The sequence below is a fragment of the Aegilops tauschii genome, chromosome 6 (assembly GCF_002575655.3).
Source record: "Aegilops tauschii subsp. strangulata cultivar AL8/78 chromosome 6, Aet v6.0, whole genome shotgun sequence".
NCBI lineage: Eukaryota > Viridiplantae > Streptophyta > Magnoliopsida > Poales > Poaceae > Aegilops > Aegilops tauschii.
This window is the reverse complement of record NC_053040.3, coordinates 447,190,585-447,262,673: the sequence shown is the minus strand read 5'-3', so window position 1 is coordinate 447,262,673 and position 72,089 is coordinate 447,190,585. Positions and strand designations below refer to the sequence as shown.

The 72,089-nt window shown below is 48.1% G+C and overlaps 3 protein-coding genes, 1 long non-coding RNA gene and 1 pseudogene across 6 annotated transcripts in view; 3 read left to right on the top strand and 2 right to left on the bottom strand.

Moving 5' to 3' along the window:
- Positions 1-1,827, top strand: part of LOC109757077 (uncharacterized) — a 5,107-nt gene extending 3,280 nt beyond the window's left edge. For 2 of the 3 annotated variants that reach the window (XM_020315916.4, XM_020315914.4), the window contains 3 exons: positions 255-336; positions 436-697; positions 1,422-1,827. In XM_020315916.4, the coding sequence (XP_020171505.1) occupies positions 255-336; positions 436-654 (301 nt within the window). In that variant the 3' untranslated portion in view covers positions 655-697; positions 1,422-1,827. The remainder of the gene's footprint in view (positions 1-254; positions 337-435; positions 698-1,421) is intronic. The other variant, XM_020315915.4, reaches the window with a different exon arrangement.
- A 49,332-nt stretch (positions 1,828-51,159) lies between these two features.
- On the top strand, positions 51,160-53,487 carry LOC109744190 (putative mannan endo-1,4-beta-mannosidase 9). The gene is made up of 4 exons (XM_020303285.4): positions 51,160-51,656; positions 52,273-52,467; positions 52,709-53,040; positions 53,136-53,487. The coding sequence occupies exons 1-4, from the start codon at positions 51,255-51,257 to the stop codon at positions 53,485-53,487; spliced, it is 1,281 nt and encodes a 426-aa protein (XP_020158874.1). The 5' UTR covers positions 51,160-51,254.
- On the bottom strand, positions 53,052-57,859 carry LOC141026285 (uncharacterized). The gene is made up of 2 exons (XR_012188122.1): positions 57,055-57,859; positions 53,052-53,561 (listed from the first exon to the last, which is right to left on the bottom strand). It is a non-coding gene; the product is annotated as an uncharacterized lncRNA (long non-coding RNA).
- Positions 57,860-58,198: 339 nt separating this feature from the next.
- LOC141026284 (uncharacterized) lies at positions 58,199-59,312 on the top strand (annotated as a pseudogene).
- Positions 59,313-62,242: 2,930 nt separating this feature from the next.
- LOC109744191 (ripening-related protein grip22-like) lies at positions 62,243-62,800 on the bottom strand. The gene is made up of 2 exons (XM_020303287.1): positions 62,741-62,800; positions 62,243-62,623 (listed from the first exon to the last, which is right to left on the bottom strand). Exons 1-2 carry the CDS (start codon positions 62,798-62,800, stop codon positions 62,243-62,245), a joined length of 441 nt encoding a protein of 146 aa, XP_020158876.1.
- Positions 62,801-72,089: the final 9,289 nt, after the last annotated feature.

Here is a 72,089-nt window from a genome sequence, read left to right as displayed (position 1 = left end):
ACCAATGGGGTCCAATTGATTTATGGACTAGATATGTGCTTATGGCATGTGAATCTTGGATTTCTATGTATAAATTCGTAGGAATCATACTTTTAGTTGTTTGCTACAGTCTAAGTGACGGTCCTGTTTTTCCTATTGTACACAAGATAATAATGTTTGCCATCCTCAGTTACTATTGCACATTAACTTATATTTAAGGACACAAATTATGACATATATCCTGTTGCTGATACCTAGTAATTTTTTTTGTCAAGGTGCAAGAGAGAGGAAGCAAAGATCACTGCTTGGGAAAATCTGCAGAAAGCAAAAGCAGAGGCAGCAATTCGGAAGTTGGAGGTATTGTTTCTGGTTGTACACAATCAGCCATGTTTGCCTTATTTCTAATGTTTCTATGCTTTGGCTACACACTTACATGTTCTGCCCTTTGTATTACAGATGAAGCTTGAAAAGAAAAGGTCATCATCGATGGATAGAATTTTGGGCAAACTACGTTCTGCTCAAAAGAAAGCACAAGGCATGCGCACTACAGTTTCTGTGAGCGAGGATCAGTGTGCTGTCAGTGAAGATCAGTGTGCTGTGAGGGCAACCAAGAAGGCATCCTTGAGAAGGACTAGCAAGCCTTTCAGCTGCTGTTTCACCTACCATGCTTGCTAGTTGTGATATGGTTGGTATCTACAATGATTGTAGAAACATTTTGGTGAGTTACTACTTTGCTTGTCCTACTTATCTGGATCTCTGTTAAACGCATACATACTTTGAAAAGTTAATATTAGCCGCCCATTTTTTTTGCTGGAAAGAGAGATTCATTTCATCAAATAGGGTTTCCAGAGGGATGGTCCAAACTGGAATTTTCAATTGGACCACAGCTTATCAGCATGCAGTACGTTGGAGCAAAATTTGCTACAGACATGGCTAGCCCTATTTTGATAACAAGAAATCTTCATAAGCTTGATCTCCCTTTCTGAAGCAACATGGCGCTTTGCTTTTTGAACTAGACTTGCATATCTGACAGACCCTTGGCTATTGGCTGAGTGTAGATTTGGTCCTGACTCTTAAACTTTTTTTCCTTCCAACGCTTAATTCCATGTACGTTTGGTCCCTAGGAGTGATTTTGATGGTTCCAGTTGGGTGCTGACTGATGTGGCATCTATGTTTATTGCGACATAACCAGTTCACCACCGTGTGTCTGCCACGTTTGAAAAACAGGGTAAAGATATTTTTTATTTAAAAACTACTCCCACTGTAAACTAATGCAAGATGTTTTTTCAGAACTGCAAAAATGTCCTAAATTTAGAAACATAGGTCCATATTATAGTTTGAGTGCCAATGGTTTGATGCTTGCAAACTATTGTAGGATAAGCAAACAGCCTTGTAGAGATGTAGTAATAAAACTTGTACTGACATCACTCATGCGTCTTCAGAACCTTTGCAGCTCAAGTCAGCCGACCGACAAACCGAAGTTTGACTGCAAATGTTCGCCGTTGCAGCTGGAGATAGCAGGAGTAGTTAGAAGAAGAGAGCTTTGCGTGGTCTGATGAATGAAGCACTCGACCGGAGTGTCAGAAAATCGAAGCATTGGAGCAGAGCCCACTCTTGTAGCTGATGATATGGAGTAGTTCACTCGGTACTCTGTATCTGTAAACCAAGCAAGTGCTGTAGATCAGGAAGCTCCCTTCTCGAGCTTTTCTCTAGTTGAACTCCGGACGGACTGATCGGGCCGGTTCTCGTGGGCTGCCTGATGATGTGTACTGTATCTTTCCCGTGGAATTCTGTATGTAGTTTCAAGCATTGGGGCTCCAGTGTCAAATGCTGGATTCATTGAACAAAGTTGTGAGAGCCACAAGCCAGAGGCGCTTTACCACAATGGCTACAAACAAGCTGGAGGTGGGCACAAGTGTTGGCTGGTCTTGGAATGCTTTCGACGTGGACGGCTGGCCCGGCTGGCGTGGCCAACGGGAGACGGTTGTGCCGTCGGAAGCAAATCCAAGCCCCATCAATAATCAAACAGAAAAACGGAAAGCTCTGCTGCTCCGGGTTGTCCAAGACGCTGCTGCTATGAGGCTGAGCCCTGTGTCCACTCGGCCATCCAGCGCGCAGTCATGCACGCATCCACCTACCTTTTGCGTTCGTCGTCCGTTCCTCCGTGTCCTGTGCTTGTGTGCATCTCCCGTTTCGTCACACCAGCTCGTTTCGTGGCCGCCGCCGCTTGCGCGCGCATGCCAGATGATTCAGCATATATCCGTATCGCTTATCTTTATCCGGTCTGCCGTTTCTCCACTGCTTCGCTTCTTCTCCTTGCCTCCGACGTGACAATGCTCACGCTGCGCCTGCGTGAAATTATGTACACATTTTTTCTGAGAAAACTTTCGATCCAATCATCACCTGCCATGGTAGTAAATAAATAACAAAAACTCACATCCATGTTTGTAAACCACCTAGCGACGACCGCGAGCAGTAGAGCGAGTCGAAGGTGTGCCGCCGTCATCGCCCCTCCCTCACTTGAACCGGGCCAAACTTGTTGAAGTAGACAGTTCGAGAAGTCATCGTGCTAAGACCACATAGGGCTAGGGCATTAGAACATCAGTAGTCGCTGATGAAGAGAAGTATAGATCAAACGGATACAACCTATAGACACACGAATGAAGACACACAAATATTGGATCTAAGTAGATCCACCGGAGACAATCACCGATCGCATCCCGCGAGATCCGCCGAAGACTCTCAACACGCCCTCTGACAACGTTAAACGCATCGCCGGAATGGGGGCTAGGCGGGGAGAACCTTATTCCATCTTTAGGGAGGCGCCATCGTCTTGTCTTCCTAAGCAGGATGCAAATCCTAAATGAGCTCAGAAAACACCTAAAACAGAGTAAGACCCCTCCACCGGCTATGGCTGGGGTCCACCTTGCCTCCATAGTCCTACAGCCATCAAAGACGAGGCAGACTGACGGTGCCGCCAATGGAAGGCATAAGAACCCTAAGCTTTTTTCTTGAAGAGGAGGCGGTGGTTGCGTCCGGAAATTCTGTACACATTGCGAGCCATAACAATTTTTTAAACATGTGTAGCACTATACGGTGCAACCCATTTTTGTAAAATTGGCACGAAACATGTCAATCATGGTAAGACTAAGGAGCCAAGTATTGTAGGGTTCTGCCAATGCTTGTTTTTTGGACAGGTCACAGATCAGTCGAGACATACTTCGAATATATCCCCACGTCCTCACATCAGAAGCACATCATAACGGTTGCCTTTCAGAGCATAAATTAATATCATTAAGATCCTGAACATAAATATAAGAAACATAAGGTTGTGAAAGTAGACCCCATACCATGCCTATTTTAATACTAGTGTTTACTACCGGTAACTGCCGTATTTCTCTAGATAATGTCATCATTGAGTAACGGCAACATTGAAGGCATCATGAAGATCATGGGTACGTATCCTAGGGCGCAACCGATTTTGGGGCAACCGACTGCTCCCGTCTTGGTGATGACCACCATTGGTACTTGTCCGTCACGGGGTGTAGGATCTGATTGTAAGAACAACTCTAGCAGATCCCGCATTTTTCCGACCTGTAAACTGTGTTTGCAGGTCGTATGGGGACGCTTATGCAGGCCGAAAAATTTACGGCGGCAGACTAGAAACCGCAAACAAACCCCTAATTTTTTAAAAAAGTTATTTCGCGCGAGAAATTTAAGCAGCAGCTCGCCGAAGCTCACTCACATAGATGGTTCTTCTTCGCATAATAAGTTCGTACACGCCACATACATACATAAAGGTCAGAGATGCTAGACAGGGCCTACGCTACTGCACCACTACAACAAAATTGAGCTCACCGGAGCTCCTGCGGTAGCTGCCCACCGGCGGCGATCAGTCGGAGTCAGAGTCGACCTCGATGTAGAGCTTCGCCTGCTCCGCCTTCATCACGCGCAGGTCAGCCTCCTTCGATGCGTGTGCCTGCGATGCGGTGACGCCCGTCTCGAGGAAGAGCCGTCCGTACTCGAGCTCGCGCCGGATGCGCTCTTCCATCTCCTCCTGATCCCTCGCCGACCGCTCAAGGACGACGCGCTCGAGGAGCTCCTCCTGCCCCGGTGGGAGGTAGTCCTTGGGTCCGATGACGCCTCTGCGCGGTGGCGCATCGGGCACGGCCTCCTCCGGCTCCCTCTTCACCGGAACGAGCCGCGAGCTCGATGCGCCCGCGGATGAGCACCCCGTGGATGAGCACCCCGCGGAACCGTGGCCGGATGAGCTCCGCGCGGACCAGTTGCCGGAGGAGGCGTGGCGGCGACGGGCGCGCTCGAGTTCGAACTCCTCGAGCTCGCGCCGGTTGAATGCTGGCGGCGGCCGGGCACCGTGGTTGAGCCACTGACGTGCTCCCCGCTTGCGCGCGGCGTCAGATCTGGCGCGGCGGCGGCGCTCCGCCTCATCCCCCGAGTCGGCCATGGCGGTTCAAGGCTCGCCGGCAGCGACAAATCGAGCGGCGCGGTGAGGAATTGGAGGGGAACGCGGCTGCGGGGGGATAGGGTTTCGACCCGCATCTGCCCCGCAAACCCGCAATTATAGTGGCTCGGGGGTTGCGTTTGCGGGCTGCCGCAAAAATAATTACGGGCTGGACACCGATGCGGGCTCTGGTCTGGCCAGAAAAATGGGCGGAGCCCGTATAATCGTCGGAATTATGCGGATTTGCGCCGGATGCAGGGTCTGCTAGAGTTGCTCTAAACACTTAGTTCGTTGGTGAAGAACCCCTAGCCTTTGATATCTTGGGTTGTAATTTCAATGGGCATAATGCGTTGCCCCATGGCTCATTACCTTTTGGTCCGTATCTTTGATGGGCCCGGATCCTTTGGCTAGCCCATTATATATCTCTGGGCCTACCCCATAGGTATTCCTCTGTAATCCACTCACTGTTTAGATATAGACTAGGATAAAGGCATCAATTTTATCATGTGCACACTCATTGTTTATTAAATAAAATACGATACAAGTATTTAGTTTTCTCATGCTTCTCTCTCACTATGTAGAATAGGATTATTTATGTGCTCATCATTAGTATTTAATGTGTTAAATTAAACCCATTAAGCTACGCGTGAAGGGCGGCCAACCAGCTATGCCACGTGGAGCAAGCTGGTTGGACGTGGTGAAAAAGCTTTTGGGATATTAATTTTAGATGAAGGTGAGGAATTGTTTAAAATGTTTTTCCTTTTAGACAGAGGTGATGACCCCACATATTTTTTAAATGGAGGGCTACGCAAAGTGGCATTCGCTGGTAGGCTGCGTTTGTGAATCTTTTTTACTTCTTTTTCTAGATGAAAGTGAGGATTTTAAAAAAATATTTTTCTAGATGAAGGTAGGACTGCATGTATTTTTTTAAATAAGAACGTGCACACAACTTCCTCTCAAAGCGGCGCCACCGGGTGGCGCCCCAACCACTAGTCAATTTATAGTAATACAACAAAGTTATCTATTTGTATGATAGAGCAAAAAAACTAACTTTTAGTTAATGGCACATATGAGTTATGAGCTAACTTGTTTTTTATTGCCATATGTAGAGAGGTATAAAATGTGAACTTGTGGAATGGATTCATCAGGAGTGGCCTGACTCAATCAAGAAGGCTCTGCAGAGCTCTGGGATAGGTATGAGTAGACCAATAAACAGGAAATTAAAGACAAACTTGATCAAATGCAGATCAATTCCCATCTTCATGCGCGAAAAGAAGCTAGAGGAGCAATTTGACAAGATTAATGAGGATGGCAGTAACATAATGGACCAAACAGAGCAGAGGGTGGAAAACATGAACTTTCATAGGATAAGTAGGGAGAATGCATAGCATAATAGGAAAGAACAAGCCGATAAAGACAGGGCTGAGATGGACGAAGAGAATAAGAGGCTCAATAATCTTATTGTCCAGCTGAAATCAATTTAGGTTGCCCAAGGTGTGATCAGAAACTTGAAGAAAGAGAGGACGTGTTCAAGGAGAAGAAGCTGGAGTATGGCATTTCTGATCCAGTTTCAGATGGTGGGGGGTGATCTAAGAGCAAGCTAAAGAGGATCAATCGAATTTGTGATGAATGATGTAGTGATGCAATTTGAATATGTGTGGTGCCTAATGAATATCTATGTTAACAATGGTACCTGGAGAACTATCTATGTTTTGTATGATTAAGTTCAAATCATGAGAACTTGGTATGTAGTAGTAATGATTGTGTGAGTAGTTGATGAATGCTGTTATGTTTGATTTAGTTTGAATGCTGATAACTTGGTATGTAGTTTAAATTTTTGGCACTGGCATGCTCGATGGTATGTTTGAGTGGTGCATGTGTTATGTTTGATCCACATGATGAAGTTTTAAAATTACCAGGTAGTTTTAGAATTTTGGCACTGGCCTTGCTGGATATATGCATTGAGGTCAAATGGATTGCATTGAGTGATGCATGGTGTTATGTTTGAAACCAAAGGTGATGGATTTCACAATGGCTATGTTTGAAACCATTTTGTGTGGTCAACTATGAATAAAAAATGATGGATCAATTTTGAACAAGAGGGATCAAAGTCACCTTGGAATACATTGGCCATCAAAGGTACACTGACATAAATAGTTCAAGCATAGAGCGAACTACAGTGACATGGATAGAGCAAACTGCATAAACACCACTGTCATAGATAATTGCAAGATTAGTTCAAAGGCTCTCCCAAATACTCTGACATGACTCCTGACATGGATGCAGAGACTAAACTTGCCTGAATTGGCGCGACAGAACCACTGTGATGCACTCCCATCGCTGTCTGAATAGGATCTGCCGCACCGGCTTCAAGAATAGCCCACTATACTGTCAATCCCGGCGTAGTCGACTGCCACACCTGCTGCATCCTTTGTCGCCCCTCCAGGGTGGCCTCACTCTCGATGAGTAGAGACAGCTGCCGGTAGAACCCTGTCTGCCCTTCGCTCGATCACCGAGAGCTGAACCGCTAATAGGCCTCCATGCTCATATCGAACATTCACGTAGATCGAACACGCACACGCTCTTTGCAAGAGCACCTTAATCCATCAGAGCATCCCATGGCGGATCCTCACTGTCTGTTGCATCTCCAGCTGCAGTCACATCCTCTCTGCAGGGGAGATCAAGCAAATCGGACCAGGATCAAGCGGTGGAGGGAGCAAGGTGGCCCGAGATCGAGATCCACGGTGAGGTCTCATGGAGGTGGAGAGGGTGGGATTGGGAGCATTACCAAAGGAGTAGGTGTTAGCCTGTGGCTAGGTGAGGGGGTGTTTTAAAAAGGGAGACGAGGGGGTGTTTGAAAAAGGGGAGCGGGGGGGGGGGGGGGGGTCCTTCAAAAACTCTCACTCTCTCTCAAATCCGTCGAGAACTCATAACCTCTTGAACCATATAGAAAAACCCAATGGAGTCAACAAATTTCGCTGCTAACCTGACTAATATCTCTACTCCTAAAGGGGGAGTTGGTAGCCTGGTATCCTAGTTTATTTTCGTCTGTTTTTTTCTGCCTCACCTTTCACCACCCACACTGGATTTTTCTCCTCCCATTAAAAAACCAAATCTCATTAAACGGGAGGTCTTTTTCGTGCTTGCTTTGGCAGGTACTGACAAGAATTCAGAAATCACGCCATATATGTGAGATCACCTTCCTTAAAGGCAGACATAAGATCTCTCTCGATAACCTTCCAAAACAAAATCAGATATTCCTCAATAACAAATCACTAATCCCGCGCACTATGCCATTTAATAATAATAACAATAATAACAATAATAATAATAATAATCATCATCATCATAAGTTTTCTAATACAACAAAAATAACACATCTTTCTTCTTATGGGTGTACGCATCCACGCGCCCCTGCGGAGGGGCGTCGTGTGCGACACCATGGAGTATGCCGTGGCCGGACCTGGCACCAACACGATGCTCAAGAATGCCAGGGCGTGGATCACTGCATCGAGGACGGCCATGGCGGAAGGCAGGTCGTCGCACCGTCACATACATGCGTTCGTGGACGCGGTCATATTATATTTCCGGTCAGTCATAGAGAGAGTCAGACATGCTACTTTCTCAAATCAAATGTGACCACTGAAATGTCAGGAAATTCGTTAAGAAACTATTTTCTACAACACTCGGTAGTTCTCGTCCGTAGCAGCCATTAATGCGGAAATATTTTTGAAATTGAGCGCTGAATCAATTTGCAAATCAAACCATTAATGCAATTAATTACGCCCATTTAAATAGGAATTTTTTTCACACCAAATTAATTTGGAAACCGAGTTATTAATGCAATTAATTAATTATGCCTACAAATAATTGGAAGGAGGATCGTTTCCAATTAGGCAGATAATTAATTGATTTGGTTGGCAGTTAATAAAACATGCGGAGAATTAGGTAGGCCATTAATTATTTATGTAATTAATTCATTAATTAAGCAAGCAATTAATCGCACCCAATCATTTTGAGAGCGCTCGTGGGAAAGGACGATCAACATGCTCTCAACGACATAGTTTAGCACCGCTTGACAACATGGACAATGGCCACCAGCGTCTCTACTGCTAAAAGGAGAGTTGGTAGCCTGGTATCCTGGTTTATTTTCTTCTGCTTTGTTTGCCTCACCTCCCACCATTTGGTTTCTCCCTCCCATTAAACAGTTAAATCACATTAAAAGGGAGATAGTGTTTGCGTGCTTGCTTTGGCAGGTGCTGATTAAAGTTAATCACGTAAATAACAGGTAACTAAGAATTTAGAAAGCGTACCATATATGTGAGATCACCTTCTTAAAAGACAGATATAATTTTTTCACGACAACCTTCCAAAAAAATCAGACATTCCTTAACAACAAACTGCTAATCACATGCACTATATCGTTTACTATTATCATTATTTGTACTATTAGTTGACAATCACAAGTTTTCCAATACAACAAAAATTGAAGAAAATATGCCCTAGAGGCAATAATAAAGTTATTATTTATTTCCTTATATCATGATAAATGTTTATTATTCATGCTATAATTGTATTAACCGGAAACTTAGTACATGTGTGAATACATAGACAAAAACAGAGTGTCCCTAGTATGCCTCTACTTGACTAGCTTGTTTGTCAAAGATGGTTATGTTTCCTGACCATAGACATGTGTTGTCATTTGATGAACAGGATCACATCATTAGAGAATGATGTGATGGACAAGACCCATCCGTTAGCTTAGCATAATGATCGTTTAGTTTTATTGCTATTGCTTTCTTCATGACTTATACATGTTCCTCTGACTATGAGATTATGCAACTCCCGAATACCGGAGGAACACTTTGTGTGCTATCAAACGTCACAACGTAACTGGGTGATTATAAAGATGCTCTACAGGTGTCTCCGATGGTGTTTGTTGAGTTGGCATAGATCGAGATTAGGATTTGTCACTCCGTGTATCGGAGAGGTATCTCTGGGCCCTCTCGGTAATGATCATCACTATAAGCCTTGCAAGCAATGTGACTAATGAGTTGGTTGCGGGATGATGCATTACGAAATGAGTAAAGAGACTTGCCGGCAACGAGATTGAACTAGGTATTGAGATACCGACGACCAAATCTCGGGCAAGTAACACACCGATGACAAAGGGAACAACGTATGTTGTTATGCGGTTTGACCGATAAAGATCTTCGTAGAATATGTGGGAGCCAATATGAACGTCCAGGTTCCGCTATTGGTTAGGAGATGAGTCTCGGTCATGTCTACATAGTTCTCAAACCCGTCGGGTCCGCACGATTAACGTTCGATGACGATCGGTATTATGAGTTTATGTGTTTTGATGTACCAAAGGTTGTTCGGAGTCCCGGATGTGATCACGGACATGACGAGGAGTATCGAAATGGTCGAGACATAAAGATTGATATATTGGAAGGCTATGTTTGGACATCGGAATGGTTCCGGATGAGTTTGGGCATTTTTTGGAGTACCGGGAGGTTACCGGAACCCCCCGGGGAGTCAATGGGCCTTATTGGGCCTTAGTGGAAGATACGAGGAGGCGGCCAGGTGGAGGGCGCGCCCCCCAAGCCCAATCCCAATTGGGGTGGGGGCCGGCCCCCCTTTCCTTCTCTCCCTCTCCCTCTTCCTTCTTCTCCTACTCCAATTAGGGAAAGGGGGGAAATCTACTCCTACTAGGAGTAGGAATCCCCCTTGGGGCGCGCCATAGAGAGGGCCGACCCTCCCCTCCTCCACTCATTTATATACGGGGGAGGGGGGCACCCCATAGACACACAAGTTGACAGTTGTCTTAGCCGTGTGCGGTGCCCCCCTCCACAGATTTCCACCTCGGTCATATTGTTGTAGTGCTTAAGCGAAGCCCTGCGTCAGTAACTTCACCATCACCGTCATCACTCCGTCGTGCTGACGAAACTCTCCCTCGGCCTCAGCTGTTTCAAGAGTACGAGGGACGTCACCGAGTTGAACGTGTGCAGATCGCGGAGGTGCCGTGCGTTCGGTACTTGATCGGTTGGATCGCGAAGACGTTCGACTACATCAACCGCGTTACTTAACGCTTCCGCTTTTGGTCTACGAGGGTACGCGAACACACTCTCCCGCTCGTTGCTATGTATCACATAGATAGATCTTGCGTGATTGTAGGTATATTTTTTGAAATACTGTGTTCCCCAACACACGGACATGACGAGGAATCTCGAAATGGTCGAGACATAAAGATCGATATATTGGATGACTATGTTTGGACATCGAAATGGTTCCGGGTGAGTTCAGGCATTTACCGGAGTACCGGGGCATAACCGGAACCCTTCGGGGAGTGTATGGGCCTTATTGGGCCTTAGTGGGAGAGAGGAGGAGGCTGCCAGGTGGAGGGCGCGCCACCCCCAAGCCCAATCCGAATTGGGTGGGGGGCCAACCCCCCTTTCCTTTCCCTCTCTCTTCCCCTTCCTTCTCTCCTAATCCAACTAGGGAGGGGGGGGGGGAATCCTACTTCCGGTGGGAGTAGGACTCCTCCAGGGCACGCCATAGAGGGCCGGCCCTCCCCCCTCCTCCACTCCTTTATATACGGGGGAGGGGGGCACCCCGTAGACATACAAGTTGATCTATTAGCCGTGTGCGGTGCCCCCCTCCACAGATTTCCACCTCGGTCATATCATTGCAGTGCTTAGGCGAAGCCCTACGTCGGTAACTTCATCATCACCATCATCACGCCATCATGCTGACGAAGCTCTCCCTCGACACTCAGCTGGATCAAGAGTTCGTGGGACGTCACCGAGCCGAACGTGTGCAGCTCGCGGACGTGCCGTACTTTTGGTACTAGGATCGGTCGGATCGTGAAGACGTACGACTACATCAACCGCGTTGTCATAACGCTTCCGCTTACGGTCTATGAGGGTACGTGGACTACACACTCCCCTCTCGTTGCTATGCATCACCATGATAGATCTTGCGTGTGCGTAGGAATTTTTTTGAAATTACTGCATTCCCTAACAGCGGTATCAGAGCCAGGTCTATGCGTAGATGTTATATGCACGAGTAGAACACAAAGAGTTGTGGGCGATAATAGTCATACTGCTTACCAGCATGTCATACTTTGATTCGGCGATATTGTTGGATGAAGCGGCCCGGACCGACATTACGCGTACGCTTACGAGAGACTAGTTCTACCGACGTGCTTCGCACACAGGTGGCTGGCGAGTGTCAGTTTCTCCAACTTTAGTTGAATCGAGTGTGACTATGCCCGGTCCTTGTTGAAGGTTAAAACAACACACTTGACGAAAAATCATTGTGGTTTTGATGCGTAGGTAAGAATGGTTCTTGCTCAGCCCATAGCAGTCACGTAAAACTTGCAACAACAAAGTAGAGGACGTCTAACTTGTTTTTGCAGGTCATGTTGTGATGTGATATGGTCAAAACATGATGCTAAATTTTATTGTATGAGATGATCATGTTTTGTAACAGAGCTATCGGCAATTGGCAGGAGCCATATAGTTGTCACTTTATTGTATGAAATGCAATCACCATGTTATTGCTTTACTTTATCACTAAGCGGTAGCGATAGTCGTAGAAGCAATAGTTGGCGAGACGACAACGAGCTTCGATGGAGATCAAGGTGTCAAGCCGGTGACGATGGTGATCATGACGGTGCTTTGGAGATGGAGATCAAAGGCACAAGATGATGATGGCCATATCATATCACTTATATTGATTGCATGTGATGTTTATCCTGTATGCATCTTATTTTGCTTAGTTTGATGGTAGCATTATAAGATGGTCTCTCACTAAATTTCAAGGTATAAGTGTTCTCCCTTAGTATGCACCGTTGCTACAGTTCGTCGTGCCGAGACACCACGTGATGATCGGGTGTGATAAGCTCTACGTTCACATACAACGGGTGCAAGCCAGTTTTGCACATGCAGAATACTCGGGTTAAACTTGACGAGCCTAGCATAGGCAGATATGGCCTTGGAACACTGAGACCGAAAGGTCGAGCGTGAATCATATAGTAGATATGATCAACATAGTGATGTTCACCATTGAAACCTACTCCATCTCACGTGATGATCGGACATGGTTTAGTTGATATGGATCACGTGATCACTTAGATGATTAGAGGGATGTCTATCTAAGTGGGAGTTCTTAAGTAATATGATTACTTGAACTTTAATATATCATGAACTTAGTACTTGATAGTATTTTGCATGTCTATGTTGTTGTAGATAGATGGCCCGTGCTGTTGTTCCATTTAATTTTAATGTGTTCCTAGAGAAATCTAAGTTGAAAGATGATGGTAGCAATTACACGGACTGAGTCCGTAACCTGAGGATTATCCTCATTGCTGCACAGAAGAATTATGTCCTGGAAGCACCGCTGGGTGCCAAACCCGCTCCAGGAGCAACACCAGATGTTATGAACGTCTGGCAGAGCAAAGCTGATGACTACTCGATAGTTCAGTGTGCCATGCTTTACGGCTTAGAACCGGGACTTCAACGATGTTTTGAACGTCATGGAGCATATGAGATGTTCCAGGAGTTGAAGTTAATATTTCAAGCAAATGCCCGGATTGAGAGATATGAAGTCTCCAATAAGTTCTAGAGTTACAAAATGGAGGAGAATAGATCTGTCAGTGAATATATACTCAGAATGTCTGGATACCACAATCACTTGACTCAGCTGGGAGTTAGTCTTTCAGTTGATAGTGTCATCGACAGAGTTCTTCAATCACTGCCACCAAGCTACAAGAGATTCGTGATGAACTATAATATGCAAGGGATGGATAAGACGATTCCCAAGCTCTTCGCAATGCTGAAAGCTACAGAGGTAGAAATCAAGAAGGAGCATCAAGTGTTGATGGTCAACAAGACCACCAGTTTCAAGAAAAATGGTAAAGGGAAGAAGGGGAACTTCAAGAAGAACGGCAAACAAGTTGCTGCTCAAGTGAAGAAGCCCAAGTCTGGACCTTAGCCTGAGACTGGGTGCTTCTACTGCAAAGGGACTGGTCACTGGAAGCGGAACTGCCCCAAGTATTTGGCAGAGAAGAAGGATGGCAAAGTGAAAGGTATATTTGATATACATGTTATTGATGTGTACCTTACTAATGCTCGCAGTAGCGCCTGGGTATTTGATACTGGTTCTGTTGCTAAAATTTGCAACTCGAAATAGGGGCTATGGATTAAGCGAAGATCAGCTAAGGACGAGGTGACGATGCACGTGGGAAATGGTTCCAAAGTCGATGTGATCGCCGTTGGCACGCTACCTCTACATCTACCTTCAGGATTAGTTTTAGACCTGAATAATTGTTATTTGGTGCGAGCGTTAAGCATGAACATTATATCTGGATCTTGTTGGATGCGAGACGGTTATTCATTTCAATCAGAGAATAATGATTGTTCTATTTATATGAATAATATCTTTTATGGTCATGCACCCTTGATTAGTGGTCTATTTTTACTAAATCTTGATAGTAGTGATACACATGTTCATAGTATTGAAGCCAAAAGATATAAGTTTAATAATGATAGTGCAACTTATTTGTGGCACTGCCGTTTAGGTCATATTGGTGTAAAGCGCATGAAGAAAATCCATTCTGATGGGCTTTTGAAATCACTTGATTATGAATCACTTGATGCTTGCGAACCATGCCTCATGGGCAAGATGACTAGACTCCGTTCTCCGGAACAATGGAGCGAGCAACAGACTTGTTGGAAATAATACATACTGGTCCGATGAGTGTTGATGCTCGCGGCGGGTATCATTATTTTCTTACCTTCACAGATGATTTGGGCAGATATGGGTATATCTACTTAATGAAACATAAGTCTGAAACATTTGAGTAGTTCAAAGAATTTCAGAGTGAAGTGGAAAATTATCGTAACAAGAAAATAAAGTTTCTACGATCTGATCGTGGAGGATAATGTTTGAGTTATGAGTTTGGTCTTCATTTGAAACAATGCGGAATAGTCTCGCAACTCACGCCACCCGGAACACCAGAGCGTAATGGTGTGTCCGAACGTCATAATCGTACTTTATTAGATATGTTGCGATCTATGATGTCTCTCACCGATTTACCGCTATCGTTTTGGGGTTATGCTTTAGAGACGGCTTCATTCACATTAAATAGGGCACCATCTAAATCCATTGAGACGACACCATATGAACTGTGGTTTGGCAAGAAACCCAAGTTGTCGTTTCTTAAAGTTTGGGGCTGCGATGCTTATGTGAAAAAACTTTAACCTGATAAGCTCGAACCCAAATCGGAGAAATGTGTCTTCATAGTATACCCAAAGGAGACTGCTGGGTACACCTTCTATCACAGATCCGAAGGCAAAATTTTTGTTGCTAAGAATGGATCCTTTCTAGAGAAGGAGTTTTCTCTCGAAAGAAGTGAGTGGGAGGAAAGTAGAACTTGACGAGGTAATTGTACTTACTCCCTTATTGGAAAGTAGTTCATCACAGAAATTAGTTCTAGTGATTCCTACACCAGTAAGTGAGGAAGCTAATGATGATGATCGTGAAACTTCTGATCAAGTTACTACCGAACCTCGTAGGTCAACCAGAGTAAGATCCGCACCAGAGTGGTACGGTAATCCTGTTCTGGAAGTCATGTTACTTGACCATGACGAACCTACGAACTATGAGGAAGCGATGATGAGCCCAGATTCCGCAAAATGGCTTGAGGCCATGAAATCTGAGATGGGATCCATGTATGAGAACAAAGTGTGGACTTTGGTTGACTTGCCCGATGATCGGCAAGCCATAGAGAATAAATGGATCTTCAAGAAGAAGACCGATGCTGACGGTAATGTTACTATCTACAAATCTTGACTTGTTGCGAAAGGTTTTCGACAAGTTCAAGGAGTTGACTACGATGAGACCTTCTCACCCATAGCGATGCTTAAGTCTGTCCGAATCATGTTAGCAATTGCCGCATTTTATGATTATGGAATTTGGCAAATGGATGCCAAAACTGCATTCCTTAATGGATATCTTAAAGAAGAGTTGTATATGATGCAACCAGAAGGTTTTGTCGATCCAAGCGGTGCTAGCAAAGTGTGCAAGCTCCAATGATCCATTTATGGACTGGTGCAAGCCTCTTGGAGTTGGAATATACGCTTTGATAGTGTGATCAAAGCATATGGTTTTATACAGACTTTTGGAGAAGCCTGTATTTACAAGAAAGTGAGTGGGAGCTCTATAGCATTTCTGATATTATATGTGGATGACATATTGTTGATCGGAAATGATACTGAATTTCTGAATAGCATAAAAGGATACTTGAATAAGAATTTTTCAATGAAAGACCTCAGTGAAGCTGCTTATATATTGGGCATCAAGATCTATAGAGATAGATCAACACGCTTAATTGGACTTTCACAAAGCACATACCTTGATAAAGTTTTGAAGAAGTTCAAAGTGGATCAAGCAAAGAAAGGGTTCTTGCCTGTGTTACAAGGTGTGAAGTTGAGTCAGACTCAATGCCCGACCACTGCAGAAGATAGAGAGAAAATGAAAGTCATTCCCTATGCTTCAGCCATAGGTTCTATCATGTATGCAATGCTGTGTACCAGACCTGATGTGTGCCTTGCTATTAGTTTAGCAGGGAGGTACCAAAGTAATCCAGGAGTGGATCACTGGACAACGGTCAAGAATATCCTGAAATACCTGAAAAGGACTAAGGATATGTTTCTCGTTTATGGAGGTGACAAAGAGCTCGTCATAAACGATTACGTCGATGCAAGCTTTGACACTGTTCCGGATGACTCTAAGTCGCAAACCGGATACGTATTAAAGTTCTGTGACGATCGATATTATGAGTTTTTGTGTTTTGATGTACCGAAGGTAGTTCGGGGACCCGAATATGATCACGGACATGACGAGGAGTCTCGAAATGGTCGAGACATAAATATCGATATATTGGAAGCCTATATTTGGACATCGGAATGGTTCCGGGTGAAATCGGGATTTTACTGGAGTGCCGGAGGGGTTACCGGAACCCCTCGGGGATTAATGGGCCTTGTTGGGCCCTAGTGGAGAGACAGAGGGGCCGGCCAAGGCAGGCCGCGCGCTCCCTCCCCTTTAGTCCGAATAGGACAAGGAACGGGGGGTGCCCCCCTTGCCTTTACTCTCTCCCACTCCTTCCTTCCCCCTCCTAGTGGGACCAGGAAAGGGGAGTCCTACTCCCACTAGGAGGAGGACTCCTCCTCCTGGCGCGCCCTGCTATGGCCGGCCGGCCTCCCCCCTTGCTCCTTTATATACGGGGGCAGGGGGGCACCCCAGAACACACAAGTTGATCATTGATCTCTCTTAGCCGTGTGGGGTGCCCCCTCCACCATAATCCACCTCGGTAGCGGTGCTTAGGCGAAGCCCTGCATCGGTAACTTCATCAACACCGTCACCACGCCGTCGTGCTGACGAAGCTCTTCCCCGAAGCTCTACTGGATCGTGAGTTCTCGGGACGTCACCGAGCTGAACGTGTGCTGAACGCGGAGGTGCCGTACGTTCGGTACCGAGGATCGGTCGATCGTGAAGACGTACGACTACATCAACCGCGTTGTCATAACGCTTCCGCTTACGGTCTACGAGGGTACATGGACGACACTCTCCCCTCTCGTTGCTATGCATCACCATGATCTTGCGTGTGCGTAGGAATTTTTTTGAAATTACTACGTTCCCCAACAGTGGTATCCGAGCCAGGTTTATGTGTTGATGTTATATGCACGAGTAGAACACAAGTGAGTTGTGGGCGATACAAGTCATACTGCTTACCAGCATGTCATACTTTGGTTCGGCGGTATTGTTGGATGAAGCGGCCTGAACCGACATTACGCGGACGCTTACGCGAGACTGATTCTACAGACGTGCTTTGCACACAGGTGCCTGGCGGGTGTCAGTTTCTCCAACTTTAGTTGAACTGAGTGTGACTACGCCCGATCCTCGTTGAAGGTTAAAACAGCACTAACTTGACGAAATATCGTTGTGGTTTTGATGCGTAGGTATGAACGGTTCTTGCTCAGCCCGTAGCAGCCACATAAAACTTGCAACAACAAAGTAGAGGACGTCTAACTTGTTTTTGCAGGGCATGTTGTGATGTGATATGGTCAAGGCATGATGCTATATTTTATTGTATGAGATGATCATGTTTTGTAACGGAGTTATCGGCAACTGGCAGGAGCCATATGGTTGTCGCTTTATTGTATGCAATGCAATCGCCCTGTAATTGCTTTACTTTATCACTAAGCGGTAGCGATAGTCGTAGAAGCAATAGTTGGCGAGACGACAACGATGCTACGATGGAGATCAAGGTGTCCCGCCGGTGACGATGGTGATCATGACGGTGCTTTGGAGATGGAGATCAAAGGCACAAGATGATGATGGCCATATCATATCACTTATATTGATTGCATGTGATGTTTATCCTTTATGCATCTTATTCTGCTTTGATTGACGGTAGCATTATAAGATGATCTCTCACTAAAAATTTTCAAGGTACAAGTGTTCTCCCTGAGTATGCACCGTTGCGAAAGTTCGTCGTGTTGAGACACCACGTGATGATCGGGTGTGATAAGCTCAACGTTCTTATACAACGGGTGCAAGCCAGTTTTGCACACGCAGAATACTCGGGTTAAACTTGACGAGCCTAGCATATGCAGATATGGCCTCGGAACACTGAGACCGAAAGGTCGAGCGTGAATCATATAGTAGATATGATCAACATAGTGATGTTCACCATTGAAAACTACTCCATTTCATGTGATGATCGGTCATGGTTTAGTTGATTTGGATCACGTGATCACTTAGATGATTAGAGGGATGTTTATCTAAGTGGGAGTTCTTAAGTAAGATGATTAATTGAACTTAAATTTATCATGAACTTAGTACCTAATAGTATTTTGCTTGTCTATGTTGTTGTAGATAGATGACCCGTGCTATTGTTTCGTTGAATTTTAATGCGTTCCTTGAGAAAGAAAAGTTGAAAGATGACGGTAGCAATTACACGGACTGGGTCCGTAACTTGAGGTTTATCCTCAGTGCTGCACATAAGAATTACGTCCTGGAAGCACCGCTGGGTGCCAGGCCTGCTGCAGAGGCAACTGACGACATTAAGAACGTCTGGCAGAGCAAAGCTGATGACTACTCGATAGTTCAGTGTGCCATGCTTTACGGCTTAGAACCGGGACTTCGACGACGTTTTGAACGTCATGGAGCATATGAGATGTTCCAGGAGTTGAAGTTAATATTTCAAGCAAATGCCCGGATTGAGAGATATGAAGTCTCCAATAAGTTCTACAGCTGCAAGATGGAGGAGAATAGTTCTGTCAGTGAACATATACTCAAAATGTCTGGGTATAATAATCACTTGATTCAACTGGGAGTTAATCTTCCAGATGATAGTGTCATTGACAGAATTCATCAATCACTGCCACCAAGCTACAAGAGCTTCGTGATGAACTATAATATGCAAGGGATGGATAAGACAATTCCCGAGCTCTTCGCAATGCTAAAGGCTGCGGAGCTAGAAATCAAGAAGGAGCATCAAGTGTTGATGGTCAACAAGACCACCAGTTTCAAGAAAAAGGGTAAAGGGAAGAAGAAGGGGAACTTCAAGAATAACGGCAAACAAGTTGCTGCTCAGGAGAAGAAACCTAAGTCTGGACCTAAGCCTGAGACTGAGTGCTTTTACTGCAAACAGACTGGTCACTGGAAACGGAACTTCCCAAAGTATTTGGCGGATAAGAAGGATGGCAAGGTGAACAAAGGTATATGTGATATACATGTTATTGATGTGTACCTTACTAAAGCTCGTAGTAGCACCTGGGTATTCGATACTGGTTTTGTTGATAATATTTGCAACTCGAAACAGGGATTACGGATTGAGCGAAGATTGGCTAAGGACGAGGTGACGATGCGCGTGGGAAATGGTTCCAAAGTCGATGTGATCGCCGTCGGCACGCTACCTCTACATCTACCTTCGGGATTAATTTTAGACCTGAATAATTGTATTATTTGGTGCCAGCGTTAAGCATGAACATTATATTTGGATCTTGTTTGATGCGAGACGGTTATTCATTTAAATCTGAGAATAATGGTTGTTCTATTTATATGAGTAACATCTTTTATTGTCATGCACCCTTCAAGAGTGGTCTATTTGTGTTGAATCTCGATAGTAGTAACACACATATTCATAATGTTGAAGCCAAAAGATGCAGAGTTGATAATGATAGTGCAACTTATTTGTGGCACTGCCGTTTGGGTCATATTGGTGTAAAGCGCATGAAGAAACTCCATACTGATGGACTTCTGGAATCACTTGATTATGAATCACTTGGTACTTGCGAACCATGCTTCATGGGCAAGATGACTAAAATGCCGTTCTTCGGAACAATGGAGCGAGCAACAGATTTGTTAGAAATAATACATACTGATGTATGTGGTCCAATGAATATTGAGGCTCGCGGCGGGTATCGTTATTTTCTCACCTTCACAGATGATTTGAGAAGATATGGGTATATCTACTTAATGAAACATAAGTCTGAAACATTTGAAAAGTTCAAAGAATTTCAGAGTGAAGTGGAAAATCATCGTAACAAGAAAATAAAGTTTCTACGATCTGATCGTGGAGGAGAATATTTGAGTTACGAGTTTGGTCTACGTTTGAAACAATGCGGAATAGTTTTGCAACTCACGCCACCCGGAACACCACAACATAATGGTCTGTCCGAATGTCGTAATCGTACTTTACTAGATATGGTGCGATCTATGATGTCTCTTACTGATTTATCGCTATCGTTTTGGGGTTATGCTTTAGAGACGGCTGCATTCACGTTAAATAGGGCACCATCAAAATCCGTTGAGACGACGCCTTATGAACTGTGGTTTGGCAAGAAACCAAAGTTGTCGTTTCTTAAAGTTTGGGGCTGCGATGTGATGACCCACAAGTATAGGGGATCTATCGTAGTCCTTTCGATAAGTAAGAGTGTCGAACCCAACAAGGAGCAGAAGGAAATGATAAGCGGTTTTCAGCAAGGTATTCTCTGCAAGCACTGAAATTATCGGTAACAGATAGTTTTGTGATAAGATAATTTGTAACGGGTAACAAGTAACAAGTGCAAATAAAGTGCAGCAAGATGGCCCAATCCTTTTTGTAGCAAAGGACAAGCCTGGACAATTTCTTATATGAAGGATAATGCTCCCGAGGACACATGGGAATTATCGTCAAGCTAGTTTTCATCACGTTCATATGATTCGCGTTCGGTACTTTGATAATTTGATATGTGGGTGGACCGGTGCTTGGGTGCTGTCCTTACTTGGACAAGCATCCCACTTATGATTAACTCGTATTGCAAGCATCCGTTGAGGGAGTCCTGGATTAGGGGGTCCTCGGACAGCCGGACTATATACTTTAGCCGGACTGTTGGACTATGAAGACACAAGATTGAAGAATCCGTCCCGTGTCCGGATGGGACTCTCCTTGGCGTGGAAGGCAAGCTTGGCAATACGGATATGTAGATCTCCTTCCTTGTAACCGACTCTGTGTAACCCTCGCCCCCTCCGGTGTCTATATAAACCGGAGGGTTTAGTCCGTAGGACAACAACAATCATACCATAGGCTAGCTTCTAGGGCTTAGCCTCTACGATCTCGTGGTAGATCAACTCTTGTAATACTCATATTATCAAGATCAATCAAGCAATAAGTAGGGTATTACCTCCATCGAGAGGGCCCGAACCTGGGTAAACATCGTGTCCCCCGCCTCCTGTTACCATCCGCCTTAGACGCACAGTTCGGGACCCCCTACCCGAGATCCACCGGTTTTGGCACCGACATTGGTGCTTTCATTGAGAGTTCCACTGTGCCGTCGCGATAAAGGCTTGATGGCTCCTTCGATCATCGCCAACGAGGCGATCCAGGGTGAGGTTTTCCTCCCCGGACAAATCTTCGTATTCGGCAGCTTCGTACTGCGGGCCAACTCGCTTGGCCATCTGGAGCAGATAGAGAGCTACGCCCCTGGCCGTCAGGTCAGGTTTTGAAATTTAAACTACACTACCGACATCCGCAGAGACTTGATCTTTGACGGATTCGAGCCCATGTCAAGTGCGCCACACAGTCACGACGAGCTCGACTTAGCTCTGCCGCCGGACGGTGTTCGGGAGATCACACCTATGGCTACTCCGGCCCTAGATCCGGAGTCGATTGCGCCGTCCGAGGACGGGTGGATGGACCCCGCCTCGGAGGTCACACACTCAGTGGCGATAGAGCCGAATACTGTCTTCACCTCCTATGAGACCTGTGTCGCCGGATCCTCGGATTCATCCCCGGCCACAGGCCCCGAACCGCCTGCGTCCATGCCTATCGAATCTGATTGGGCGCCGATCATGGAGTTTACCTCCGCGGATATCTTTCAGCACTCGCCTTTTGGCGATGTGCTAAATGTTGGGGAACGTAGAAATTTCAAAATTTTCCTACGCACACGCAAGATCATGGTGATGCATAGCAACGAGAGGGGAGAGTGTTGTCCACGTACCCTCGTAGACCGAAAGCGGAAGCGTTAACACAACGCGGTTGATGTAGTCGTACGTCTTCACGATCCGACCGATCAAGTACCGAACGTACGGCACCTCCGAGTTCAGCACACGTTCAGCTCGATGACGTCCCTCGAACTCCGATCCAGCCGAGTGTTGAGGGAGAGTTTCGTCCGCACGACGGCGTGGTGACGATGATGATGTTCTACCGACGCAGGGCTTCGCCTAAGCACCGCTACGATATTATCGAGGTGTAATATGGTGGAGGGGGGCACCGCACACGGCTAAGAGATCAATAGATCAATTGTTGTGTCTATGGGGTGCCCCCTGCCCCCGTATATAAAGGAGCAAGGGGGAGGCCGGCCGGCCCTTGTTGGCGCGCCAGGAGGAGGAGTCCCTACGAAGATCTTTATCGGTCAAACCGCATAACAAAATACGTTGTTCCCTTTGTCATCGGTATGTTACTTGCCCGAGATTCGATCGTCGGTATCTCAATACCTAGTTCAATCTCGTTACCGGCAAGTCTCTTTACTCGTTCCGTAATACATCATCTTGCAACAAACTCTTTAGTTGCAATGCTTGCAAGGCTTAAGTGATGTGCATTACCGAGAGGGCCCAAAGATACCTCTCCGACAATCGGAGTGACAAATCCTAATCTCGAAATACGCCAACCCAACAAGTACCTTCGGAGACACCTGTAGAGCACCTTTATAATCACCCAGTTACATTGTGACGTTTGGTAGCACACAAAGTGCTCCTCCGGTAAACGGGAGTTGCATAATCTCATAGTCATAGGAACATGTATAAGTCATGAAGAAAGCAATAGCAACATACTAAACGATCAAGTGCTAAGCTAACGGAATGGGTCAAGTCAATCACATCATTCTCCTAATAATGTGATCCCGTTAATCAAATGACAACTCATGTCTATGGCTAGGAAACATAACCATCTTTGATCAACGAGCTAGTCAAGTAGAGGCATACTAGTGACACTCTGTTTGTCTATGTATTCACACATGTATTATGTTTCTCGTTAATACGATTCTAGTATGAATAATAAACATTTATCATGAAATAAGGAAATAAATAATAACTTTATTATTGCCTCTAGGGCATATTTCCTTCAGTCTCCCACTTGCACTAGAGTCAATAATCTAGATTACACAGTAATGATTCTTACACCCATGGAGCCTTGGTGCTGATCATGTTTTGCTCGTGGAAGAGGCTTAGTCAACGGGTCAGCAACATTCAGATCCGTATGTATCTTGCAAATTTCTATGTCTCCCACCTGGACTAAATCCCGGATGGAATTGAAGCGTCTTTTGATGTGCTTGGTTCTCTTGTGAAATCTGGATTCCTTTGCTAAGGCAATTGCACCAGTATTGTCACAAAAGATTTTCATTCGACCCGATGCACTAGGTATGACACCTAGATCGGATATGAACTCCTTCATCCAGACTCCTTCATTTGCTGCTTCCGAAGCAGCTATGTACTCCGCTTCACACGTAGATCCCGCCACGACGCTTTGTTTAGAACTGCACCAACTGACAGCTCCACCGTTCAATGTAAACACGTATCCGGTTTGCGATTTAGAATCGTCCGGATCATTGTCAAAGCTTGCATCGACGTAACCATTTACGATGAGCTCTTTGTCACCTCCATAAACGAGAAACATATCCTTAGTCCTTTTCAGGTATTTCAGGATGTTCTTGACCGCTGTCCAGTGATCCACTCCTGGATTACTTTGGTACCTTCCTGCTAGACTTATAGCAAGGCATACATCAGGTCTGGTACACAGCATTGCATACATGATAGAGCCTATGGCTGAAGCATAGGGAACATCTTTCATCTTCTCTCTATCTTCTGCAGTGGTCAGGCATTGAGTCTTACTCAATTTCACACCTTGTAATACAGGCAAGAACCCTTTCTTTGCTTGATCCATTTTGAACTTTTTCAAAACTTTGTCAAGGTATGTGCTTTGTGAAAGTCCAATTAAGCGTCTTGATCTATCTCTATAAATCTTGATGCCCAATATATACGCAGCTTCACCGAGGTCTTTCATTGAAAAACTCTTATTCAAGTATCCCTTTATGCTATATCATTTCCAATCAGCAATATGTCATCCACATATAATATCAGAAATGCTACAGAGCTCCCACTCACTTTCTTGTAAATACAGGCTTCTCCAAAAGTCTGTATAAAACCAAATGCTTTGATCACACTATCAAAGCGTTTATTCCAACTCCGAGAGGCTTGCACCAGTCCATAAATGGATCGCTGGAGCTTGCACACTTTGTTAGCTTCCTTTGGATCGACAAAACCTTCCGGTTGCATCATATACAACTCTTCTTCCAGAAATCCATTCAGGAATGCAGTTTTGACATCCATTTGCCAAATTTCATAATCATAAAATGCGGCAATTGCTAACATGATTCGGACAGACTTAAGCATCGCTATGGGTGAGAAGGTCTCATCGTAGTCAATCCCTTGAACTTGTCGAAAACCTTTCGCAACAAGTCGAGCTTTATAGACAGTAACATTACCGTCAGCGTCAGTCTTCTTCTTGAAGATCCATTTATTTTCAATGGCTTGCCGATCATCGGGCAAGTCAACCAAAGTCCATACTTTGTTCTCATACATGGATCCCATCTCGGATTTCATGGCCTCAAGCCATTTTGTGGAATTTGGGCTCACCATCGCTTCTTCATAGTTCGTAGGTTCGTCATGGTCTAGTAACATAACCTCCAGAATAGTATTACCGTACCACTCTGGTGCGGATCTTACTCTGGTTGATCTACGAGGTTCAGTAATAACTTGATCTGAAGTTTCATGATCATCATCATTAACTTCCTCACTAATTGGCGTAGGTGTCACAGAAACTGGTTTCTGTGATGAACTACTTTCCAATAAGGGAGCAGGTACAGTTACCTCATCAAGTTCTACTTTCCTCCCACTCACTTCTTTCGAGAGAAACTCCTTCTCCAGAAAATTTCCGAATTTAGCAACAAAAGTTTTGCCTTCGGATTTGTGATAGAAGGTGTACCCAATAGTCTCCTTTGGGTATCCTATGAAGACACATTTCTCCGATTTGGGTTCGAGCTTATCAGGTTGAAGTTTTTTCACATAAGCATCGCAGCCCCAAACTTTAAGAAACGACAACTTTGGTTTCTTGCCAAACCACAGTTCATAAGACATCGTCTCAACGGATTTTGATGGTGCCCTATTTAACGTGAATGCAGCCGTCTCTAAAGCATAACCCCAAAATGATAGTGGTAAATCAGTAAGAGACATCATAGATCGCACCATATCTAGTAAAGTACGATTACGACGTTCGGACACACCATTTCGTTGTGGTGTTCCGGGTGGCGTGAGTTGCGAAACTATTCCGCATTGTTTCAAATGTAGACCAAACTCGTAACTCAAATATTCTCCTCCACGATCTGATCGTAGAAATTTTATTTTCTTGTTACGATGATTTTCAACTTCACTCTGAAATTCTTTGAACCTTTCAAATGTTTCAGACTTATGTTTCATTAAGTAGATATACCCATATCTGCTCAAATCATCTGTGATGGTGAGAAAATAACGATATCCGCCACGAGCCTCAATATTCATCGGACCACATACATCTGTATGTATGATTTCCAACAAATCTGTTGCTCTCTCCATAGTTCCGGAGAACGGTGCTTTAGTCATCTTGCCCATGAGGCACGGTTTGCAAGTACCAGGTGATTCATAATCAAGTGGTTCCAAAAGTCCATCAGTATGGAGTTTCTTCATGCACTTTACACCGATATGACCTAAACGACAGTGCCACAAATAAGTTGCACTATCATTATCAACTCTGCATCTTTTGGTTTCAATATTATGAATATATGTATCACTACTATCGAGATTCAACAAAAATAGACCACTCTTCAAGGGTGCATGACCATAAAAGATATTAATCATATAAATAGAACAACCATTATTCTCTGATTTAAATGAATAACCGTCTCGCATCAAACAAGATCCAGATATAATGTTCATGCTTAACGCTGGCACCAAATAACAATTATTTAGGTCTAAAACTAATCCCGAAGGTAGATGTAGAGGTAGCGTGCCGACCGCGATCACATCGACTTTGGAACCATTTCCCACGCGCATCGTCACCTCGTCCTTAGCCAATCTTCGCTTAATCCGTAGCCCCTGTTTCGAGTTGCAAATATTAGCAATAGAACCAGTATCAAATACCCAGGTGCTACTGCGAGCATTAGTAAGGTACACATCAATAACATGTATATCACATATACCTTTGTTCACATTGCCATCCTTCTTATCCGCCAAATACTTGGGGCAGTTCCGCTTCCAGTGACCAGTCTGCTTGCAGTAGAAGCACTCAGTCTCAGGCTTAGGTCCAGACTTGGGTTTCTTCTCCTGAACAACAACTTGCTTGCTGTTTTTCTTGAAGTTCCCCTTCTTCTTCCCTTTGCCCTTTTTCTTGAAACTAGTGGTCTTATTGACCATCAACACTTGATGCTCCTTTTTGATTTCTACCTCCGCAGCCTTTAGCATTGCGAAGAGCTCGGGAATCGTCTTATTCATCCCTTGCATATTATAGTTCATCACGAAGCTCTTGTAGCTTGGTGGCAGTGATTGAAGAATTCTGTCAATGACGCTATCATCCGGAAGATTAACTCCCAGTTGAATCAAGTGATTGTTATACCCAGACATTTTGAGTATATGCTCACTGACAGAACTATTCTCTTCCATCTTGCAGCTGTAGAACTTATTGGAGACTTCATATCTCTCAATCCGGGCATTTGCTTGAAATATTAACTTCAACTCCTGGAACATCTCATATGCTCCATGACGTTCAAAACGTCGTTGAAGACCCGGTTCTAAGCCGTAAAGCATGGCACACTGAACTATCGAGTAGTCATCAGCTTTGCTCTGCCAGACATTCATAACATCTGGTGTTGCTCCTGCAGCAGGCCTGGCACCCAGCGGTGCTTCCAGGACGTAATTCTTCTGTGCAGCAATGAGGATAATCCTCAAGTTACGGACCTAGTCCGTGTAATTGCTACCATCATCTTTCAACTTTGCTTTCTCAAGGAACGCATTAAAATTCAACGGAACAACAGCACGGGCCATCTATCTACAATTAACATAGACAAGCAAGATACTATCAGGTACTAAGTTCATGATAAATTTATGTTCAATTAATCATATTACTTAAGAACTCCCACTTAGATAGACATCCCTCTAATCCTCTAAGTGATCACGTGATCCATATCAACTAAACCATGTCCGATCATCACGTGAGATGGAGTAGTTTCAACGGTGATCATCACTATGTTGATCATATCTACTATATGATTCACGCTCGACCTTTCGGTCTCCGTGTTCCGAGGCCATATCTGTTATATGCTAGGCTCGTCAAGTTTAACCTGAGTATTCCGCATGTGCAACTGTTTTGCACCCGTTGTATTTGAACGTAGAGCCTATCACACCCGATCATCACGTGGTGTCTCAGCACGAAGAACTTTCGCAACGGTGCATACTCAGGGAGAACACTTATACTTTGATAATTTAGTGAAGGATCATCTTATAATGCTACCGTCAATCAAAGCAAGATAAGGTGCATAAAAGATAAACATCACATGCAATCAATATAAGTGATATGATATGGCCATCATCATCTTGTGCTTGTGATCTTCATCTTCGAAGCACCGTCATGATCACCATCGTCATCGGCGTGACACCTTGATCTCCATCGAAGCATCGTTGTCGTCTCGCCAACTATTGCTTCTACGACTATCGCTACCGCTTAGTGATAAAGTAAAACAATTACATGGCAATTGCATTGCATACAATAAAGCGACAACCATATGGCTCCTGCCAGTTGCCGATAACTCGGTTACAAAACATGATCATCTCATACAATAAAATTCAGTATCATATCTTGACCATATCACATCACAACATGCCCTGCAAAAACAAGTTAGACGTCCTCTACTTTGTTGTTGCAAGTTTTACGTGGCTGCTACGGGCTTAGCAAGAACCGTTCTTACCTACGCATCAAAACCACAACGATAGTTTGTCAAGTTGGTGCTGTTTTTTTAACCTTCGCAAGGACCGGGCGTAGCCACACTCGGTTCAACTAAAGTGAGAGAGACAGACACCCGCCGGTCACCTTTAAGCAACGAGTGCTCGCAATGGTGAAACCAGTCTCGCGTAAGCGTACGCGTAATGTCGGTCCGGGCCGCTTCATCTCACAATACCGCCGAACCAAAGTATCACATGCTGGTAAGCAGTATGACTTATATCGCCCACAACTCACTTGTGTTCTACTCGTGCATAACATCAACGCATAAAACCTGGCTCGGATGCCACTGTTGGGGAACATAGTAATTTCAAAATTTTCCTACGCACACGCAAGATCATGGTGATGCATAGCAACGAGAGGGGAGAGTGTTTTCCACGTACCCTTGTAGACCGAAAGCGGAAGCTTTAACACAACACGGCTGATGTAGTTGTACGTCTTCACGATCCGACCGATCAAGTACCGAACGTACGGCACCTCCGAGTTCAGCACACGTTCAGCTCGATGACGTCCCTCAAACTCCGATCTAGCCGAGTGTTGAGGGAGAGTTTCGTCAGCACGACGACGTGGTGACGATGATGATGTTCTACCGACGCAGGGCTTCGCCTAAGCACCGCTACGATATTATCGAGGTGTAATATGGTGGAGGGGGGCACCGCACACGGCTAAGAGATCAATAGATCAATTGTTGTGTCTATGGGGTGCCCCCCTGCCCCCGTATATAAAGGAGCAAGGGGGAGGCCGGCCGGCCCTTGTTGGCGCGCCAGGAGGAGGAGTCCTCCTCCTAGTAGGAGTAGGACTCCCCTCTTTCCTACTCCTACTAGGAGGGGGAAAGGAAGGGGGAGAGGGAGAAGGAAAGGGGGGCGCCGCCCCCCCTCTCCTAGTCCAATTCGGACCAGAGGGAGAGGGGGCGCGCGGCCCCTCCTGGCTGCCCCTCTCTCTCTCCACTAAGGCCCATAAGGCCCATTACTTCTCCGGGGGGGGGGGGTCCGGTAACCCTCCGGCACTCCGGTTTTCTCCGAAATCACCCGGAACATTTCCGGTGTCCGAATATAGTCGTCCAATATATCAATCTTTATGTCTCGACCATTTCGAGACTCCTCGTCATGTCCGTGATCACATCCGGGACTCTGAACAACCTTCGGTACATCAAAACATATAAACTCATAATATAACTGTCATCGTAACTTTAAGCGTGCGGACCCTACGGGTTCGAGAACTATGTAGACATGACCGAGACACGTCTCCGGTCAATAACCAATAGCGGAACCTGGATGCTCATATTGGCTCCCACATATTCTACGAAGATCTTTATCGGTCAGACCGCATAACAACATACGTTGTTCCCTTTGTCATCGGTATGTTACTTGCCCGAGATTCGATGGTCAGTATCTCAATACCTAGTTCAATCTCGTTACCGGCAAGTCTCTTTACTCATTCCGTAATACATCATCTTGCAACAAACTCTTTAGTTGCAATGCTTGCAAGGCTTAAGTGATGTGCATTACCGAGAGGGCCCAAAGATACCTCTTCGACAATCGGAGTGACAAATCCTAATCTCGAAATACGCCAACCCAACAAGTACCTTCGGAGACACCTGTAGAGCACCTTTATAATCACCCAGTTACGTTGTGACGTTTGGTAGCACACAAAGTGTTCCTCCGGTAAACGGGAGTTGCATAATCTCATAGTCATAGGAACATGTATAAGTCATGAAGAAAGCAATAGCAACATACTAAACGATCAAGTGCTAAGCTAACGGAATGGGTCAAGTCAATCACATCATTCTCCTAATAATGTGATCCCGTTAATCAAACGACAACTCATGTCTATGGCTAGGAAACATAACCATCTTTGATCAACGAGCTAGTCAAGTAGAGGCATACTAGTGACACTCTGTTTGTCTATGTATTCACACATGTATTATGTTTCCGGTTAATACAATTCTAGCATGAATAATAAACATTTATCATGAAATAAGGAAATAAATAATAACTTTATTATTGCCTCTAGGGCATATTTCCTTCACTAAATTCGTTAAGGTCTCTCTCCTTGTCAGGAGGCCCTTGGCCGAACTATGTCCGGCTCGAATGGGAGGCGGACGACGAAGAAATTCATTCCCCACCCACCACCCACTTAATAGCCACTGTCGATGACTTAACCGACATGCTCGATTTCGACTCCGAAGACATCGACGGTATGGACGACGATGCAGGAGAAGAACAGGAACCATCGCCCACAGGGCGCTGGACAGCCACTTCATCACACGATATATATATGGTGGATACACCCAAAGAAAACAATGACGAGGAACGGAAGGATGCAGCGAGGGATAGTTCCCTCGAGAAGCAACCAAAGCAACGGCGTAGGCGCCGCTCCAAATCCCGCCTCGGCAAAACAGCAATAACAGCGCAAGAAAAAATAATACCCCAGTCGACCCCAGAGGAAACAATGACCACACGGACCCAGCGACAGAGCAGGATGAACCAGCGGACGGCGAACATAGTACGGAGCCGCTGTCCGATCACGGCGACGCCGAGGATAAAGCTCATCAACCTCTCTCCGGAGAAGAAAATAGTCCGGACGACGATGCACACATCATCCCGGAAAGGCACTTGGAACAAGAGAACCTCCATAGAAGGCTTATTGCCACCACGAGGAGTCTGAAGAAGCAGAAGCAAAGGCTCAAGGCCACGCAGAATACGCTCAATAGTAGATGGAACAAAGTGCTCGACACTGAAGAAAAGTACGGTGGCAGTCACCACACAAAGAGCTATCCAAAGCGCAAGCTGTTGCCTGAATTCGATGATGCGGCCTTAGAGCCTACACAGCCGAAAAATAAAACGGCCGGCCGGTCGGATCGACCACCTCGTGGCCACGATAGGGCGGCTAACGAGGCCGCACATAAGTCAGCACACGATTCACGTGAGGACTTGCATCAAAAAGCCGGCGTGACCAGATCCATCTACGGATCTAGGAAGCGCGCTCCAGCGCAGAATCAAAACCGAACACTACAACCATCAGAATGCCATGACACATCCAAATACAGGGGTGCCGCGCACCCCCTATGTTTCACCGATGACGTGCTGGATCACGAATTTCCAGAGGGATTCAAACCCGTGAACATAGAGGCGTACGACGGAACGACAGACCCTGGGGTCTAGATTGAGGACTTCATCCTCCATATCCATATGGCTTGCGGAGACGATCTCCACGCCATCAAGTACTTGCCCCTCAAGCTGAAAGGACCAGCTCGGCACTGGCTTAAGAGCCTCCCCAAAAATTCAATTGGAAGTTGGGAGGAGCTTGAGGATGCTTTTAGGGCTAACTTTCAAGGGACCTATGTCCGACCTTCGGATGCAGACGATTTAAGTCATATAATTCAACAGCCCGGAGAGTCAGCCCGAAAGCTTTGGAACAGATTTCTCACTAAGAAGAACCAAATCATCGACTGCCCGGACGCCGAAGCCTTAGTAGCCAAACACAGCGTCCGAGACGAATGGCTCGCCAGACACCTCGGCCAAGAAAAACTGAGGACAATGGCAGCCCTAACAAGCCTTATGACCCGCTTTTGCGCGGGCAAAGATAGCTGGCTGGCCCGTAGTAGCACCAGCGACCCAGGCACATCTGAAGTCAGGGATGGCAATGTAAAACCACGACGCAGTAAAAGCAAGCGTCGAAATAACAAAGACAACCCAGACAACACGGCGGTAAACGCCGGATTTAGGGGCTCTCGACCCGGTCAACAAAAAAAGCCTTTCAAAGGCAGCAGAGATGGACCATCCAGCCTAAACAAGATTCTAGACAAATTATGTCAGATTCATGGCACCTCCGATAAACCTGTAAATCACACCCACAAAGAATGTTGGGTCTTCAAGCAGGTTGGCAAGCTAAACGCCCAACACAAGGGGAGGGAGACACCAAGTGAAGATGAGGATGAGCCTCGCCAGCAAAACACTGGGGGACAGAAAAAATTCCCACCAGAGGTCAAAACAGTGAACATGATTCACGTAACAAAAAGAAGGAGCAAACACGCACTCCGAGACATATGCGCCGTAGAGCCCGTCACCCCTAAGTTCAACCCTTGGTCGGCCTGCCCGATCACTTTTGATCGTAGGGATCACCTGACTAGTATCCGGCACGGAGGATTGGCCGCCTTGGTGCTAGACCCAATAATCGACGGATACCATCTCACCCAAGTCCTCATGGACGGCGGCAGTAGTCTTAATCTGATATATCAGGACACAGTCCGCAAAATGGGGATAGACCCGACAAGAATCAGCCAAAGCAATACTATCTTTAAAGGAGTAATACCAGGCCTAGAGGCCCGCTGTACAGGCTCTCTAGTACTAGAGGTTGTATTCGGTTCTCCCGACAACTTCCGAAGTGAAAAATTAACCTTCAACATCGCTCCATTCCGCAGCGGCTATCAAGCACTACTCGGAAGAACGGCCTTCGCTCGTTTTAATGCAGTACCGCATTACGCTTCTCTTAAGCTTAAGATGCTCGGTCCACGTGGCATCATCATAGTTAGCGGAAACACTGAGCGTTCCTTACGCGCGGAAGAACGTGTGGCGGCTTTAGCAGCCAAACACTAAATGGCCTTTCCAACCAGAATAAATGGTCGGTCGTCAAGACCGCGGACACGGCTAGACGAGTCCGGCGCACCACTAGCTGTAACAGCTTAGATAAACCTGAGATTGGTTTGATGGATATACCCCCATAGGCGGTACCAGGGGCTTCCCGCATGTAAAAAGGACTACAGTTCGGCTTTACCTCATTTCGATTGAATTTTAATGAAAATAATCAGTTTTTCGCACGAAGACTTTCATTTAAGTTTTTCTCTTATACAGATGACAATCATGCCACACCCTTCCAGGATACGGCACAACAGAGACACAGGCGCAGACGTGCAGCAGGGCCCCGCTCAAAGGTTTCTTTTTAGATTAAGACCCTGTGTAAACCTTTCTTACTGTCTCTTGTTGCTTGACACCCCCCAGATACCTAACACAACCATGAGAGATGCTGGCGTTGTTGGCATTTCGCCACGACAGACTAATGCACGTACCTGGAAATTTAGGGTCCATTATCAAGGGCGTTACTCAGCCCGGTACATGTTGTAAAGACCGAACACCTTAGGGAGTGTTCGGCGTCGCGAGTTTGGCCTTATATGCACCAGCTCCGAATCATGTCTTTGGTCAAATGTTGGGTTTGCCCGGCTCCCGCGTTTTGCTACCTTACGTTCCGCTCTATCGGCTAAGGTGGCACCGAGAGAACTACTGTGATTGTGCCATGGTTCATCCGGATGAGCACCTCAGTAGAGAAAGCCGAAAACTGACTGTCATGATAAAGCGCGAGACTGGTCAACCACTCGATGACTTAGCGGAATCTTTGGGATTCCTCCGCATTAACGAAGGGCCGGTTTTCCCGGTCATGTACGTACGCGCCCCGTACTCGGATGAGCGCGGAAGTACCAGGGGCTATATAGTAGCCCCACTGTCAAACTCGTATGGTTAAGTGAAAGTGTTAAAGCAATATAGTCCGATTGCCTCGTTTGCCGCGCTACCACCTCCTTAATGGACCAAGACGTTGGATCAAGTGTGAACACGCGCTTTTGCGAACACCCCCGCATTATATGCGTGGGGGCTGAAGCCGACGACTGCAAACTTTCAGGTTATATATATATACATAAACGACCGCACAAGAGGCATAATAATACTTTCAGGCAAAAGTATAAACACAGCCTCTATAATTCAAATAGCATTGTTCTTACAATCGGGATACATGTCACTCGAACATGACACTCTTCGAGCACTGAGCCTCTATCAAACGAGCACCTTCTAGGACTTCTTCAAAATAATGCTCGGCCGAAACCTGGCCTACGGCCAGATTCTGGGTTTCAATAGCGGTGGCCTCCATCTTTGCCCAGTATGTCTTGACACGGGCAAGAGCCATCCGCGCACCCTCTATGCACGCCGACCTCTTTACATCGTCGATATGCGGCACAACACCAAGGAATCGTTGCACTAGACCAAAATAACTATTCGGCCTTGGTCCTTCCGGCCAAAGACGATCCACGACAGACCTCATGGCAAGTCCGGACAACCTATGGAGCTCGACCCACTCGGCCATTTGCTCATTTAACAGCAGCGGACGCGCTGGAGCATTGAACTGCGACCAGAACAACTTCTCCACTTCGTGATCCTTTTGATCTTCAAAAAACTTGGTCGCATCAGCAGCACTCGCTGCCAAATCCAAGTACGCGTCCGCAGAACTCCATAATTGATCCAGAAGGGCATACTTAGGATCTCCAAACTTCGTCCGCAACAAAAAGGGCTTCCCAGCCGTGATATCTTTGGCTTGACGTAGCTCCTCCTTCGCCACTCTGATTTTAGAGCGAGTTTCCTTGACTGCTACCATGGCTTTCTCCAGGTCCACCGTCTTTGTTTGACTTTCCCTTTCAAGAAGATCATAACGGTCGGCGGCATCTTTCAACTCAACAGCCATCTTGGCCATTTTCTCTTTGCTCTGGCAATGCGCAGCCTGTTCGGCTCTTAACTCTTCAACCGCCTTTAGGGCGGCCGCATCACTCCTCCTGGCTTGTTCCTTGGCTCGGGCAAGTTCCGCCCGAAGGGTCTCCACGGCGGCAGATCCATCTGCAGTCACAGCATATTATAGATACTAGCATCATGCTCCTCTTAATATATGTTGACCACCGGAGAATACATACCATGTGCCTCGTCAAGCCGCCTGTTTACAAGCACGATGTCGGCATCCGCCGCATCAAGTTGCCGCTTCAGTTCGGCAAACTCACCAGTCCGGCTAGCCACCGGACCCTCAGCCGCCTGCACATGAAAGCAGCGCGGTTATTACCTGGGACTATGATCCTTTGTTTGCCGCCTTTTTCGACAGCAACCAGAGTCTCAGGGGCTACTATCTGCATAGGGCACACCTAGCATGTGCGGTACCATAAAAAATATACATATTACTTTGCGTACCTCAAAGCCTCTCAGCAGGCTCATAAAAGCTTCATGCAACCCGCTTTCGGAGGATGAAATCCTCTCAACCACCGTACCCATTAGCGTATGAAGCGCTTCTGAGATAGCCGCTTGCTCCAGAAGATTCATCAGTGCATCTGGTCACGCACCGAACAGTCCCGGACTCTTTCTGTTGCTCCCCTTAGGAGCCGAATACTCCGGACTTTGGGAAGCCAAAGGGTTACCTTCTGGCCTTGGTGGATCAGGAGAAATCCTTCGTGACGACACCTCTGGGTCATCCGCCTCATAAGGCGGGGAGGCATGGGGAGGCGTTTCGCTCTCCATCATCTCCGGAAGAAGATCCCCCGAAGACGAACTCTGTCAAGAAGGGCTACGATCCGAACTACAAGACATACGTCTCGGTTATTGTCCTCGGTAATAAAGTAAGATATATTTACTATAAAGTGCTTTTGTTTACTTACAGCTCGGTGGAGGGCTGGTCCCCTTGCGGGCACTGTGCGGTAAGGATGCCCTCCGGGGTAGGGCCCCCTGACAAAGGTTCCCTCGTTTGGAAACCATTGTTTCCAAGTCTTCAGAGGCGGCCCTCTTCCTTCCTTGGGGAGAGGGAATTTTAGATTCTTCTCCCCGGTTATCCTCCTTCGCGGAGGCACTAATTTCCCCGGTTTGGATGAATAATGAGTGAGGCTCGCTTTCGCCTTCTTTGTTCCTCCCTTTATCTTCCCCTGATGGCGCTTGATAAGGCGCAAGGTGATCCTTTGGGAAGGGGGGCCGAACACCTGATCATCTTCGCCTTTTTTATTCAGTCCTGGTCAAGGACCGACTTTTCAGAATGATGTTGTGATAAATAAAGAGACAGTATGTTCGGCCGAAGAATTACTTACTTGGGTGTCTGGACGATTGCAGTTTAGGCCCGCATCCTCGGTGGTGTCCGGACACTTTATTCGTGATCCGAAGAACAATCTGTACATCTCTTCGAGCGTCAGGCCGAAGAATTGCTGAATGGTTCGCGGTCCTTCCGGGTTGAACTCCCACATACGGAGAGATCGACGTTGGCATGGCAGGACCCGACGAACTAGCATGACTTGCATTACTTTGACAAGGCTGACATCTCTCTTGAGGAGATCCCGGATGCGACTCTGCAATGTCGGCACGTCATTAGCCGGCCCCCAATCCAGCCCCTTGTTGACCCATGACGCCAGTTGTGGAGGGGGGGGGCGAACGGAAGGCAGGGGCAGCTACCCACTTAGTACTTCGGGGAGCCGTGATGTAAAACCACTCCCGCTGCCATAAGTTGGACATCTCGGGGAAGGATCCCTTTGGCCATGGAGCATCGACGCCTTTGCTTATTATGGCGCCTCCGCACTCTGCGTGTTGCCCATCGATCAACTTTGGCTTCACATTGAAGGTCTTGAGCCATAAGCCGAAGTGTGGGGCGATGCGGAGGAAGGCCTCACACACGACGATAAACGACGAGATGTGAAGGATGGAATCCAGAGCCAGATCATGGAAATCGAGCCCGTAATGGAACATAAGCCCTCTAACAAAGGGATCAAGACTAAAGCCTAGCCCTCGGAGGAAGTGGGAAACAAATACGACGCTCTCATTGGGTTCGGGAGTGGGGATGACCTGCCCTTGAGCAGGCAGCCTGTGCGAGATTTCGGCGGTCAAATACCTGGCTTCTCTTAGCTTCTTGATGTCCTCCTCTTTGTCGGAGGAGGCCACCCACCGGCCTTGAAGGTTGGATCCGGACATGATTGAAGGTCTGAAGCACTTGGCCTCCGCCTTGGGTGCTGGGATTCGAGGTGGGAGAAAGGAAATATCAAGCGCAAGAAGAAAAGGATAGGCCTTGACCCCTTTATAAAGAGGGTGAATATAAAGCGCCCTCCGCACGACCATATGGAACTTGCCTAAAATCGAGGAGTCTTACCAGCGGGCACGATTGGGTTACCCACACTCGTATTGATGAGAATCCCGTGAAAAGAGGGACACGATCTCTGCTTCGACAAGACGTGCCAACAAAGCCGCCTCGCAACACGTGCAGTGGCAGGCTCGGAAAAACCGGTTCGTCATGACCAGATCACGGCAGAACATCACGTTAAGAAAAGCTGTCAGTAGATTAGATTTGTGGAAATATTATTCTCTCTACGGTCGTATGTGGAATTTGTTTTGCAGAGCCGGACACTATCCTTGTGTTCAAAATCTTCTATGGAATATTTGGAGGAGGAACCCGCCTTGCAACGCCGAAGACGATCTGCGCGCCGGACTCATCATCATTGAAGCCTGGTTCAGGGGCTACTGAGGGAGTCCTGGATTAGGGGGGTCCTCGGACAGCCAGACTATATACTTTAGCCGGACTGTTGGACTATGAAGACACAAGATTGAAGACTCCGTCCCGTGTCCGGATGGGACTCTCCTTGGCATGGAAGGCAAGCTTGGCAATACGGATATGTAGATCTCCTCCCTTGTAACCGACTCTGTGGAACCCTAGCCCCCCTCTGGTGTCTATATAAACCGGAGGGTTTAGTCCGTAGGACAACAACAATCATACCATAGGCTAGCTTCTAGGGTTTAGCCTCTACGATCTCGTGGTAGATCAACTCTTGTAATACTCATATCATCAAGATCAATCAAGAAGGAAGTAGGGTATTACCTCCATCGAGAGGGCCGGAACCTGGGTAAACATCGTGTCCCCTGTCGGTGTCAAAACCGGCGCATCTCGGGTAGGGGGTCCCGAACTGTGCGTCTAAGGCGGATGGTAACAGGAGGTGGGGGACACGATGTTTACCCAGGTTGGGGCTCTCTCGATGGAGGTAATACCCTACTTCCTGCTTGATTGATCTTGATGATATGAGTATTACAAGAGTTGATCTACCACGAGATCGTAGAGGCTAAAACCCTAGAAGCTAGCCTATGGTATGATTGTTCTTGTCCTACGGACTAAACCCTCCGGTTTATATAGACACCGGAGGGGGCTAGGGTTACATAGAGTCGGTTACAAGGGAGGAGATCCACATATCCGTATTGCCAAGCTTGCCTTCCACGCCAAGGTGAGTCCCATCCGGACACGGGACGAAGTCTTGAGTCTTGTATCTTCATAGTCCAACAGTCCGGCCAAAGGATATAGTCCGGCCGTCCGAGGACCCCCTAATCCAGGACTCCCTCAGTAGCCCCTGAACCAGGCTTCAATGACGATGAGTCCGGCGTGCAGAATGTCTTCGGCATTGCAAGGCGGGTTCCTCCTCCAAATACTCCACAGAAGTTTTTTAACACAAGGATAGTGTCCGGCTCTGCAAAACAAATTCCACATACCACCGTAGAGAGAATAATATTTCCACAAATCAAATCTGCTGACACATTCTGTAGCATGACATCATACTATGGCCCGGTCATTATTCGAACCATTTTTCTCAACCAGCCACTGCACATACCGCGAGGCGGTTTTCTTGGCACGTCTTGTCGAAGCAGAGATCGTGTCCCCTCATCACGGGGTTCTCATCAATATGAGTGTGGGTAACCCAACCGCGCCATCAATTACGGCGCTTGGGGAATAAGCGGTTTTACCAGGCAAGTGAGGAGGCGCAGAATACCTGCTGCCTTTATAAGGGGATAAGAACGCCCATTTGTACCCACGCTTTCTTCTTCCCGATCCATTCCCTTTCGCTCGAGCTCCAATGCCCAAGCGTTTATCCTTTCTGCCCACAAAAGGCCTTCTGAAAATGTCCGGATCCGGAGCAGGAGGCAAGTGGATGGCCTCTACCATCCGGGAGAAGGATATCAAAAAGCTTCGGGGGGCCGGGTATCTGGCCAAGAGAATCAGCCACCGTCTCCCGACGGCGGGACAGATCGTCCCTACTCCGGAGCCCCACGAGAGAGTTGTATTCCTCCCTCACTTTGTCCGCGGGCTAGGGTTTCCCCTCCACCCATTCGTTCGCGGCATCATGTATTATTATGGGATCGATCTTCACGATCTGTCCCATAATTCCTTCCTCAACATCTCGACATTCATTGTCGTGTGCGAGGCTTTTCTTTGCATCTCGCCACACTTCGGCTTATGGCTGAAGGTTTTTAATGTGAAGCCCAAGGTAGTGGGCGGCGAGCACGCCGAGTGCGGGGGCGCTATGGTGAGCAAGATGCCCAACGTCATATGGCCAACAAGAACCTTTAATGATTCTGTCAAGGAGTGGCAGCAGCAGTGGTTTTATATCACTGAGCCGCGCGGCACGGAATGAGCCGCCTCTCCCGAGTTTCAATCCGGTGCCCCCCTGCGGCTTACATCCTGGGTCAAGAAAGGCCTGGACTGGTCCTCGTCCGACGAACTGTCGGTGCTCCAGACGCGCGTTAAAGATATGGGAGACAAGAACATTGAACTTGTCAATGTAGTGCAGGTGATGTTAGTTCGCCGGATCCTGCCTTGTCAACACCGGGCTTGCAATCTATGGGAATTCGATCCGGCCAGGTACCAAACCTTGTGAGAGCTTTTCGGCTCCTCGCACAAGGACATTTGGAAGGTGCTTTTCAAGTCCAGCAAATCATGGCCGGACTCTGCCGTGGACCGCGGGTACCAACTGTCCCGCCCTGCAAGTTTGGTAAGTCATCATACTTTTTTATCCACATAACCCAAAGGAAGTGCTTAATGTGTTTTTCTACAACTCTCCTAGGGCTGGGCGAAGAAGGCGGAGCGGATCCATTGTCCGGCCTTGTCACAGTTGGCTATCCCAACAGACCTCAAGCAAATCCAGAAATTAACTGGATGTGTGGCTGCCTTAAGCCGCTTTATCTCCCGATTAGGAGAAAAGGCACTGCCCCTTTATCGCCTTCTTCGGCGCACCGAACACTTCGAGTGGACGGATGCTGCCATGGCCGGATTGGAAGACATAAAAGCCATCCTGGCCACCAACCCAATCTTGGCCACGCCAAATGTCGGTGAACCAATGCTGTTATATATAGCGACAACTCACCAAGTTGTAAGCGCAGTGCTCGTCGTCGAACGAAAGATGGACGGACATAAGTTACCACTTCAAAAGCCGGTAGACTACGTATCCACTGTCCTCACTCCATGCAAATCACGGTACCCACATTATCAAAAGATAGCATACGCGGTCTTCATGGCATCCCGGAAACTACGACACTACTTTCAAGAATGTTCAATCACGGTGGCCTCTGAAGTACCACTCAACGACATAATAAACAACCGCGATGCCACCGGCCGGATTGCCAAATGGGCTATTGAGCTCCTCCCGTTCGACATAATATACAAACCACGGCGAGCCATTAAGTCACAAGTACTGGCTGATTTTGTCGCCGCATGGACAGAAGCCGAACTCCCTAAAGAGTACGGCGCATACTCCAGTTGGATTATGCACTTTGACGGCTCTAAAATGTTGGCTGGTCTGGGGGCTAGCGTCGTCCTGACATCCCCCACCGGAGACACAGTCCAATACGTACTCCAAATACTATACACAGACTCCAACAACGCAGCAGAATATGAGGCCCTATTACATGGTCTCCGGATGGCAGTCTCCATGGGCATTCAACGCCTGGAGGTGCGTGGGGACTCGAACCTCACGATATCTCAAATAAATGGAGATTTCGACGCCAAAGATCCAAAAATGGCGGCTTATCGCAACGCCGTCCTCAAAATGTCAGCTCGGTTCGAGGGGCTCTAATTCCACCATGTGGTCCGAGAAAACAATCAAGCGGCGGACATCCTCGCCCGCATCGGCGCTAAGCGCGACCCTGTCCCACCCAATATCTTCTTGGAAAGGCTGTTTAAGCCATCCGTGGTATGGGAAGGAGAGACCGGCAACAACAGTCCGGACTTGGCCACAACACCAGATACCGAACACTCTGACGTAATCGGAGGCTCCGCCACCGAAATAACACCTTCCGCCCATGTGATTATGGCTGTCACCGCCCCGTGGACAGAACCCTTCCTGGCCTACCTAACTAGGCAGGAACTACCTGAGGACCGAAACGAGGCACGTTGCATTGTGCGGCGGTCTAAAGCCTACAAGGTCCACGAGGGAGAGCTTTATAAGAAAAGCGCTACCGGACCTTCAAAGGTGCATCTCCGAAGAGGAAGGGCGGAAACTTTTGGCAGAAATTCATGCTGGACTTGGCGGCCACCACGCCGTAGCTCGGGCCCTTGTAAGCAAGGCCTTCCGTATAGGTTTCTACTGGCCGACGGCCCGAGCAGACGCACAGGACCTTGTACAACGTTGTGTCGGTTGCCAGCTTTTTGCAAACCAAAGCCATATGCCGCCTACTGCTCTCCAAACAATCCCCATTACTTGGCCCTTTGCGGTCTGGGGGCTTGATATGGTCGGACCCCTCAAAGGGGGAAGCCATAAGAAAAAATACTTATTGGTCATGGTGGATAAATTCACCAAATGGATAGAAGCCAAACCAGTTAAAACAGCCGAATCCGGACCAGTGATAGACTAAATATCTGGGGTTGTACACCGTTATGGCGTCCCCCACAGCATCATCACCGATAACGGCTCGAACTTTACAGCCGACGAGGTAAAACTTTGGTGCAGCAACATGGGCATCAAGCTCGATTATGCTTCTGTCTATCACCCGCAAACTAACGGTCAAGTCGAGCGAGCAAATGGTCTTATCATGAGCAGCATTAAACCGAGATTAGTGCGGTCCTTAAAGGAATCCAACACGCACTGGGTAGAGGAGCTCGACTCCGTATTATGGGGGCTGCGGACCATGCCAAATCGCACTACCGGATACACACCGTTTTTTATGATGTACGGCACAGAGGCGGTACTGCCCTGCGACATAATTCATGACTCACCTCGAGTACGCATGTATGAAGAGAAAGAAGCCGAGCTTGATCGACAGGACAATTTGGACGCCCTGGAGGAGGAGCATGACGTGGCAAAAGCCCGTTGCGCATTCTATCAGCAACAGGCTCGAAGGTATCAAAGCAGAGAAGTACGGGCCAAAACCTATAACGTTGGTGAACTCGTTCTACGCCTACCGGAGAAGAAAAAGAACAAGCTCAAGCCCAAATGGGAAGGTCCCTTCATTATTGACCAAGTTCTGACCGGTGGAGCGTACCGTCTGCGGGATGCATCGGACAATCGACTCGAGCCAAACCCATGGAACGCAGCCAGACTCCGAAGGTTCTACGCCTAGTGCCAGACTCTATGTTCGTCCCCTTACCTCCGTTAATTTTTTACATATCCGTTATCTGTCTTTTATCTCTTTCTTTTTCCTTTTTCTTCAAGGCCTTAAAAGGATAAATTGTGTCTTGACTACACAATCTTGACGCGCTAACCGCGCTCATTATACCTGGGGGCTTCTTATACAGAAGCTTAATATAACTATTTTCCGGGCCCTATGCCCCACACATGTGTTATTCTTCCACATGTACCTTTTCGCCATTATATGCATCGATATGACTTAAGTTTTGGCCAAGATGGGTTGCCTGGCTCTTGTGTTTATGCCCTACGTTCCCGTTAATTCGGCTAGGGCATAAGGGGAGCACCTCTGCGGTTGTTACTGCCGGGTCAGCCGGATGTGTACCTCAGACTGGGTGAAGCCGAAAGCTAGCGTTCTTAAGGGAATACTCGGTCGGTGAACAAAAGATAACTTTTATTTATTTTAATACATGCCCCCAGATGTTTATAGCCTTCGTCTCTTTTCACAGTTCGGACATGCACATTAGGGCATGCGTACCCAGGGAAAGGAACCCTTAACGGAACTATTCTCCCTAGAAGATGTTTCTTACTATCCATGTAATATAACATAGCTAGTTGGGTACTTGTCTGTTCAAGCACTTATGACCCCTACGCCTGGTTTCCACGCGTACCCCGGTTTTTACATAACTGAGCGGGTATTTGGATACACTTTGGACTATCGGGTCCAGAGGTCGAAGCGAAAAGGTCCGCCATTACAAATGATTTACAATCTGGCTAGGGACAATATATGTCACTTGAAGTACACAGTCACTTAGACTAACTAAATTCTTCTTCTATACCATCCAACAGGCTGTCTAGCCTACAATCCTGTTGGGAATACTTTGCCGCTAATTCTACTTGGTCAAACACCAAACTGACGGGGATCTCTTTCCCATCAGGCCCCACAGGTCCGGCCTCGGCCATGTGGTTAGGGTCAGCCTTGGTATACCGCGTCTTCACCATGGCCCAAGCTTCCCTCGCACCTTGTCGGCAGGCTGATATCTTCCATAATCGGAAGCGCCGCCGCGCTCCCTTGAGCTTCTCTACGAGCTCCCCCATGCCTCCTGGCAGGGAGACAGATGGCCACAAGGCTTGGGCAATGCCCTGCATCACCTGCCGAACTTGTTCGTGCAGTTGTGAGAGCTCTGGCAGAAGATCACCCGCAGACCCGGGCATCTCCTCGGGATGACCCGTCAGCATACCTGCAGATATAACTCTGTTATCCGGTTTCTTTGCCGAACTCTTTAAAAGTTCGTTCAAGCACTTACTGAAAATGCCGCGTCGAAGCCTCTTATTCTCCTTTATGGAGTCAGCAAGCTAGGCCCGAACATCTTTCAGTTCCACGCCCAGTTGGATATTGGCATCTTGGATATTGTTTTTCTCCTGCCTAACCTTTTTAAGCACGCGCTCACCAGCCTTCAGCTGTCGTTGGGCATGCGGCTCATCCCTTATCACGACCTCCGGATTCACTCCGGAGTCATCTGCAGAATCCATTGTTAGATTTGCATGCATGCCGCATATTATCTGGTACCCGTCATTCTTTGCAATAGAGACAAGTGTTACCAGAGGGGGCCTTCTCAAACTCCTTCAGCGCGGCAACTGCGGCCCGTAGCTGGGCTTTGCACTCTTCCAGCTCTTGAGACAATTGGGTATTCTTCTCTGTAAGAACCTGCACAAATAATGATCCTTAAATCAGTTGTGTCAACTGTTTCAAGTCTCAGGGGCTACTGACATATATAATTATCAGATTTTCTTACCCATATATCCTTTACATACTGGTCCGTGGCTCTGGCAAGACCATTTTGAGCAGCTCGGATGTACGCGTGTCCCGAGTTGAAGGCATCGAACGCCTCTTGGGAGAAACAAGCGTCACGGAGTACGGCCCGGCGACGCCTGTGATTCATAGCGCTCTCCACTTCGGAATTTGTAGCGGATAGCCTATCCGCATCCTCTGTAGGAGGAACATCCGGCGTTCGCCCCATGTTAGCGTCCGCCCCTATGTCCGGCTCTGGAGCCTGACTGGTGGAGGCGTGACCGGCAGCCCTTCCGGATATAGTCCGGAGAGTGTTTTTCCTACTAGGAAACATGGACGTTATTATATTTTAAAAGACAACAACCACGGAGCGGGGTTTTGCTTCATACCTCTGCAACGGCGTCTCAGTCCTGACCGCCTTCCTTTTAAGCCTACCCGGCTTCGGTGCCCCTTGTTGGTGAGTCACTGCGGGTTCGGCATGGCGTCCCGAGGGCCTTCCCTATAAGACACCATATGTGTGCAATAGGTGAAGTGCAGAAAAGGGGATCCTTCTCAGAAGTTGGGACTCCGGTTTTACTTACATGCGACGCAGGGAGTAGTCCAGGATAATCGGCTATGATGGCCACCATGGCATCATCGCAGCTCAATTGATAGAACGTCCTGTCAATCAGCTCCACAAATATGTCCGGATCCTCTTCGAGTCCGGGGTCGAGGGCCCGGTCAGGGTCCTCTGGTTGTGGAGGCGGGCTGTGGACCTCCCTCACAGCTTTTCGCAGCTCCTGCTATGAAATAGCAAGGTAAATATTCACGACAAAGAATGCGGGAAGGTCTGGAGTAAAAAGTAGCAGCTCACCCAGCTTGGGGGGTTGTACATGGAGAACCCATCCCGTGGCTTGATACGGATGAACTCTTCTTCCTCTCCTTTGTATAAACCGGACAGTATTTTCGCTAGAGCAGTGATGGAGTCCGGACCTTTACGACCGCAGCGGGTGGCATCGTCTTCTCCATTGAAGTGCCACATGGGATGCCCCCGATATTGAAGTGGCTGTACCCCCCGCATTATACATATTGACATAACCTCAATTACTGTCAATCCTGACTGGGCCAGCGTTCGTATCTGACTCATCAGGTAAAGGACTTCCCCGTTATCTTCCTCTTGGGGCTCCGAGGACGCCAGCTGCGGCGTTTCTTCAAGGGAGCATTGTCGAACTCAGGGAGGCCCATCCGAATAGGGTCCGGAAGGGGGACGTCCTCCATATAGAACCACTCCGAAGGCCGGTCCTCGGATGTCTTCTTCGAAGTACCGGACAGGTATCCGGTCCCGGCGATGCGCCATATTTCGGCTCCGCCCACTTGGTATATTGACCCCTCCTGTGTACGGGGTATGAGGCAGAACAACCTCTTCCAGAGCTCAAAATGAGCTTCGCAGCCCAGAAACAGCTCGCAAAAGGCGACATAGCCAGCGATGTGTAATATGGAGGCGGGAGTAAAATTGTGCAGCTGGAGGCCGTAGAACTCCAGGAGCCCGCGGAGGAATGGATGAATTGGAATCCAAGCCCTCTTAATAAGTAAGGACAAGGCATACCCGCTCCCCCTTGGATGGGTCGGGAAAGCTCTCCGCTTTCTCCCCGCCATTGTAGGTGGCAAGCCCAGCTCGAACAGGGACCATATACGCTGGAGGGAGAAATCCCTGGGTCTGTAACTCTACTAATTGACTGTGCGGGACGGAACACTTCTTCCAATTGCCGGGCTTAGGGCTACGGGAGCGAGAGGAGGAGTTGCGATGGCCGGCCATGTTGGAATGGATTTTTTCCGGGCGCGCTCCGATGGATACTCGCTGTGGGAGGATGGTGTGATTTGGATCTGAGAATCCCTGTCTCTTTAATAGACGATTTACTCACATGGCTAGGGTGACAAATGTAAAAACGCCCCGACTTCTCGCATTCGCTTGACGCGTGGAGGATATCCATTATTAGGCGCGGAAGCCAAGGAGTGCAACATTTATGGGAAGCCGGACACCACTCAAACAGGTATTCAGAATTTGGAGAAGAACCCGCCTTGCAATGTCGAAGACAATCTGCGCGCCGGACTCATCGCCATTGAAGCCTGGTTTGGAGGCTACTGAGGGAGTCCTGGATTAGGGGGTCCTCGGACAGCCGGACTATATCCTTTTTGGCCGGACTGTTGGAGTATGAAGATACAAGATTGAAGACTTCGACCCGTGTCCGGATGGGACTCTCCTTGGCGTGGAAGGCAAGCTTGGCAATACGGATATGTAGATCTCCTCCCTTGTAACTGACTTTGTGTAACCCTAGTCCCCTCCGGTGTCTATATAAACCGGAGGGCTTAGTCCGTAGGGCGACAACAATCGTACCATAGGCTAGCTTCTAGGGTTTAGCCTCTACGATCTCATGGTAGATCAACTCTTGTAATACTCATATCATCAAGATCGATCAAGCAGGAAGTAGGGTATTACCTCCATCGAGAGGGCCCGAACCTGGGTAAACATCGTGTCCCCCGCCTCCTGTTACCATCCGCCTTAGACGCACAGTTCGAGACCCCCTACCCGAGATCCGCCGGTTTTGACACCGACACCCCCCTTTCCTTTCCCTCGCTCTTCCCCTTCCTTCTCTCCTACTCCAACTAGGGAAGGGGGGGAATCCTACTCCCGGTGGGAGTAGGACTCCTCCAGGGCGCGCCATAGAGGGCCGGCCCTCCCCCCTCCTCCACTCCTTTATATATGGGGGAGGGGGGCACCCCATAGACACACAAGTTGATCTCTTAGCCGTGTGCGGTGCCCCCCTCCACAGATTTCCACCTCGGTCATATCGTTGCAGTGCTTAGGCGAAGCCCTGCGTCGGTAACTTCATCATCACCGTCATCACGCCGTCGTGCTGACGAAGCTCTCCCTCGACACTCAGCTGGATCAAGAGTTCGTGGGACGTCACCGAGCCGAACGTGTGCAGATTGCGGAGGTGCCGTACTTTCGGTACTAGGATCGGTCGGATCGTGAAGACGTACGACTAAATCAACCACGTTGTCATAACGCTTCCGCTTACGGTCTACGAGGGTACGTGGACTACACTCTCCCCTCTCGTTGCTATGCATCACCATGATAGATCTTGCGTGTGCGTAAGATTTTTTTTGACATTCTGCGTTCCCCAACAAAAATAACATATCTTTTTTCTTGTGGGCATACGCATCTGCGCCACCCCTATGGAGGGACGCCGTGCGCGACACCATGCAGGTCGCCATGGCCGGACCTAACGCCGATGCGATGGTCGAGAATACCAGGGCGTGGATCACGGCGTCGAGGACGGCCATGGCGGAATGCGGGTCGTCGCATCACCATGTACAGGCATTCGTGGATGCGGTTATATTATATTTTTTATCAGGCATACAGAGAGCGAGACATGCTATGTTCTCAAATCAAGTCTGTACATTCCAATGTCAAGAAATTCGTTACGGAATGTGTCCTACAATGCTCGGTAGTCGTCGTCGTTCGTAGCAGCCATTCATTTAAAAATATTTTAAAAACCAAACACTAAATCAATTTGGAAAAGTCAAACCATTAATGCAATTAATTAGGTAGACAGTTAATTACGCATGCAATTAATTATGTCCATTTAGATAAGAATTTTTTCACACCGAATTAATTTATAAACCGAGTCATTAATGCAATTAATGAATTAAATAGACAATTAATTGTGCCTATAGATAATTAGAAGTATGGATTTTTCCAATTAGGCAGATACTTTATTGGTTTGGATGACATTTAATTAGGATTGTAGAGAATTAGGTAGACCATTAATTATTTGTATAATTAATTAGGCAAGCAGTTAATCACGCTGAATCATTTTGAAAGCGCTCGTGGGCAAGAACAATCAACAGGCTCTCAAGTACATGGGCCGAGCACTGATTGCCAACACGCAGAATGGCCATCATGCGCTGGCGACATGGGCGACCTAGCGTTCACCAAGATAAATGACGACCATGCTCTGCACGATGTCCACATGTTGACGGTGATCGAAACATTCGTGGGTGAGAACAACACGATACTACATTGACCAGGTGGTTCATGTTATAGTAGAGATGAAGAGTGTTCCAAGAATATGAAGGAAAAAGAACTAAAGCGATCATGTGGTTAATGGACTTGGAGAAGGAAAGTGGGTTCCAAAAATAAAGCAAATAAATAAATAAAGAGTATTCTAGAAATAAGTAGGAACGAGAACTAAACCTGGCGAGGAAGGAGGAAGAAGATGAGGCGTCACTGACAAACACACTAATGTTGACGTGGTACTGGTTGGCGGCAACAAAATGGGTTGACGAAGAGACTAGGAGTAGAAGATGTATGGAAGGATGAGGAAGAGAAGGACAATAATTATCCCTTCTAGCAATGAATGATATGAGGGCTAGAGGTGGAGCTTATTGGTGAATAGGAATATGTTCAGGTTGCCACTCCCCTCCCATGTCAATGTGCATTTGCAAAGTTGAATGGACCTTTGAGAATGGTCTCTCTAGTTATTTAATTTGTTTTTTTTGTGTCAACAGTATGTGTTAGTTTAACCCACTCTATTATATTGTGAATATGAAAAATTTCATCACTGTTGCAACGCACAGCGGAGGTGAGGTGGACGTCATCTGGTTTTAAAGGAGGAGGCTCCAGCGAGAAATGTCCCGCTACAGCTGGAAATCAAGCGGAAAGTGGAGGGCCGGAGAGGAAAAAGGAAGGGTGTGTCGTGGCGGTAATCCATTTCTGAGCCCAAGCTCAGCTGCACCCGCCCTGACTAAAAAATCAAAACAAATACTAGAAATTTTTTAAAAATTCTAATTTTTTTTGTGTGGTAGATAATTTGATGCTTGAGGTTCGGTCCAATTTTCAAATCATTTGGATATCTGAACAGCTCTCCGCAAAAAAGACAAATTCGGGGTCTGTAAAAATGTTTACTGTTCATGCACTGTTTTGACCCGATTTGTCTTTTTTGCTGAGAGCTTCTCAGAAGTCCAAATGATCTAAATTTTGGAGCGGACCTCACGTGATAAATTGTCTACCATGCAAAAATAAGATTGCAATTTTTTGAATTTGTTTTGAAGTTTTTGTGATTTTTTTCCTGGGCGGGTGCGGATGAGTCTGGGCACCGAAACGCCGCACTCGTGTCGTGGGGTCTTTTTTGTGTGTTGGGCCCTCATATTGGAGATAACATGGCGGATAGTCGTCCTAAAAAAACCATGGCGGATAGTCCGAACAACCACATGTTTTCTCCACATATGGTCTGGATATGGGAGAGCCCGGACTGTCCAGACGATTGAATTTTAGGGAGCCTACTGAGCGCTCTTTTGATGTCTGAACAAGTCCAAACATATGAGGGAGAAATAAGCTTTAAGCTTGGAGACGACCTTAACCATTTGTTTGATCAATTTGTATATGCATTATAACCCGTAGCACTTTCTATTTTCATGAGAAAATTTTTATTCTCTAATCTATTTTATAAGTTTACAAGTTTACGTTCACATTTTCATTTTTTGCCTCAACATAATGGGAGATTTCCACTCCGTTTTGATCCCTATAAGCATGCGGTGGTATAAAGATACCTCTCGAAGCATAAATAAAATCACAATTAAATCAAACAATTAATTGCTGGTATGACTATTATTGTGCATAGGCTTCCAATTTTTGCAACACAATAAGGTATGTTGTTTGGGAAGAATGGGATGACAACGAACACGGATGATGGAAGGATTAAGTTTTTTTAGTGGTACAATTGAGTCGAGCCAAAAGTGTAGCGATTGAACTTCTGGTGCAACGTTTGGGTGAATGGCGGCGCCTCTTCTTTGACTTTGTCTTCTTAACTCCGATCCTCTTTGCGTTCGTCCATCTGGACTTAGTCGACAAAACTTCGACATAGATTCCTGCTGTCTTGACGAGGTTAGTGCCTCTCGTCGTGCGCGCGTAACAGCGAGATTTGGTGTCAATTGCTTTAAATTTATTCAACGGTTCAACAGCGATGACTGCAGCTCCAAGGCGCTGGTCCTTATGAACATGCGCACAAAGACTTTTCGGTTGCCATCGACAAGTTCAAGCCGGTTTCAGTAGGGCAGGGGATAACATTGCATCGACGGCTCGTTTGGCGGCGATAGTGGTCGTTTGGTTTAGAGACCATGATGTAATTTTTATTATGTTTAATATGCTTTGTACTTCTAATGAACTTTTGTACGTAATATGTTAGATATTTAAAAAAAAACTAGATTGCCCTATGAAGACAAAAAGAAAAGAGAGAGTGAAAACTCCCGGACATGTGTGGATGCGGAATTTCATTTTGTCTACCTGAGAACACGTTCCGTTTTCATTTCCATTCCCATTAGGAACTTTCTATTTCCTCCTTTTTGTAAGTTTCTATTTCAGCTTCCGTCAAGATTCCGCTCCATTTTGATCCTTGTACGCATATATGGTGGCGCGCGCGTGGGATAGACACCTTGTCAACCCCTAACCTAGCAACGCGTCCTGTGCCTGTGCCTGCATCTGCAGCCCGGTGAGCGCACGCAACGCAACCCCGAGTTGTAGGATGATACCAGATAACCGCCCTCCTTTATACACGTACATGCTTCCCCTGTGGCCAGCGATCGCGCATGGGATAACGGAGGTATGGAACGTACGTTCGTACTTCTCGTCTGACCTCCGGCGTACGTAACGGCCTCTTCAAACATCCGCGTAACGCCCATGTTGGTCGTTTCTCATGCACATCCTGATCTACACAATTATCCCATGCCATGCATGGCATATGCCAAAGTTAAGCTTACCATTATCTCATGCCATATGCCAAAGCCAGAGTAATGGCAATTATTTCATGCTATATATGCTAAGGAAAGCCTGCAATCATTTCATGCCACGCATGCCACCTGCCAAAGTAAGCTTGTTCATCGAGACGATCGTATCCGAGGATCACCATGCCCCGGTCGGCCTAGAGCCCGTACGCAACGCAACGCAAACGCAACGAAAGCGTCGGCACGTCACACCATGCCGGTCGATTGCCTGGCCCGCGCCCTGCCCGTTTCGTGTCGCCATGCGGGCGCCCTCGCCTATATAACGCGAGCTAGCACTCGTCTCCATGCACAGCGTACATTCGCAGCGAAGATATATTGCACCCTACAGCTGATCACCTGCACGACGTGGCCACAGCAGCTCTAGTTTCGCATACATACATACACACATACATACATACATCCATACATAGGCATGGGCACCAGCAACGCCCGGCGGCTGATGGTCGTATCGTGCCTGGCCGTCCTGGCCCTCGCGGCCGGGGCGCGCAGGCCGAGCGTCCACCACGCCGCCGCACCAAGCGCCGCGGCACCGGCTCCCAGCAACGGGGGAGTAGAGGCCAAGGTCCGCGGGTTCGCGAGGGCGGACGGGGCGCGGTTCACGGTGGGCGGCCGGCCGTTCTACCCGAACGGCTTCAACGCGTACTGGCTCATGTACATGGCGTCCAACCCCGGCGACCGGAGCAAGGTGCTCGCCACGCTGGACCAGGCGTCCCGCCTCGGCGCGACGGTCATCAGGACGTGGGCCTTCAACGACGGCGGCAGCAACCGGCCGATGCAGATCACCCCCGGCGTCTACAGCGAGGACGTGTTCCTGGTACGTTGAACGGAGAAGTTGGGCGCTAGAGTAAATCTTTGGAACATCCTTTTCTTTTTGGGGTAAATATTTGGAAAATATTAATTACACGCCAAAGATAGCTATACGTTACTTGAATTTTATGGGTTTGTCGTACTAATGCGAGACCGTTTCCGTCGCAGTAAAGTTATAGTAGTATGGTTAGATAGACGGATACGCTAGTATATCTTCTTAGCTAATAACCACATGTTGTCAAAAAATTAACCACGTCATTTTAAAATATAAAAATAACCACATGTTCTTTTTCTGGGAAGGAATAATCACATGTAATTAACTAGTACCGCTAATTATTTTTTCGTCTCACGATTAATTTCCATTAAAAAGTTTCCATTGTATATACCACCAATTAATGGGGTAAAAGTTTGCTCTTTTTTGTGCGGGGTGGGGTAACAAGTTTCCTAACATATAAAGATGAATCAATTTTAATGACACTAGCACTAAATGTGGGCTGTAAAAGTTTCCTAAAACTGCACCAATTCATGATGAACATTAGTAACATACACACATATAGAAGAAAAAAGAGCATACATGTTTTGATCAACCCTTTATATATTTTTGTCTCGATATATTAATTCAGGGACTCGACTTCGTGATCGGCGAAGCGAAGAAGCGAGGTCTCTACTTGATCCTGAGCCTGGCGAACAACTGGGGTGACTTTGGCGGGAAGAAACAATACGTGCAGTGGGCCAAAGACCAGGGCCACAACCTGGGCTCCGAAGACGACTTCTTCACGGACCGCCACACCCAGCGCTTCTACATGAACCACATCAAGGTCAGTCCCGTCCCGTCCTCGCACGTACACGTGCATGACTAATCGCGTGCACTCCCCTCGAATAAACTAATCGCGTGCACTGCATGTTCCACTGCCGTCACGTTAAGCTCGATCATCGTTGGCATCTTGTGTACCGTATACCTTTTTTTTGCGGGACATATATACGCACTGTATACCTTTTTTCTTGATATGCACCGTATATGCTTCGTGTCGTTAACTCGTCTGTACGTGTGTGGAACAGAGGGTCCTCACGAGAGTCAACAACTTCACCGGAGTTGCGTACAAGGACGAGCCCACCATCTTTGCATGGGAGCTGATGAACGAGCCCCGCGTCCCCAGCAACCTCTCCGGGAAGACCATGCAGGCCTGGGTGGCGCTCATGTCCTCCTACGTCAAGTCCGTCGACGGTAAGCACATGGTGGAGATCGGCCTCGAGGGGTTCTACGGGGACTCCGCGCCGGAGCGCAAGCGGTTCAACCCCGGTGGGAATTACAGCGCGGGCACCGACTTCATCGGAAACAACCGCATCCCCACCGTCGACTTCGCCACCATCCACTCCTACCCCGACCAGTGGTAACCACATAGAAACGACGCACGAATTTTTCCCATTAATTTCTCCCGATCGATGGATTTGTGCTGACCGTGTGCGTGTGGCATGTGTGTGTCAGGGTGCCGGGGTCGACAAGCGAGCAGCAGGTGGAGTTCATGAAGAAATGGATGGCGTCGCATACCGAGGACGCGGCGTCGGCGCTGCGGAAGCCGCTGCTCGTGGCGGAGTTCGGATGGAAGTCCAGCGGCAACGCGGTGGCGCAGCGCGACGACTACTTCCGCATGGTGTACGACGCCATCTACGCGTCGGTGAAGGGGGGCGGGCCGTGCGCCGGGGGCCTCTTCTGGCAGGTCATGGCGCCCGGGATGGAGAGCTGGGCCGACGGCTACGAGGTCGTGCTTGAGCGTAGCCCCTCCACCACCGCCGTCGTCTCCCAGGAGTGCGCTAGGATCGGCGGAATCACGCCGTGAGTCTAGCCTGCGTCTGCGTGTATGCATCCATGGGTGTGCATTCCGCCGCGCGCGCGTGCGTTGGGGAAGCAGCCCTGCAGGAAGCAAGGACTCACGAGTCGTGTTAGGATAGTTGCAATCGGCTAATTATTACGTCAAGATTGCTCACAAATAAGGCTAACACATGTAGTACGTGGCATAGTAATAAAGATTTACCTCCTAAAAAAATTAAAGATTTACCAAAAAAATAGGGCGACGCTACGCGTCCGCCGGCGGAGATTCAAAGAGGATCCGTCACCTTGCTGACCATTGGATCGACACATTAATGACCGTCCGATCTACCAACGTAACTTAAGCAGCCACCCTTTGCAACAAGAACGGTGTTTCTGTAACAGTCTGCTTGTTGCAATCATCCGAGCCTGTATTTTTTATTTTTGACCATTGGATCGACACATTAATGACCGTCCGATCTACCAACGTAACTTAAGCAGCCACCCTTTACAACAAGAACGGTGTTTCTGTAACAGTCTGCTTGTTGCAATCATCCGAGCCTGTATTTTTTATTTTTCGCAACAGATATTTTATTGCAGAATATTTTTGCAACAGAGATCTTGTTGCAGAAATTTTAAAGGTCGCCAGTGTTTGTGTTCTTTTTATTTTCTGCAACAGAGAACTTGCTTCAGAATTTTTGCAACAAAGGTCTTGTTACAGAATTTTAAAGATTTCTACATATGCTTCCTCTTTGCAACAAGAGCTTTGTTTCACAAACAAGCTGACTATTGCAACAAGAGCTTTATTCAGAAACATGCTCCCCGAAAACGTCGTTCACCGCGAGCTTCGCCGGATGGTGGTGAGGGAGGATCGGCGCCGCCCGTACCCGCCTTCGCGCCGCCGCCGGTGAGCACCGGATCTCCGACCAAAGTCACCTCGCCACCATCCTCCTCTTCCTTCCGTTTTCTTCATCTCTCTGTATCTCACGCCGCAGGAGCGCCGTTCGCCGGTGTCATCACGGGTCCTTGCTGTGAAGCTCGCCGTCAACCCCGCAAGACCTCGCCCGACACGAGCTCCCACCGCTCCTAGGCGTCCATACCTCATGCCCGTGGGTCATCCTCGTCGGATACGACGAGATTTGGCTGGAATCCTCGCTATCGCCGCGCTCCTAGCCGCATGAGTCTCCGCCCACACGGCTCCCGGACGTCCCTGCCTCCTGCCCGCGTGCCATCCTCGTCGGATCCGGCGAGATTCCTCGCCGCCATCATCCTACCAGCCGCACGAGTCACCGCGGTTGAAAAAAGCCATGCAGTTTCAAAACTCTCTTTTTGAAACAAAGGCTGAGTTGCAAAAACACATGGACACGGGATGGTCTCGTCCATCTGATCAACAAAAGATCTGACGGACACAGAGCTGGCGGACACGCCCACGCGATCGGCCGGCTAAAGGTAAGCTTTTCCCTTAATTAATTAAGGACACCGATAAGTACCAGACGTTCGGGCTGTAGACACCCCGGCCCGAACGACTCGTTCGGGAGGGCAGGAGCATCGACCGAACGACGATTTCGTTCGGGAGAAGAACGAACCAGCGCGAACGCCCCATCCACCGGGCCCTATAGGCCTTTTTTTTCTGTGAATAAAGGCCCATGTTAAGTTATGACTAGTAAAAACGCCCAGTTTTTCTGTACTTTTTTTAGCAACAGTTTTTCTGTAAACTAATGAACTACTAGACTTCTGCACGGCAAAATTTCCATGGTCTTTTGCCATTCTATTAAAGAAATTGCCATGTTCAACTTTATGTTTTCATAAATGGCGTAAAAAGGAAGAAGTCATAGCAAATCTGCATCTTTACAATAAAGAAGTTGCCAACACTACGAAGTTCACAAAAAAGGAAGAAGTTGCCGTGGCAAGTTTGCCAAGTTTTTGTACATCTTAGGTTACCATGTTTTTGAACATCTTTTGTTGCCATGGCAAGTTTGCTATATTTTTTGAACATCTTAGTGAAAGAAGTTTGCCATGTGTTTGTACAAACTTAATTAAAAAAAATGTTGCCATGTTTTTGCACATATTAACTTCGCCATGGCAAGTTTGCAAATGTTTTTGACATCTTACATTGCCATGGCAAGTTTGCAAATGTTTTTAAACATCTATAATGTTGCCATTGTTTTGAACATCTTTAGTTGCCATGGCAAGTTTGCATGTTTTTCAACAAGTTATTTAAAGAAGTTTGTCATGTTTTTGAACAAAGTTAATTAAAAGAACTTACTATGTTTTTGCACATAGTAAAGGTTGCCATGTTTTTGAACATTTTAAAATGCCATGGCAAGTTTCCTAAATTTTTGAACATCTACAAGATCATGGCATGTATTTTAACACCTTAAGTTGTCATGGCAAAGTTTGCCATGGTTTTGAACACCTACAACTTTGCCATGGCAAGTTTGCATGTTTGTGAGCATGTTAATTAAAGAATTTTTCCATGGCATAAATGGAATTAAATTTGCCATGGCAAAAAAATGGAGTAAAAAAGTTGCCATGATCCATCAAAATAAATTTGCCATGGTAGAGAATGAAAACAAATGTCACGTTCTAGTCAGTTTGCCACCTATGACATTTTGAAAAAAATTGTCATGTTCTACTCAGCATGAACTCAAGTGAGTCAGGAATCTAAGTACACTAAATAGTAGGAATGGGAAATCTACTAAAACTTGTTTGATAATTTGCCATGTTGTGCACACAAAAAATGTCATATTCTACTCAAATTTTCCATCTTCGACATTATCTACAAATTTGCCATGTTCCAATGGCAGCTAGCACGAGTGCATCTACAGATTCATTTCATGCATCAGGCTATATTAAACTTGCCATGGTCCATATAATAAGTTTGTCGTTTAGAGAAATAAAATCTAGCATACATTTGAAGAAAATGGTGGCAAACTATTTTAAGGATGGCAAGATTGCCATGTTTTAGAAACTTCCAAAAAAAATTGTTTGTTTTTAACGGTAAAACACCCCGTAATAACACATCTTAATTTGCCATGGCAAAAAACACGTGGAACTTGCCATGGCAAACTTAACTATATTGACATGGCAAATATATCACATGGACCATGGCAAAATAAATTAAAATTTGCCATGTCATTAAAAGTGAAAATGCCATGTCAATAATAGTGTCAAATTTGCCATGGCAAAAAAAGAGAAAAAATTGCCATGGTGTGTGGATTGCCATGATCCATTGTAAAGAATGAAAATAAATGTCACATTGTACTCAATTTGCCACCTATGATATTTTTAACAGAATTGCGATGTTCTAGTCAACATCAACTCAAGTGAGTCAAGAATCTAAGTACACTAAATAGTAGGAATGGAAAATCTACTAAAAGTTGTTCGATAATTTGCTATGTTCTGCACAAAAAATGTCAAGTTCTACTCAAATTTGCCATCTTCTGCACCTAAATAGCTCTGTCGTCATCTGCACCTAAAATAGACTATAAATGAATATGAGCATCAACTAAAAATTGCCATCATTTGCACCTAACATAGCCTCTTTCACAAAAAAAAAAATGAAGAGAAGAAGGAGAACAGGAAGACACCTCAATACCTGCAGGCGTCTCACTACCTGACAGTAGCGACACATAGCAGCGATAGCAAAAAATAGCGCATGATGGCCGCCGGTCTAGAATTCCCGGCAACCGCAGCGCCCGTAGAAGACGAGCAGGAGGGTCCCGTCGCCCATGGGCATCGCCTAGTCACCGTGCTAGGAGAGACATGACGGCGGAGGGTGTCGCGGTGCAGGATGGCGCCCTCGCCTCCGGGCGGCCGCGCAACAGACAAATTCCCCGGCGTCCGATAAGCCGGAGGAGACGACGAGGAGGGTTCCGTCGCTCATGAGGAGGAGGGCGCCAAGGTGCTGGACGCCGCCGTCGCCTCCAGCCGCGCCGTCACGACGGGTGCGAAGGTGCGCGGCGGAGGAGACGCAGCTCGGAGCGATGGCGGACTCCGATGGCGTCGGGGACGGTCAGCTCGGCGACGGCGATTAGCGCGCAGATGGCGGCGGCCTCGGCGACCGCCGCGTCACTCGCCCCTCGGCCTCCGCCCATGACAGCAGATGGAGACGCTCGGCTCGGACCCGGAGCACGCCGGCCTGGTGCTCGGCGCCGGCGAGTATCACAGCCAGCTGCGGCGGTCGGCCTACACGGCTCCGCTCACCATCTGCGGTGGCTGGGTCAGTGTGTGTGGGATGAAAGGATAAGGATGAATAGAGCGTGTGGCGGGGAGGAAGCATCGTTCAGGATGAGGATCACTTTTACCGAACGATTTCACTAGCTGACGTGGCCGTGGACCTCTGCTTTAACATGCTTTATGATCAGTGCTGACATCCTATGATCAAAAGGTCGTTCGGGACGAGAGCGTAAAAGTTGGACGTTCAGAAGTTATTGATTCCGTTAATTAATTGATAAACCGAAGAGATGTATCAGTTGCAAACCGTACGTACGTACGGACACAGCATATGATTCCACTGCATGGTCGGAGTCGGACACGGAAACCGAATCCCGCACGCGTGGTGATCGATGGTGTCCGTCACCGATTCGTATCGAGTGAGTACTCGTCGAGTACTCTGCAGCTTTGCCTATATATTCATAGCCTACCTACCTACCTGCAAAGCAAGGCCAGACGTTCGCAGCTGGAAACATATATCAGAAAACCAGTTTGTGTTTTCACCGTCGTCCAGCCGAGAGGAGGCTATGAAGATCCGGCATGTGCTCACCCAATCCATCACCTTCCTCGGTAAGTACATATATAGGCCTCTGTCTTTCTTCAGTGTTCTTCAGCGTTGATAATGCTTCTATAAGTTTTTTTTCCGGAGAACTTTTACTTAAATTCTGAATGCAGTTATGGTCGTTGCGTTGCTGGTGCTGGTGCCCGAGGGAATGATGCTAGTGACGGGTGTCAAGTCACCGGCGATGGCGGTTTTGTCGGAAAGTATGGAGCCTGCAATTAAAAAGGTACGCGATACAATATATTTAGTTTAAATATGAGCTTCAGTTTGTTCCCCCTTTGATTCCGACCGACATATTGATAGATGCACGCATGGAACATGTGCTTGTTTTGCAGGGCGATATGGTGTTTGTGCACAACATGAGCAATCAACCTTTCCGCGAAGGAGAGGTTGTTCTTTTCAAAGTTGATGGTTTTGAACATCCAATTGTCCATCGTGTGATCAAGGTAGCAGCAAGCCCGGCCTCTAGTATCTCTTGCTACACACCAATCAAATCATTAAAAGTTCATATGTTGTATTTTGTTTGCCTTGAAAATAATCTTCTCAAATTATTTTCTCTAGGTTTACGAGCATCGAGATATTGGAGAAATCTGAATACTCACCAAAGGAGACAACAATTCAGTGCATGACCGATTTCTCTATGCGAGCGGGCAGCTTTGGCTTCAACCGCATGACATTATTGGACGGGTTGCAGGGTACATGGCGGGTTGTTATTTCTTATCATGCGTCTACTATCGAATTTGGACGTGTATTAATATGGCTTTATATATAGCTTTTACCGTTTCAATTGATTAATGCTTTTTCATTGTTAATTTTTGTGTTTTGTCCAATGCTAACAGCTATCTGCCGTATGCTGGATGGCCTAGTGTCTTCATCAGTGAAGCTTATAAGGTACGCAAGCACACATTATATTCTGGTTAATTTCTGTATATACCATTGTTTATTTAATTAAATACTCACACAAGGTGTATCTTTTTCTTCTTATGAAAGATGTTGCTGAATGGTGGAAGCACTACAACTCCAGAAGTACTATGGGTAACAATGTAACCGCGACAGATTTATGTGGCTTGCCTCCATAGTGTCTTGTTCGTGGTTAAAGTATGCATCAAGCGAACGAAGAGTATGTAAAAGACACATCATTATCATAGTCTCCGCAACAGAGTTAATCGAGCTCCATCCGTCTTGTTGAAGTCATTTCTATAGCACGGCCGACATGATTCCTTTTTCAAGAACACACAAAAGTCTTACATTTATTTGCACGATCGACATGACTCTAACACCTTCTTCAAAAGGTAGATTTTGGTGAAACATGTATTTAGATGTATTCTTCTTCTTCTTTGATAAAGAGTGAATTTTATTGACTAAAAATGAAGTATTGAGTGGATAAAAACACAATGAACACGCATTCGGCCTCTGCATTGGCAACAACGAGTTTGAGTAGCCATCGAAGGGTCAGCACACGCTGGCTAGAGAGCAGATGACAGCTGCGGGACGTTGGATCTGAGGTACGAGTTGGAGGCGCCAAGGTGAGGCAACACACGTCCTCGCCTCCGCCGTCCGCCGTGGAGCTTAGCCCGGCAGCCTCCTTCGACGGCGGGAGGGAGGGAGTAGCGGTGGTGAAGGCCTTTAGGAGCGGCGGCGGCCTCTTCTCCTGTGACTTTGAGCGATCCGGGAGGCAGTTGGAGTCGCGTATCAGGTGGCAAGATGCCGATTCGGTATTCACATGTAGAGGAGCGGGAAGCAATTGTTTGCTATGTGCTATGGACTCGTTCTTTTACCATTTGTTTAGCTTAAGGCCCACTTCTTTTTAATGTATATAAAACTTGCTAAGGTCGACTTTAGAAGCCTTAGACAAATCTTAAGTCCACTTTAAAAATGCCTATATCAAATCAATCTTGTGTATGAGAGCATCTCCAGCCGCGCCCCAGAAAGGCCTCCCCAGGCGATTTTTTCGCGCCGGCGCCGAAAAAACGGCCCAGTCGCGCCCCCAGGAGCCCGATTTTTGCCGGCCTGGGCCGAAATCAGCGCCAGCGGACCCAGGCCGAACCCGGCGCGCTGGGGGGCGCTGGGGCAAGTTGTTTTGGCATGAAGCAGCCGCGGGCCCGCCGAGTCAGCGAGACGGGCGCTTCGTCACCCTCATCGCCTCGGTTCCCGCGGGAATCAATGCCAAGGCTGCCGCGCTGCCGCCGCCGGTCAGCTTTGCCATTGATTCCTCACGGGCGGCGCGTCACGGGGCGGCGCGGCGACGCCTCCCCTCCCGCAAGCGTACACACGGGCGCGGCTATATAAGCCGGTGGCCTCGCTCGCCTCTGGCCACACCAGCCCTAGCCGCCGAGTTCTCCCTCTCCCGTTCGCCGCCGCCGAGCCCTCCCTCTCCCTCTCCCGTGCGCCGCCTCCGAGCCCTCCCTCACTCCGACAACCCCGATGGCCGAACATTTCCTCGGTGATGAGGCGGCGGCCAACGGCTTCGGCCGCCGAGTCGTGGCTCCTGTTCGAGGCCAACATCCCGGCGCCGCCGGACATGCGCGCCGGGCCGACGGGGTGGAGGCTTAGCGACGGGGGAGTGCCCGTTCCCCCATTGCCCGACGCCGTGGTGCGCGCCTCCTACTTTGCCGCCGAGGTAGAGGTCGTGCGCGCCTCCCTCACCGACGAGTAGCTCGCCCTCCCCCAGTACGCCGCCGACAACCACGCAGCGTGGGCGGCGTACTTCGAGCGCCGTCGGGAGTAGAGGCTGGCGTCCACCAACGGGGCGCCGGTGGTGGGCGGCATGAAGAACAGGGAGGGGCGCCGCGTGTGGTGGGGCGTCCCCGGCCGCACGCTTAAGGGCGTGCTGACGCACCTTGAGGGCGGCAACAACCCGCCGCTGGCATACCCTCCCCCGGCGGCAGCCCCGGCCCACCGCTGACGCGCTGGGCAATGGATGCCTAGGAGGTTCGGCTCCTCCTCGTATTCCTCCTCGCACTCCTCCTCACGGTCTTCTTCCCACTCCTCCGGCTCTCCGGCGCTGCTCGGCGTCAAGGCCGAGCCCGCGGCAGGGACGCCGCTCGGCCGGCGCACTCGCAGCGCCGGCATCGTCATCAATGAGGGTGCCCGGCGCGCCTCCTCGTCGGCTCCTCCGTGCTTCGTCAAGCCAAATACGGAGCCAGGGCTCGCGCCGGTGAAAACGGAGCCGGGTCTCCCCGCCGTGAAGACGGAACACGGCGATGTGGAGCTCGACGATGAGGCGGCCCTTAAATTGGCGCGCAAGGACTTCCTGAAGATGGAGAGGGAGCGCCAGTGCGCCGCCCTGCGGTGATTCGAGCAGCGCCGCCGGGGCCGCGACGAAGGAGGAGTCGTCGTCCTCTACGACAGCGACGACGACGACGCGCCGCCGCCGCCACCAGTCCGCCATGGCGATGCCGGGCAGGGGTCCACCAGGGACGGCCGCGTCAAGGAGGAGAAGGCCGACGACGCCGACAGCGGCGAGGATGGCGGCGACGACGGCGACTACCCCGCGTTCAGCGAGTTCTTTTTAGATATATTTGCTATGTATAAGCCGCGAACATGTCTAATATATGCCATAGTTTGCCGAAATTTAGACGTGTTTAGCCGAACTTCGCCGAACGTTTTTTTTATTTAAAAATTAGACGCGTCTGGGGGCGGCCATGGGGCCGGCGACTGGGGACCAACTCGCCCCCAGGCCGTTTTTTTTGCGCCGACTCGCCCCCAGGCGGCGATTTTAGGCGCCCCCTGGGGGCCAACGGCTGGAGATGCTCTGGGATGTAAGAATATATAATAGATCCGTGAGCTTGTGGATCCCAAGGTCAATTTAATGGAATAGAAGAATCTCACTATTGAACAACCATCGATAAAAAACAGCATTTGGATCCAAATAGAGCTACAGAAATAACGATAACTTTAGAAGAGAAAAAAAGTCGAGAAGTAAATATTTAGTGAGAAGGTTGCCGTGCTTAAAATCCGAACATCGGGATTTATTATTTCCGTGTTTATATGGTGAAACAAACTTGTTTTACTCATCAGACCAGGTGACATCCTGCAAACCGATGTTCTGGTCGAGGCCCAGGGCGTCCCACACCGCCGGCGAGGCGTCGACGACGTTGTAGGCGCATGGCTCCTCGTAGTTGTGCTCAGCGTCGCAACCGTGGACAGAGTCGCACTCGTCCACCACCTTGGCATACACGGAGCTGCCACCCTTCGCGGTGATCTTGATGCTGCGGCCGTAGTGGGACATGCCGCTGAACCAGCCGGTGGAGAGCGCGACGACCATCTCCGAGTCGTCGTGGTACGCGCCGTCGCACTTGGACGGGAGGCCGCCCTCCCTTCCCTTGCTGAAGCCGTTGACTGTGAGGACGGCCCACGTGGCGGCGGAGACGGGCAGCGAGCAGAGGAACTACAGGTACTGCTTGCCATCGACGCAGCAGTCCGGGCTGTTGCTCGTCTCGCAGTTGTCGGACCTGCCCGGGAGGTAGCCGCTGGGCTGGCAGCCGACGACATCGTGCGGCTGGACCAGGCATGACGCGGTGTGGGAGGCCGAGAGCGTGGCGAGGAGGACGATGGCCATGGCCATGGTGGGTCGAGCTCTCGCAGTCGCCATCTTATTGGCACCTAACTGCAAGAACGCTTGAGCGGAGAGCGTATATGAGGGCCCGAAGGCCACCGCACCGGAAGAGAGCCTGGAGACCTCCGCGGGCATAAGCAGCAACTCGATCACAACGGAGGAAGAAATCGATACGCGGGAGGAAGAAGAAGAAGATGGGGAGCTTAGAAACCTCCGCTGACCGTTGACCCCAATCCGGCCAGCTAGGCAAGGGAAAGGGAAGTACCGACAGTAGGGGAAAGTCGTGTGATAGTAGCGTTTCACAACAGCCCAAATGGCACTTCACACGAAGTCGTGTGGTAATTTCGCCACTCTATTGTACTGTACTCAGTAGCAGTAAAACAATTAGGCTCCAAATGGCACTCATTATCAGCCAAGTTGGTTCAACAGTTAATGACGTGAATAAGAAACCAAACTGACATAAAACGAATTAGAGTTTCCCGGCTGGTGCAATCTTATTGTTAAACGACATGTTAATCAGGTTCATAGGGGTGCACCGGTTTGACTCAACCGGTCTAGATAGATTGAGGTTGTTAGGGTATATGGTTGTAATCTTTTCATCTCTATCTTATCTCTTTCTTCCTCGATCTCCAAGATGTAATCCCAACTGCATTGTATGCTTATCAGGGATACGCCCTTGCCTATATTAACAAGAAACCGTCGCCTCGAGAGAGGTACAACGTTCTCCGCTTCTTCACATGGTATACAGAGCCTCCTTTATCCATCACATCTAGCAAAACCCATCGCCAGCTGTTGGGGATATTACCACTGGGCGTAAACCGGCCAGGAGAGGCCGGGTTAACCACATAAGTAGTTCATCTGTATCTGAAGTCCATGAAGACAGACGGTGACGCTTTATGAAAGCCCAGGGCCCAAAGCCAGTTTAAGGCCTGTAGACATAAACTGCGTTGATATGTAAACTTGTGTTGTAAGATAGAAGTAGCAGAGACCGAGCCGGACACGATTATGAGCCGGCCTCGGGATTCTGTAAACCGACGGGCGTCAACCCATGTATATAAGGGGACGACCCGGCGGCGGTTCAAGGAGAACAGACAACAACTCGAGACTCAGGCAAAGCGTATTCGCTCCCTGGTCATCAAAACCCCATCAATTCCATCACAACTAGACGTAGGCTTTTACCTTCATCGTAAGGGTCCGAACTAGTATAAAACTCTCTTGCGTCCCTTGTCTGCTTTAACCCCTTTAAGCTAACCCGTAGCGATGGCTCCACGACTAAGTCCTTTCTCTAGGACATATGCCATGACAAAACCACGACAGTTGGCGCCCACCGTGGGGCTATCGCATGATGGTTTCAAGTTCTTGGAGGGCAACTTCGAAGGACTCAAGGGTTATGCTGTGGGCCGGATGACCAAGAGTCGTCGCGGCAAGCTCTACATCGACGATGCAGGCTGGGGCCCCGAGGCCGGCTCAATCGAGTACAGGTACCGGGTCCCCTTTGGTGGCCTACACGTTTTCATTGGCAAGATCAGCGAACCGGGCCCTGAGCCGGACATCTGCACCGACCTCGTCGAAACGGCTCAGCGTGCGAGATCTGCTCGTGTCAAGCCTGTCATGAAGCGTGCCTTCGTGGGAGTTATCCATGTAGGGGAATCCGAGGATAGATCGGAATCTGGTGGTGAGACCGTCGTTTATTCCGGCGACGAGTCATCGGCCGGAGAGACCGAGTCATTATATCAGTTACAAGATGGCCGGATTGGGGGCTATTCCGATGGCGACAGTAATCCGGACCCCTTTGATCTGCCAAACCGGGTTGCGATCTTCATGGCCGGCACGCAACCGGCGCTCCACTCTTCGACCGCAGGGGCGATGATTTCCGGATCGGTAGCAGCGGCAGCGGCCGGGGCAGGAGGCCCTGTGCGACCGCCAGCTCAGGTTCTATCTGATTTATTTGACGCGTTGGCAACGCTGATGGCGGAGGTTGACCTGGTGGATTAGGATGCACACAATGCGAAAATTGCGAAAGTGAAAGACCAGATCACCCAGGCCAAAGCCGACTTAGCAGCTGAGGATACCAGGATAGCCGCGGAGCGGGCCGCTTTGGACGCACAAGCTTACCGGATTATGCTGGATCAGAGTGCGTCGAACGAAGTCCTGAAGAGGAGGCACCGATCTCGCCTGCCGCCGGTTTATGACGCTAGAAATATCTTTAACACCCCATGTGCAGGGACCAGTAATCCGCCGGTGGTAAACCGGGCGGAGGCACCTGGAGCAGGGGCGCCGGTTCAGTCACGTTTGGCGGATCCGCCTCGTCAGAACAACATTGTAACACCGCATGTCCCCACGCCGCCGGGTCATTACTCTAACCCGATGGACAACATTGTCGCTGCCGCTTCACGGTTGGCGGCCATCCCGAGCGAAGGCGATTCTCCAGCGGCGGTCGAGACGCGTCGGTTTAAGGAGCTTCTTCAGACAACCTTGGTTCAACAGGAGGCTTATTCATATAGTCGCGATCGGATTCATTCCACTCCTCGTCCAAGTCGGAGTTACAACAGGCGTATGGATGAACCAGCAGTGTCAAGCAATGCGCGGATCCGTGATCCGCCCCGTGGCAATAACCCGGCGGGTGGTGCTGGTGATGCTCAGGAGGTGGTGGACCGGGCTCGAGCACGCAGAGAGGCCGAGTTAGCGGCGCAACATGAAGCCCGTCAGCTTACTACGGTTCGTCCAACCACATCGGTGGAACTAGGAGTTACCTCTAGTTCTTTGGGAGTGCCATGTCTTGTCCCAGCGTTGCGCAATGTGCGCCTGCCCAAGGATTTTAAGGGCCCGCGCAAGGTGCCGAATTACACCGCCGATTTATCCCCTGAAACATAGGTCGAAAGCTATGAGATGGCCATGGAGATGCTGGATGTGGATGATGCGGCATGTGCGAAATACTTCACCATGATGCTAGAAGGGACAGCCCGCACTTGGTTAAAGAGCTTACCGGCTAATTCTATCAAGTCATGGGCCGAGTTGAGAGCCCGGTTTATTCAGAATTTCAAGGATACATGCAAGCAGCCATGTCAATTGTGGACTTAGCTGCCTGTGTCCAGGAGGAAGGAGAGTCAACAACCCATTGGGTGCGCCGGGTTTCGGAGATTTTGCATTCATCGGACCGCATCAACGCTGACACCGCAGTTTTAACATTGGAAGGCAATTGCCGGTTCGAACCCCTGAAGTTGAAGTTGGGACGGCTCAAACGTCATTGTAATGACATGGGAACCCTCATGGCTGCACTGGTGAAGTATGCCGACTCTGATAGTACCAAGGATCCCGAGTCTGACGATGATAAGACAGGGAAGGGAAAGAAGAGCGGCAACGCCAAGGGGCAGCACCACAACCCGGCGGGTCATGGAAACGGCGGCAAGCGTAAGGCGGACCACGGTTTAGACTTTGTGGCTAACACTAATACACATGACAAGGGCCAGCGGCATAAGGGTAAACCGCCCCAGCGCGGTGGAAGGCCAAGTCCTAATCCGGACCGTTTGTCTTATCTGTTGAACCAGCCCTGTCCAAAGCATGGGACGAAGGAGGACCCGTCCACGCACCTCTGGAAAGATTGTTACATCATGCAAGAGTTCAAAAATTCTGATTCTTTCCGGTATGATCATGGACCAGGAGGCGGTTCGGGCCCCAACTCTCATGGGCCGGGTTATGGCGGTGGAAATTCCGGTTCAGGCTTCCACGGTAATCAGGGTGGACATAACAATCAAAGTAATCAGGGTAACCAAGGTGGCTATAATCATCAGGGCAATCAGCAGCAGCAGTCGGGTTACCAGAGCAACCCGAAGCAGTTGAATAGCGGACAGTATCATGTCTTCACCACTAGCTTGGACAAGCGCGATCAGAAGCTTCATAAAAGGGCGGTGAATGCCGTTGAACCGGCGATGCCCCGTTATTTGCGTTGGTCCGAGCAGCCGATTGTGTGGAGTAGAGAAGATCATCCACCCCGGGTTGACAATCCGGGTCATCTGGCTCTGGTGGTGATACCTCAGGTGGGAGGTTATAAGTTCACTAAGGTACTCATGGATGGAGGGAGTAGTATCAATATCCTTTATTATGAAACTTTCCGTCGCATGGGGTTAACAGATAAAAATCTTAAACCGTCCAATACGGTGTTCCATGGTGTGGTGCCTGGTAAGTCGGCATATCCTGTTGGTAAGATAGCTCTGGAGGTGGCTTTTGGAGATGAGCATGACTCGAGATCAGAAACCTTGACCTTTGAAGTGGTGAAAATCAGCAGCCCGTATCATGCCCTATTTGGACAGCCAGCTTATGCTAAGTTTATGGCACGACCTTGTTATGTCTATCTGCAGCTCAAGATGCCGGGTCACAAGGGAACTATAACCGTGCATGGGAGCCGCAAGATTGCTTTGGAGTGTGAAGAAGGTGATGCGGCTTATGCTGAGTCGGTTTGTGCAACAGAAGAGTTGAAGTTTTACAAGGACAATGTTGATCCGACAGATATGACTTCGTTGAAGAAACCAACTACAAAGCATGATCCGGCCCTGAAGTTTAAATCGGCTGATGAGACTAAGCTTGTTGACTTCGTGCCTGGCGATTCGTCCAAGCAGTTAGCATCAGCGCTAACTTGGATTCGAAATAGGAAAGCACGCTCATCGAGTTCATCCATGAGAATTGGGACATCTTTGCATGGAAGCCTTCTGACATGCCAGGTGTACCGAGAGAACTCGCTGAGCACACTCTCAATGTTGATCCCAAGTATAAACCGGTCAAGCAGTTTCTCCGCCGGTTTAATGAAGAAAGGCGCAAAGCTATTGGAGAAGAAGTAGCCAGGCTCTTGGCGGCTGGATTTATCCTTGAAGTATTCCATCCTGAGTGGTTGGCTAATCCGGTGCTGGTCCTCAAGAAGAATGGCACTTGGCGTATGTGTGTGGATTACATAAACCTCAATAAAGCTTGTCCAGCAGATCCTTTTACCCTTCCCCGTATTGATCAAATTATTGATGCTACGGCGGGTTGCGAGCGTTTAAGCTTTTTGGATGCATATTCTAGTTATCATCAGATCAAAATGGCAGTTAAGGACCAGGAGAAGACAACCTTCATAACTCCCTTTGGAGCCTTCTGCTATGTGTCCATGCCCTTTGGGCTCAAGAGTGCCCAGGCGACTTATCAACGATGTGTGCAGAATTGTCTGCATAAACAGATCGGCCGCAATGTTCACGCCTATGTGGATGATATTGTGGTAAAATCAAGAAAGAAGGAGACATTGATTGATGACTTGAAGGAAACCTTTGATAATCTGCGGGTTTATAAAATGATGCTTAATCCGGCCAAGTGTGTCTTTGGTGTACCTGTAGGCAAGCTCTTGGGCTTTTTGGTGTCTAACAGGGGCATTGAAGCTAATATGGAAAAGATCAAAGTCATCACCTCCTTGGCTAAACCGAAGTGTATCAATGATGTTCAACGCCTGGTAGGCCGGATTGCCGCGTTGAGCCGGTTTGTCAGTCGCCTTGGCGAGAAGGCCGTCCCTTTATATCAGATGCTGAAGAAAACGGATAACTTCGTCTGGAGTGACGCCGCTAATGAAGCATTTGAGGACTTAAAGCGGCAGCTGGCTAATCCGTCGATTCTCGCTGCTCCAGTGGACAAAGAACCATTGTTGCTATATGTGGCAGCTAATGCTCGGGCTGTTAGTGTGGCTATCGTGGTGGAGTGCAAGGAGGCAGGAAAGGAATATCCGGTTCAGCAGCCGGTTTACTATATCAGTGAGGTACTTGTTGAGTCCAAACAGAGGTACCCGCATTGGCAAAAATTGGTGTATGGGGTTTTCATGGCAAGCCGGAAGCTTAAGCAGTATTTCCAAGGTCATCCCATCACGGTGGTTAGCTCCGCTCCTTTGGGGGATATAATCCAGAACAGGGAAGCAACTGGTCGGATTGCTAAGTGGGCTATCGAGCTCGGGCCTCACGGGTTGAAATACATACCCCGAACGGCGATCAAATCTCAGGCACTTGTGGATTTCATCAATGATTGGACAGAATTACAAGCGCCAGAGGAGAAGCCGGATCACACTTATTGGACTATTCATTTTGATGGGTCCAGGCAATTGGAGGGCTCGGGGGCCGGAGTCGTATTAACTTCCCCACGAGGTGGTAAGTTTTGTTATGTTCTCCGTTTAATGTTCCCTTGCACTAACAATGCAGCTGAATATGAGGCTTTACTCCATGGTCTTCGGATGGCTAAGGATATGAACCTAAGCAGAGTTAAGTGCTTCGGTGACTCGGATCTGGTGGCTCAACAAGTGTCCGACACTTGGGATTCCAAGGACCCACTAATGGCAGCATATCGTCATGAGGTGGATATTGTTGCAGGTCACTTTAAAGGTTATCAGGTGGATCATGTGTACCGGCGGAAGAATGAAGCGGCAGACGCATTAAGCCGCCTGAGTTCCCAACGTAAACCGGTTCCACCTAATGTCTTCCTGGATGTTTTGCATAATCCGTCCGTCAAGCTCCGTGGTGAAGAGGATTTGGCTGTTCCTGATCCGGAGGCTCAGTTGGTGGAGGCTCTTCATGTTATCCCGGATTGGACGGTTCCATATCTGGCGTATATAAACCGGGGCGAGTTAGCAGAGGATGAAACTTTGGCCAGGTAGATAACCCGGCGGTCCAAGTCCATGACTATTATCAATGGAGAGTTACATCATTGCAGTGTGACAGGGGCGTTTCAACGCTGTGTGTCTCCTGAGGAAGGCCGTGAAATTTTGCGTGAGATCCACGAAGGAGATTGTGGTCACCACGCCAGTTCAAAATCTTTGGTGGCCAAGGCGTTTCAGCACGGTTTCTATTGGTTGACAGCTCATGCTGATGCCGAGGACTTGGTCAAAAGATGTGATGGCTGTCAGAAATTCTCAAGGCGCGCTCATGTACCAGCTCAAGAATTGAGGATGATTCCAATCACCTGGCCGTTTGCAACTTGGGGGCTGGATATGGTTGGGCCTTTCAAGAGGTCCAATGACAAGAAGACCCACCTTTTGGTGGCGGTTGATAAGTTTACGAAGTGGGTGGAGGCAGAGCCAGTTAGTAAGTGTGACGCAGCCACGGCGGTTCAATTCATCAAAAAGGTGATCTTCCGGTTTGGCTTTCCACACAGCATTATAACAGACAATGGTACCAATCTGTCAAAGGGTGCCATGAAGGAGTTCTGTCAACGTGAGCACATCCGGCTTGACGTGTCATCAGTGGCTCACCCCCAGTCCAATGGTCAAGCGGAGAGGGCCAATCAAGAGATCTTGAGAGGTATCAAACCCCGGCTTATGGTTCCTTTGCAACAGACGCCGGGTTGTTGGGTTGAGGAGTTACCTTCTGTGTTGTGGAGCATCAATACCACACCCAACAGGTCGACAGGGTACACACCATTCTTCATGGTTTATGGAGAAGAAGCAGTTCTTCCTAGTGACATCCGTCATACTCGCCTCGTGTAGCGGCAGATGTTGAAGCTGACAATGAGAAGGCACGACAGGAAGCTCTTGACTTGTTAGATGAGGAACGTGACATGGCGGCAGCCCGTTCGGCGATTTATCAGCAAGATCTGAGTCGCTATCATAGCCGCCGGGTTAGAACCAGAACCTTTCAAGAAGGTGATTTGGTGCTTCGGCTCATCCAGGATCAGACGGATATGCATAAGCTATCCCCCCCTTGGGAAGGACCCTTTGTGGTCAGCAAGAATCTACACAACGGGTCGTACTACCTAATCGATGTTCGAGAGCGCAAAGACTCACGTAAATCAGAGGAGGAGACCAACCGGCTGTGGAATGTTGCTCATCTTCGGCCTTACTATACTTGAGCTATAGGCTCTGCTTATGTACATATTATGACATTGTATACATTATGATCAATATAATAAACCGGAACCTCAGCTAAAACGGGGTATCTGTTGTTTTTCTTACATCATGTGTGGTTACATGGAGCTTACAAAGTGGCGTCCGGTTTACCCCTTGATTTAGCTTCTCAAAGCTTCATATTAGATCACTTGGGGGCTTGGCCGTATCTGAACCATAGCTACACCTCTTGATCAGCGCAATGCCACAACATCACTTGGGGGCTTGGTCGTATCCGAACCATAGCTACACCTCTTGATCGGTGCAATGCCACAACATCACTTGGGGGCTTGGTCGTATCCGAACCATAGCTATACCTCTTGATCGGCGCAATGCCACCGCATCACTTGGGGGCTTGGTCGTATCCGAACCATAGCTACACCTCTTGATCGGCGCAATGCCACAGCATCACTTGGGGGCTTGGTCGTATCCGAACCATAGCTACACTTCTTGATCGGCTCAATGCCACAACATCACTTGGGGGCTTGGTCGTATCCGAACCACAGTCACACCTCTTGATCGGATCAAAGCCACATCAATCCGGGGCCAAAGATAGTGTTGTAAAACAACAGCTCAAACATAGGCACCCACTAAGCACAGCTCACAATGTTGTTTGGAGATTTTTTGCTGTCGAATTTAGGGCCTGGCAGCCCGTGAAAAGCCTCGACTACAACGGTTTTATTTGCCTTTTGCTAAGTTTTCTTTCTTTTGATAAGATTGGTGATGTTTTCAAACCGGTGTTTATCAACCCGGTTAGGCTGTCAACTACAAGTTGTCAGTACATGATCAAGTTATAATCTGGAGACTATCAGCCCGGTCTGGTTTTGACTCAAAGTCACCAGTATGGAATAAACCGGTGTTTATCACAACCCAGAGTGGTTTTATTGTAAACCAGCATCATATAACAGGAGTTACTTGTAACGCCCACGATGCGGCTATATCTCCCACGTGTCGAGGCACGACTTAGAGGCATAACCGCATAGTGGTTTTGTCGCAAGAAGGGTCATCTTCACACAATCCCATGTAATGAACAAGAATGGGATAAAGAGTTGGCTTACAATCGCCACTTCACACAATACATAAATATCATCATACATCATCCAAATACAATCATATAGACCGACTACGGTCAAAATCCAGATGAAAATAAGACAACCCCAAATGCTAGATCCCCGATCGTCCCAACTGGGCTCCACTACTGATCATCAGGAAAAGACACATAGTAACGACCACGTTCCTCGCCGAACTCCCACTTGAGATCGACGCCATCATCTGCACTGGCATCGTCGGCACCTGCAACTGGTGTTGGAAGTATCTGTGAGTCACGGGGACTCAGCAATCTCACACCCGCGAGATCAAGACTATTTAAGCTTATAGGACAAGAGGTGCAAAGAGGTGGAGCTGCAGCGGCAG

Coding starts and splice junctions, on each gene's coding strand:
- LOC109744190 (XM_020303285.4), top strand. CDS start 51,255: ATGGGCACCAGCAACGCCCGGCGGCTGATGGTCGTATCGTGCCTGGCC. Junction 51,657..52,272: donor ACAGCGAGGACGTGTTCCTG/GTACGTTGAACG, acceptor ATATTAATTCAG/GGACTCGACTTCGTGATCGG. Junction 53,041..53,135: donor CACTCCTACCCCGACCAGTG/GTAACCACATAG, acceptor TGTGTGTGTCAG/GGTGCCGGGGTCGACAAGCG.
- LOC109744191 (XM_020303287.1), bottom strand. CDS start 62,800: ATGGCCATGGCCATCGTCCTCCTCGCCACGCTCTCGGCCTCCCACACC. Junction 62,624..62,740: donor CCCACACCGCGTCATGCCTG/GTCCAGCCGCAC, acceptor CAGTACCTGTAG/TTCCTCTGCTCGCTGCCCGT.